Raw genomic sequence first — 51633 nt, 5'->3', positions numbered from 1 at the left:
TTTTATTTATCGTGCACTAAGCCGTAGGTCTTCGCGGAAACAACCTCTCTGTTGGGTTATAGGCCTCTCGGCCCCATTCACTGAGGCCCAAAAGAGGTCCGGCCCATTATTTGAACTCCACCCACGCTCCTAGTCTGCAACGGTCGAAGGGCGGAGATCCCGCCTCATTAACACACCATTACTTCCCTCCCGCATCGGACGGGAATGTTACAAAGCTCAGGTTCATCTCCCCCCTATATAAAGGAGGTAAATCAAGGGTAAAAGATATTCACATACACTCTCATACATACACACTCACGCTTGCAGTTCCAAAACCCCTTCCTAGAGCCACTAACTTATTCTCACGCCGGAGGTGAATCGGGGGGACAATCCCTCGCATTCTTCTCTATTTCAGGTCACTTTCAGGCTTCGGCATCCGGCAGAACTTTGGCTCCAACATTGGCGCCGTCTGTGGGAACTGCAAGTAGAATTTCTCATAAATCAACACCATGACAAACACAACCGAACAAACCACTGGAAACACCTCCAACCCAAACCCCGGTTTTGACTTTGGCAACAGTCCCGAAGGGCTGCTGCCCACCCCCGAGGAACAACAACAGATGCTGTTGAAATGGCGAGAAGAGCAGGCTGCTAAAGCCCAATCTTCCAAAACCAAAGAGCAAGAAGCTGCCCGATTAGCCAAGAAGAGGGAAGCCGATGAACTACGGCTGAAGGCCCTCTAGCTACAAAGGGAAGAAATTGAGCTCCAGGTGAGAGCCCTCCGAGAGGCCTTGGAGGCCGAAGGAGATCGAGCGCCAGAAGGCGAAGGAAATAAGAAGAGGAATCGGGAAGACCAAGACGGGTCTTCGGACTCCGAGTCACACTCCCGAGGGCCTCGTCACAGGCATGTCACACCTTCGGATACCGAAGGGGAGGAAGGCCCCCACGTTAGGGACCGACTCCGCCGAATGGAGAAGGCCATGTTTGGGGACAAAACGTTGACCCATGAACCGGTGATAGTCGAGGAGATCGAGCAATATCGGCCGCCCCCGGGTAGACAGTTCCCGAAAATGAATGAATTTAACGGGAAGGGCGACCCGATCGATCACTGCGACAAGTACGAGTCCCTGATGACTGGAATGGGGCATTGCGACATCATGCTATGCCAGATGTTCAAGACCTACCTAAAGGGATCCGCTACGATGTGGTACCGATCCCTCCGACCAAGGTCGGTCAGTTCTTATGACCAGTTGAAACGCAAGTTCTTGAGGCACTACTCTCACTTGTGCCGAAGAGAGAAGGATACAGAAGCACTTATTCATTGCCGGCAGAGACCTAATGAGGAGCTGGGCGATTACCTGGCTAGGTTCAAGGAAGAAGCCGGGATGGTCACCAACCTGGATAAGGTGAAGGCTGCAGGATTCCTGACGGCGGGTCTGGATCCGGTGAAGGGTAAGAAGCTCCGGTCATCTTTGTACGATATACCTCCCAAGTCGTTGAACGACATTTACTTGCGAGGGGAGAGCATCAGAAGGAAAATGGAGTCCATTGGGGGACATAAGAATGACCGGAAAGATGATCGGTACAGTTCCCGTTCGGACGGCAAAGGAAAAAGAAATGATGGTTACCGAGGCAGAAGAGATGAAAGGGATGATAAGCTGGACAGAGGGGCCGAACGAAGGAGAGATAGAGACAGCACTGTGTTCACTCCTCTGAATACATCTGTCTCCAAGATTCTGAACGAGATTAAGGGGAAACCAGGATTTGTTCGGCCACCGAAGATGAAGATCCCAGATTACAAGAAAAACTCGGATAAGTATTGCGACTATCATCGGGACAACGGTCATAATACCGATGAATGCTACCACTTGAAGAAGTTAATAGAAAGGATGGTCAAGGCTGGTGATTTGAACCAGTATGTTAAGGATCTGAGGGATCGGTTGGGTCCCAAAGAAGATAAAGGGAAGGCGCCCGAAGAAGGTGAGAGGTACAGAGGTGAGGTCCGAACAATTTTTGGGGGAACAATTCTGGACCGAAGTAGCAAGACAGCCAAGAAGAAGTACGCCCGACAGGTCTACAACCTCTATAGCATCAACTCCACCAAACAGTCGTATCCTATAATGTTCTCACAAGAAGATTACGAGGATGTTATGCTGCCGCACGAGGATCCGTTGGTCATTAATCCCGTGATCGGTCAAAATAAGATCTGGAAGGTCCTGGTTGATGGGGGAAGTTCTGTTAACATCCTCTACTACAACACCTACCAGAAGATGAACCTAGAAGGCAAGCAGATCGATACCTGCTATGAGGCACCTCTCTATGGGTTCGGCAATCAGCTAGTCCCGATCGAAGGTACGATCCACTTGCCCTTGTTGCTCGGTAAATCCCCTTATACTGTGGAAAAACAGGTCAAGTTCTATGTGGTCCGAGTCGAGAGTCCTTTCAATGCCATCTTGGGGAGACCTGTTCTCACTGCTTTCGAAGCCATTGCCTCTATTCCCCACCTCAAGTTGAAGTTCCCGACCGAGAAGGGAGTGGGAGAGATGAGAGGTGATCAGAAGGCTGCTAGGATCATTATGCTGGAAGACTTGGAAAAAGACAAGGATCTAGGCGGCGCCGAAGGAAACAAACGGCGCCGAACTGAAGATGGTCCTGGGGGCAGCGGCCATGCCCTACACATTGAGTTGGAAAAGTTTGGAAATGATCTCTCAAACCCGATAGCCGAACCAGGCACTGAGACCGAAGAGGTGGAATTATATGTAGGGTGCTCGGGAAAAATGGTTCGGATCGGTAAAGATATGGAACCAGGGCTGAAGGAAAAGGTGATTGATGTGGTCCGTCGGTACCATGATGTTTTTGCCTGGGGGCCCGAAGATATGCCGGGATTGGATGAGTCGATCGCTCGGCACAGGCTAAATGTTCATCCACAGGCTGTGCCCGTTAAGCAGAAAAAAAGGAACTTCGCGGTGGAAAGGCAGAAGGTGATTGAGGCCGAAGTGGAGAAGTTACTGGAGGCCAAGTTTATTGAAGAAATTGAGTATCCTGAGTGGTTAGCAAATGTGGTGGTGGTCAAAAAGTCAAACAACAAATGGAGAATGTGTGTCGATTATACCGACCTCAACAAAAATTGCCCGAAGGATCATTACCCTCTGCTGAACATCGATCAGCTGATAGATGCCACCTCTGGCTATCAAATACTCAGCTTTTTGGACGCATTTTCAGGCTATCATCAGATCGCCATGGATGCCGAGGATATTCCAAAGACAGCATTCATTACCCCGAAGGGAACCTATGCTTACATCAAGATGCCCTTCGGTCTGAAAAATGCGGGGGCCACTTTTCAAAGGATGGTGAACAAAGTCTTCGCCGATCAGATAGGCCGAAACATGGAATGCTACGTCGATGACATGATAGTAAAGTCCTTGTTTCGAGATCACGCCGATGACCTCAAGGAATGCTTCGAGACCCTAAGACGGAACAACATGAAGATCAACCCCGCCAAGTGCACCTTCGGGGTTTGTAGTGGCAAGTTCCTAGGATACATGGTCAGCGTAAGGGGGATCGAAGCGAATCCTGAGAAGATAAAGGCAGTATTAGAAATGGAAGCCCCGAAGACCATTCGGGACATTCAGAAGCTAACTGGGCGACTGGCAGCCCTCCGAAGGTTCATCTCTCGGTCGGCGGAAAAGGCGCTCCCTTTCTTTGAAGTTCTGAAGGGAGCCAAGAATTTTGAGTGGGGGCCGAACTGCATAAAGGCCTTCGAAGAAATAAAGGAATATCTTGTTAAAGCCCCTCTATTGCTGAGGCCCGATCCGAAGGAGACCCTCCAGCTGTACTTGGCAGTAAGTGACCGAACCCTTGGTGCGGTCTTAGTGAAGGAGCACGAGAAGAACCAACATCCGGTCTTCTATGTGTCTCATATGCTGAGGGATGCCGAAACCCGATACCCGAATGCCGAGAAGTTCGCATATGGGCTGGTCATGGCCTCCCGAAAATTGCGACACTATTTCCAAGGGGGAACGATACAAGTGGTCACCGACCAACCTTTGAAGAAAATCCTCAGCCGACCGGAGGCTTCGGGCAGAGTCGTCGCCTGGTCTGTAGAATTGGGGGAATACGATTTAGAGTATGTTCCCCGAACAGCCATCAAAGCCCAAGCCTTGGTTGACTTCATGGTGGAGTGCATTTTTTCGGGCCCGAAGGATTTGGAGCCGAAAGAGCAGCTCATCCGGACTCCAGGAAAGTGGAAGTTGTTTGTGGATGGGTCGGTGGCCGGGTCAAAGTGTGGGGCCGGATTGATCCTTTCTAGTCCCGATGGATTTGAGATTTGTCAAGCCATCCGGTTCACTTTCCCTTTGACCAACAATGAGGCCGAATACGAAGCCCTCCTAGCAGGAATGGGTCTAGCAAAAAATCTGGAAGTAAGGCATTTGAGGGCTTTCAGTGACTCCATGCTGGTTGTCAAGCACTTTTCTGGGGAATATGAACAGAAAGAGCCCCGAACGAAGGCTTACGCCGCTAAGGTACGGGAACAAACTCAGTTCTTTGAAACATTCGAACTAAGCGCCATCAGTCGGGAAGACAATGGCCGCGCCGATGCTCTCTCCCGCTTAGCCTCGGCTGAAACACAAAATTTGACGGGGTCCATCTTCTTGACGGAGGTAAAAACGCCTTCGGTCGACAAGAAAGCTTGCCTGGAGATTCATCAAGGCATAAATTGGATGACCCCCATCAGAACCTACTTAGAGAGGGGGTTCTTGCCCTTAGAGAAGAAGGAAGCCCAAAAGATAAAGTACCGAGCAGCTAGCTACACACTGATCAGGGGCCGACTCTTTAGGCGATCAGTCTCTCAGCCCCTGCTCCGATGCTTGGATCCAGAGGAACAGCTTCTAGCCCTGGAAACAGTTCATGAAGGAATCTGCGGAGAACACCTGGCCGACCGATCCCTAGCCCTAAAGATACTCCGACAGGGTTTCTTCTGGCCGACTCTTAGAGAAGATGCAGCCAACTATTCAAAGAAATGCCGGCAGTGTCAAATCCACAGCAATGTTCCGAAGCAACCTCCAGAAGAAATGACTTCATTCCTCAGCCCAATACCATTCTCCATGTGGGCCATCGACATAGTGGGAATTCTACCGACCAGCACCAGGCAAGCCAAATACTGCATAGTGGCCATAGACTACATGACAAAGTGGGTCGAAGCCCGACCGCTCTCAGCTATCACCGAACAGGCCGCCAAGAAATTCTCCCTGGAGCAAATAATTGTGAGGTTCGGCATACCGATGGTGTGTGTATCCGATAATGGCACTCAGTTTATCGGGAGAAAGTTCAAGGAATTCTTGGCCAACTTCGGCATTCAACAAAGGTTCAGCTCGGTCGGTCATCCCCAAGGAAACGGGGCGATCGAGGCAGCTAACAAGATCATCTTTCACGGAATCAAGAAGCGCCTTGGAGAAGCTAAGGGACTGTGGGCCGAAGAGCTCCCTTGGGTCCTGTGGGCATACCGAACCACTCCTCGCTCTTCGACAGGCGAAACACCGTTTCGGTTAGCTTATGGGACCGACTCACTTGTTCCAGTTGAGGTTGGCCTGGAATCTTACTGAACCCAGGTCTTCAATCCCGATACCAATGAATATGGTCTCCGAGGCAACCTGGATCTCCTGGAAGAGGAAAGAGAGGCCGCCCATCAGAGGAACGTCCGATACCAACAGCAAGCATCTCAGTATTATGATTCGGGCATCCGAAAGCGTTCCTTCAGAGTTGGGGACATGGTCCTCCGGGATCTGGCAACTTCTATGCCAACAAAGCAGCGCAAGCTTATGCCGAACTGGGAAGGACCTTACACTGTAGTCGAGATCGTTCGGCCGGGAACCTACAAACTAGCAGCTTCGGATGGGAGCCCCATTAAGAATACTTGGCACGCTTCCCAACTCCGGAAATACTATCAGTAAGGCTTCCCGTCCGAACATTTCACTTTCCTTTTTAAAATTCCAGGTGTAATTATTTCCCTTATGATGAATAAAAGTGCCTATTTCAAATTTTGGATAGTTGTAACTTGTATAACACTCCGTTCGATCCCGTAACTCGGGGCAACCTGATTAAGATACGGGACCGAAAGAGATCGCCATGATTAACCTGAATATTTGCACGATTGTTTCTATCTCTAACTGGGGCCGATCGACTTCCTAACTTAAAGATAGTAACAATCTCCAAATATTGGGGGAATACAGAGGCATTGTGCTGAAGCCGATTTTGAGGCTAAAGATGTACAACTTGAGAATTATGATAACATGTATCGAGACTCTTCGGTCGGAGACATACATAACATTAACAACTTAAAATAAACATGTATCGAGACTCTTCGGTCGGAGACATACATAACATTAACAACTTAAAATAAACATGTATCGAGACTCTTCGGTCGGAGACATACATAAAGTCAAACTTACAGAAAAATTCACTAGACCGATCGCTCGGCCTACGAAACACGACACTTAGAACTTGTATCGAGACAATTTAGTCAAAGACATGCATTGTTACACATCGGAAATAAAAACACGTGTCGAGACCATTCGGTCAAAGATATACATTAACATTATCGAAGACATACATCGGAAAAAGACACATGTATGGAGATAAACCAAGCATCGAAAGCAAGCCCGAAGGCAAAATTAATTAAAAGCCCGAAGGCGAAATATTTGTACAAAAGCCCGAAGGCAGATCGTTCTTACAAACAGCCCGCAGGCCAACAAATTACAAAAGAAAAGATTACTCCGAGTAATCGGTTTTGGGATCGGAGGAGACAACCAGAGGCTCGTCCGGATCATCGCGGCCGACCGGATCAGAAGCTCCTTCGTCCAGAAGTAGCTTGTGATCCAAGCCTTCCTTATGAGCCCGGCGAACCGCCTCGTCATACCCGATCTCGAGGAACCGATCCTCGGTCTTCTCCAGAAGCTTCTTCGCCTTCTTCTCCTTCTTTCGGGCGGCTTTCAACGCCAAGTTGCGACGCTGAACCCTCTTGCTCAGGGTATCTACCTGCCCCTTCAGACGGCCTTCGGACTCCCAAAGGTCCTTCACATCCTGATGAGCGGCATCCAGCTCCGTCTTTAGGGCCCCCAGGGTATCTTCGGCAAGATTGGCTCGGATAGTAAGGGCGTTGACCCCAGCCATCTGCTTCTGCATATCCTGGACCTTGTCGGTCACCGCCGCCGCCCAGGGAGAAGCCTGCACAAAATAGACAAAGTTAAAAGATATATCCAGGGTCTGTAAAACGAAAAAGTGAAGGACAAAGACACTTACCAAAGAGAGAAAGCACATCAGTTGCTCGCAAGCCTGCAGAGCAGTCGCCGACTCGTAGGTCCCCCGGTCGGCCGGCAACACTTGCGATCGGCAGAGATCGCCCGCGACTTCCTTGATCCGTTCCGGAGCCAGAATCGCGATTGAATCGGTCGCCAAAACCGACCACTCCGGAACATACGGCCGGACTTCCGATGAGCCGTCCGGCCTGTTCCTCTTCCGAGAAACTTCGGCGGCCGGAACCTCCACGACCTCGGAGGTTTTCTCGGTCGCCCCATCCGTTCGACCAACCTCCGGAGTCCTCTCCCTAGCCACATCCGCCTGGACTATGGCACCTACTGTTGTTTCGCCATGGGCCTTGGCTTCGGCCTCCTTCTTGGCCGCCATGGCCTTCGCCGTCTTCCGCTTCAGGGCTTCGGTCCGAGAAGACACTGCACAAAAGAACAAGTGTCAAAGCAGTTCACAGATATAAACGAAACAATGGAAAAATGAAGGAAATGCCTGGAAGAAACAGGAAGACTACCGTCACTACCCCAAAGAGTAAAGAGCCACTCCTTCTCCCGGCTCGTCGATAGCAAGATCCGGTTCGGCTCCTGGACTTTGCTTAATTTCTCAAAGTCCTCTAGGTCCTTGCCGACCAGAAGGGGAGTGGTGATAATCGAGGGGTCGACCTCCCTCCATGTGGAAAATTTGTGGATCGAATGACCCCCCAAATAGAACCACCGCTCATGGGTCCCTTTATTGCTGGAGTTGGTCTCACACCAGTTCGGTCGGCCAGTTTTGCGGCCAATGGTGTAAAAACCGTTGCTCTTGGCATTCTTTTTGAAATCATGGTGATTCCAGAAAAGAGCTGGCCGAGGAGACACGCCAGCCATCAGACACCGATGCTGGAATACGTTAATATACGTAAATCCATTCGGGTCCAACTGTCCCAGGGCGATCCCCGTCTACTTCAGAAGTTTCTTCAGCAGGGGGAGCATCGGGAGTCGAAAGCCGCACTTAAAGGCGTTCTCGGAGATACCCACGCAACTGTGGCCCTCCTCCGACTCTGGAGTCTGATAGATGCAGTCACTAGCGATGGCCGGGTAAATATCCCACGACCGATGAATCTGATATTTTATCCGAAACGTCTTCAGATCCGCTTCGGTCAGTAGAGAAGGAAAGTTGGCCATAGGGAACTTCAGCGCATCGCTGAAGTGATCCGCAGCCGAGTAAGAGGTTCCCACAACGTCACCCGACCGATCCATTTGCCTGCAAACGAGAGAAGGCAAACATAAGCCATGTACTCGGAAAGAAAGAAAAAGAAGAAAAAGAAGCAAGCCCGAGTACAGAGGGCCGAATCGGGTCGGGCCGAGGGGGCTTAACAGAACCTAACCCTAGGAGAAACAACAAAAGGGGTAGGAGACGACAACAAGGCCCGAGTTGAGAACTCGAGAACCGCCGGAAAACCCCAACCACAACTCTAATCTACGACAACTCAATAATATGGCATGGACACTACAATGTAGACAAACAGCAAAAGAAATCGACAAGGATCAACACGCCGGCGGGATACCCCCGCCGGAATCTACCATACAAACAGGTTCCTAGAATCTAAAGCAGGCCATGGAAACGGAGTAAAATCTAAAAAACTTACAAGGAAGAAAGAAGAACTTACTTGTTGGAGGAAAGACGGAAGGAAGTTGTAGAGAGAAGCCGGAAATAAGATTGCCGCCGGTCACCAACTGGAACTGGGAGAGAGAACTGGAGAGAGCGCGGAGTCGCAAAGGAAGTGAAGAGTGTTTGGAAATATGGAAAACCGAGTAATGATTTGTATTTATAAGCAAAATTGTGAAAAGGCGCGCCTCATTTATGGCACCCTTTGGAATGCACGGCCCAGATTCAACGCACATCTCGAGGTAACGTCATCCAGCCAAACAACACTCAAACGGCACCACGCGCTGGCCGGATCAAACGTTTGAAATCGTACCGAAGCACCTGTCGATCTCCCAGCCTAGCGCCTCATCCGATCGGTCGGTCGAAACAAACTTAGACTTCGGCCGCGTTTGCAACCCGACCGAAGCCTGGGGACATGTTGGGTTATAGGCCTCTCGGCCCCATTCACTGAGGCCCAAAAGAGGTCCGGCCCATTATTTGAACTCCACCCACGCTCCTAGTCTGCAACGGTCGAAGGGCGGAGATCCCGCCTCATTAACACACCATTACTTCCCTCCCGCATCGGACGGGAACGTTACAAAGCTCAGGTTCATCTCCCCCCTATATAAAGGAGGTAAATCAAGGGTAAAAGATATTCACATACACTCTCATACATACACACTCACGCTTGCAGTTCCAAAACCCCTTCCTAGAGCCACTAACTTATTCTCACGCCGGAGGTGAATCGGGGGGACAATCCCTCGCATTCTTCTCTATTTCAGGTCACTTTCAGGCTTCGGCATCCGGCAGAACTTTGGCTCCAACACTCTCTATGTTAAGAGTAAGGACATAGCTACATACATTTTACCCTCTTCAGACATTGCTCTAAGCGTGAATACTGAGTATGTATGGTATGGCGTGATTCTGAAGGAAAAAAAAGAGTAAAATTCAGTTTTAAAGTTTAATGCGAGAGATAATAAGATTTTAAATTTAACTAAATAATACTCGTATAAAACAATTATCAGATTTTATTTTTTTTTAATATCTTGAATGAAGTATCTCAAATGCAAGTGTGTGTTAAGGAAGTCCACAGGATGAGACATGAGAAATGAATGGAACCGCGTGCGAGGTCTGCATGAGAGTGGTCAAAAGCCTTGACCAGAGTGCAATCACACGTGGCGACAAGGATCTATGTAAAAAAGACTACTACTCGTAAATCGTAATACTCCCCGAAACACAGTTTCAACTTTCAACTCTTAAGGTGGAGCTTAGCAATTTTGTGCAGCTGTTGATAATTACGGCGCGGAGCTCCTTCGGTCAGATTGTCATCACGCGATCGTCATACGAATGGTTTTCTGCCCTCGTCCGTGCATGTTCATTTAAATTTTGAGTTAATTATTAAATGAATCACTTATTTCAGTCTAATGTATCTTTTTCATCACTGCGAAATTTTTGATCTCACGTGAACTATTCAACACGCTAAACGCTGCATGCCGTTAAATCGAATTAAAAACCCTAACGCTAGCGGGTGAGGTGGCTACTTCTACCGATGGACGATGGTGTATTCCACTTTACTTCATTGCCGAGTAAATATAAGTGTGTGTATCGGGTTTCTAGACTTGTATTGGAATTAAATGCTTAATACTGCTTTTTAGTTTTATTAATATAAAATCTTTTGTCATATTTTTTTATGTAATTCATTTATTTTCTAGTTTTATTAATAGAAAATCTTTTATTTTATTTTTTGTTTTTGATTTATTTATTTTCTAAGTTTGTTAATAGAAAATATTTTATTATTTTCTTGTTTTTGATTTATTTACTTTCTAGTTTTATTAATGGATTTTTTTTTATTTTTTTTGTTATTGATTTATTTGCTTTCTAGTTTTATTAATAGAAAATCTTTTATTTTAATTTTTTTGTTTTTGGTTTATTTTCTTTCTAGTTTTATTAATAGAAAATCGTTTATTTTATTTTTGATTTATTTGCTTTCTAATTTTATTAATAGAAAATATTTTATTTTATTTATTTTGTTTTTGAAATATTTACTTTCTAATTTTATTAATAGAAAATCTTTTATATATTTTTTGTATTTGATTTATTTACTTTCTAGTTTTATTAATAAAAAATTTATTATTTTATTTTTTTGTATTTGATTTATTTGCATTCTAGTTTTACTAGAATTGAAAGAATCAAGAGCTGCAGAATTTAAAAAGTAATCATTTGATGGGTGCACAAAATATCCATGATGATGCACACGAATATCTATTCGACCCATACTGTGTATATTATCATAGAAAATTAATATACACAGTTAAAGTGATTTGATTTAAGAGTTAGTGTGTTGAGTGGTTCACGTGAGGCCAAAAATTTCACAGGATGCGAATGATACATTTGACTGAAATAAGTGATCCGGTTGATAATTAACCCTTTAAATTTTTGAGTAGTTAAATTATTTATTATTTAACTTTAATTTTTATGTAGTATATACTTGTATAAATTAGAAAAAAATATATTATTAAAAAGTATATTAAGTTTAGTTTAAAATGAATATGTCATTTTTTGAATTGAAGAAATAATTTTTTTTAAAATGATTGGTCAATTAATTTGTAAAAAATAAAAATGAACGAACAGCAGTGAGAGATGGGGGTATAAAATAATAATTAGTTTAAATTTTTGGTTACAGGCTTACAGCAGATAAGTAGACTCCGTAATACACATGTGTATATATTTTGACTTTCCTGATATTTATTTGTTTTAGAATTTATATAATTCTTTTGAATATATTTCTGGTGTTTGTATGGTTTTACAAAAAATAAAACAAAATATCAAGAAGGACGTTGTTTTAGGAAAAGTGATGATTTTTAGGACTACCATTCTTAAAAACATGAAAATATTTTGTTTAAAGCAAGTGGTATCACTATTTAAAAAGGTTTTTACGTGGGGACACACTAACAAGAATATGTAAATTTAGGTGGAGAATTTCAATTTGCGTGAATTTTTGTGCACATGTAAACTCCGGTGATAATTATTGCAAGAGTTAATTACATTTTATAACCTCTAGATTTGCTCCAAACGCAGTTTAGTGCCTGAACTTTAAAACGTGACAATATGCACCCTAAACTTAACATTCCCCTGCAAGTTGTAACCCTTAGTCACTATTCCGTCCAAATCTGATGTTAACTTTAACTGTTTGAGAGGTGACAGTTTGTACATTAGTTTCTAACAGCTACTTTACCCTCAGTGACCTCTCAAAGTTTATGTATTATATTTTGAAATTATTTCTAAACACACACAACGATGTAAAAAAATTTAAAATAATTTTTACAATATGTATTTATTTTAAAATTTTAAAATAAGTTACATCATTTATGTAAAAAAAAAAATAAATTTTCAGATTCTAAATTTAGATACATATTCTAAAAATTATTTTAAATTTTTTTACATCGTTGTGTGTGTTTACAAACAATTTCAAAATATAATACATAATTTTTGAGGGATCACAGGGGTACATTAGCTGTTAGAAACTAATATACACACTGTTACCTATCAAACAGTTAAAGTTAACGGCAGATTTGAACGGAATAGTGACTATAGGTTACAACTTGCACGAGAATGTTAAGTTTAGGATGCATATTGCCACGTTTCAAAGTTTAGGTACTAAACTGCGTTTGGAGTAAATCTAGGGGTCATAAAATGTAATTAATTCTTATTGTCATTGGCAGTAATAATTAATTTGTGAAAAACATGAGGCACGTGAGGCAGATGGTAGAGTACTGAGTAATAGACAGTACTGTAGTAATTAGTTACAGTGGCGCGTAGGGGGGCGAATCTTTGAAGCATATAGCGAAAGGGGGTGGAAGTAACCCAGAATGGATGCTGTGTCTAGAGACTCCAATTAGCAGGCGTGTACTTTGGTCGGTCAGCCAGAGCCAGACCTTGATACGCCACCGTTTTAGGGGCTTCCATTCCACTTCTATTACGCCCACCCTCCCTCTCTTATATATACACAATCCCATCTTTCCATCTCTTTAGCCATTTCATACTCTACTCATCTTATCCTCGCCCTACTATTCCCTTCATTTACAGGTACTTCTCCAAGACTCCAACCACCTTGATTATTTATTTTACGTCTTACTGTTTTATTTAAAGATTTTTTTTCTCTCACTCATTCGTGTAAATCGAGTTCAACCGTTTCATCATCATCACTAAAGCTAAAAGTTCACCTTTTTAGAATTTTGCTCCTCTTTTCTAAACCGTTTACTTTGTTTTCCATCTGTTTTGTCAAAGTGTTGAAATTTTTGGCCTTGTTGAATTCAAGCTTTTGTAATCTTCTGTACTGGTCTTGTATCATTTATCATATATGTTTTTCCTTTAATTTCATAATATAGGTGTATATATAGACAACAATGAACCATAGCTCCTCTCAGTTTTAGCTTATCAATCAAATTGATCCTTCAGTTTTTATGTACAAGTGGTAGCTGAGAAAGGTGTAGTTTATTTATTTATTTTTAATTTTTAATAAATCTTTTGCTTTCTTGTTGCATTTGAAATTTTGCTAAGAGTACTATTTGCGCTGTTGTCTTCTAATTTGATTCTTGTGACAAGTTTGCATCGACTCATCTTGTGTTGTAGATGACAGTGTTTGTTTTGCCGACCTCTATTACTCTTGCTTAACTTGATGAAAATTGGTTATATAATAATTCATGTGTTTTAGTGTTATGTAAAGTGTAAGGAGCACTAGTTTTATTGGTTTAAAGCTAGTGGCTTTCCATGTGCTAAAAGCATCTGTATGATCTGGTTTAGATCAAACTTGTTTTTCAGTTGTGTCGTTTTGTGCAACTAGTTTGTTCCCTTTGTTTATAGCGGTTAGTTTAGATCCTCAAGGATTGAATTATTGATGCCTGCTTGCTTGTATGCTATTTTAGTTAAAGCCAATTCATCGAATATTTATGTGTTTAATCTCATAAGGCTTTCCTTTTTGTAGGTTGCTTTTGTTTTGTAGATTGATTTGGATAAAGATTTGAGAACCAGACGGAGAGATCTATAATTAGGCGTAAAATAGCTGATGCTGGTTGTGTAGCATGGACTCAGACCACTTGTTGAGTTATAGAGTAAACAACACAGGCGTATCCTACTCCTCTCATCCTTCCATACCTACCAGGTTGTTTGGGTCTTTGAAATTTGACACAAGAAACTCACCTAACTCCCCTTTCTCCAATCATTTTGATTGTGAAACCAATACAATACTGAGTGATACCCAGGAGCAGTATAGTTCCACAGAGAATCATTCACTTTCAGGCACGGAGAATCATTCATTTTCAAGTTCAGGAGCAAGTCCTTCGTGCAACTCTTCGCACGAAAATAGTAATTCTTTCCAGCGGTCTCATGACAGTTCACCGTTTTTCTCAGGCGAGATTTCATTTGTACAGGATACCAATAATGGTCATAACGTACATCACGCCCTGCAGAATCTAGAAACCGCCTTAATGGGGCCTGATGAAGATGAAGTGACTAGGCCTGATTCATCCTGGGCGCGCAATCAAGGGCCTCATATCTCGGGTCGGAGGTCTATAACAATGAGCCAGGATCAAATGATGCCACAGATATTCCAGTCTCAGCCTTTGCAGGCATCCTATGGATCCACTTATGGGCAAGGAGATAGGATGCGTACTGAGAAACGTCAACGATCAGTAGAAGATGTCTCTCTGCAGGGATACCTTCCAAGCAATTTGAAACAGTTACTGGTTGCATGTGCCAGATCTCTATCTGAAAATAGAGTTGATGATTTTGATAAACTGATTGAAACAGTGAGGAGTGCTGTTTCCATAACTGGAGATCCAATCCAGCGTCTTGGTGCTTACATGGTAGAAGGGCTGGTGGCAAGGAAAGAGGAATCAGGCCATAATATATACAGAGCCCTCAGGTGTAGAGAGCCGGAGGGAAAAGACTTGCTTTCATACATGCATATCCTGTATGAAATCTGCCCCTACTTGAAATTTGGTTACATGGCTGCAAATGGTGCCATAGCCGAAGCTTGTAGGAATGAGGAGCGCATTCACATAATTGATTTTCAAATCGCTCAGGGAACTCAGTGGATGACTCTCTTACAGGCACTTGCAGCCAGACCTAAAGGTGCTCCTTACGTGCGGATTACCGGGATTGATGATCCTGTTTCAAAATATGCGCGTGGAGACAGTGTGGAGGCAGTAGGTAGACGGCTACAAGCACTATCAGAGAAGTTCAATATCCCAGTTGAGTTTCATGCAATGCCAGTTTTCGCTCCAGATGTCACGAAGGATATGTTAGGGGTAAGGCCAGGAGAGGCTCTTGTTGTGAATTTTCCTTTGCAGCTTCACCATACTCCAGATGAGAGTGTTGATGTGAACAACCCCAGAGATGGACTTTTGAGGACAATAAAGTCACTTTCTCCCAAGGTAGTTACATTGGTAGAGCAAGAATCAAACACAAATACTGCCCCGTTTTTGCCTAGGTTTGTAGAAGCTCTTGAATACTATGCAGCTATGTTCGAGTCGATAGATGTTAGCCTGCCGAGAGACAGGAAAGAGCGGATAAATGTGGAGCAACACTGTCTGGCAAGAGATATTGTAAATGTAATAGCTTGCGAGGGGAAGCAGAGAGTGGAGCGACATGAGCTACTGGGAAAGTGGAAATCCAGGCTAACAATGGCGGGATTCAAGCAGTTTCCACTGAGCCCTTACGTAAACTCTGTAATAAGGGGTTTGCTGAAGTCTTACTCGGAGCATTACAAGTTGGAGGAAATAGATGGAGCTATGTTGTTGGGTTGGAAAGACCGCAACCTTATTTCAGCATCTGCTTGGCATTGAAAATAACATGAAGAGAATGCGGCATGGACACAGGGCAACGTGTGATGAAAATGACCAGTTTCTAGTTTACAAGTTCTTAGTGGTTGTATAAGGTTATATCTTCATATATTTAATTCAAGCACTGGTATAGTTTTGTGTAATGATTTTACTTATAAACCATATGTAATATTGCCTTTCACCAAAAAACTAATGTTTTTGTAATAGAGATCATTATTTGTTCTGTTTGATTGCATAATGGAAGCTGTAGGAGATTGGAGAAGTAAGGATCAGTTAAGCGGTATTGTTAAGGCCTAGAGTTTCTAGTCCCAATGTTTCTGTAAAGTCCAAGAAAAGGAGGATCTGGATTATCTGTTTATTTTTCTTAATCGGCGCTGATAAAAACAGCTCCCATCTAAACATTTCATATCAGAGCCAGCTCTGATCCTCATCTGTGTAGTTCTCAGTTGTTCCCACCAGATGAATTGACAATTTAGAGATGCTCCTTCTGGAACGGTATATACCGATTCTCACTATCAACTTCGAGGACCTCACAACTCACAAGCACAATATTTGTACGACGTTAACATAATACTCCCTCTAGTCACCCATACAGAAATAATTTGTGAAACTATACATTACAGGATGCTACACCAGGTTTATTAGTCTACAGTAGAAAACCCTGGTCTACATGTCCTTGCTTTTGGTATTGAGGTTTGATACAGATAATTCCTCTTTGTTTTTCATTGTTTCACAGAGAAAAAGGTAATGAAAGAAGAAAGAAGAGAATAATAATGTGTAACAAGAAGTCCTTGCCAATGCAGCATGAAGTCCTCCTATATTCGTACGTTTGCTCAGTCCTGGAAGGAAGAAAAAGAGCAGTAGAACACGACGTATAAACATAAACTGAAAAACAGGGTCGGTTCAACATAGTCAGTACAACATATACATAACACCAGCACTGATTAAGAAACTAAGCGACCGTTTGGCCCGGCTTTTTAAACTCTTCTAAAATCACTATTCATGTGTAATTATAAGTAATCTGAGGAATTGAAAATCATAGCTTCTTTTATTGATTAATAATTTATAATTTCTTTTAAAAAATTAATTTTACAACAATATATTACATCACTTAAAAGAGGTGTTCTAAAAGTCGGCAATTAATCGGGATTAATCGCCGATTAATCGCTGTTCGGCCGGCCATCGTCTCGATTAAGCGTTAATCGGTGAAAAAAATCATTTTTTCTGAAAATCGGTTAAAATCGGGATTAATCGGTCAAAAGTCGGGATAAATTGGAAAAAGTCGGTCAAAAATCGGTGAATTTAAAAAATTTAAAAATAAAAAGTAATTTTTTTAAAATTTTAAATAAAACAAAAGGCACATAAATGACAATATATATAAATTAAAGTTGTTGTTATTACCTTTCACTCTTACAATATTAGCTCCTAAACTCTAATTACATAAATTTGCAATATCTTCCTTCGCAAATTCAAGTTTATATATGAGATAACTGGACTTGTATATGTATATAAAAGCATGTTTGTATTATAAAAAATCATTAATCTTTTGATTTTATATGACTATAAATTTATACTATATATAATTGTATTAATATTATATATATATATATATATATATATATATATATATATATATAATTTAAAAAATAATATTAAATTGATTACGATTAATGATCCGATTAATCACTTCGATTAATCTCCGATTATCCGATTATTGTTGGACAGTGCCTTCACCGACTAAGTCCGATTCCCGCTTTTTACAACACTAATCATGTGTAATTATAAGTAATCCGAGGAATTGAAAACCATAACTTCTTTTATTGATTAATAATTTATAATTTCTATTAAAAATTTGATTTTACAACAATATATTACATCACTTAAAAGAGTAATTTATACTCCCTCCGTCACCTTTGAATTTCCACAAAATAGTTTGTTCACTTCAAGTTCCAATATAGTCCAGTTCATTAATTGTATTTTCAAGAGGACTCGATCATTATCAAACTGACTGCAATCTTTTTCTGTCCGCAAGGATTCCATCAGAGCGCCTTCTACTTGTAATATGCCATGAATTACATCAGAATCATTCTCAACAAGTCCATAAAAAGTGATCCCATTTCTTTCATCGGGTCCGGGTAGAAACCAAAGATCTTATGCGACCGATCTGGCAGAACAAATCAAAGATAAAGAAGTACATAAGTTCAAAGTACCATTTGCTTTTCTTTATGTAGATAATACCAAAATATCAACTTGGCTCAGTTGTCTTTATCTTAATTCTTAAACGCCTTCTGAATCCTCCTTTTCCCTATTTCAGACTCCATCACCACTCTAAATCAAGCTCGGACCCGAGCTATATTTAATAGAACTTGAACTCGAGCTACTATTTGACTCGAGCCCCAATGCTGCAGCTTGTTGTAGGTGAAGTGGAATGCAGGGTAGCTAGGAGTGAACAAAGCCTTTTCCTGCATTCGAAATTCACTAGGACCACACCCCTTACACACCAAGCATCAGTGCTAATATTGGACCCAAGTTGAAATGAAAGGGAGCTAGGAGTGAACAAAGCCTTCTCCAGCATTCCAAATTCACCAGAATTAAACCCCACGATTCGCCAGAAAATGTTAATGTTCTTGTTTAAGAACCTGCTGGGGGGTTGAGCTAATTCAAGTGAATTACCAATGAATAATAACAGTTGCCAATTTATTTAACGCCCCAACCTTATTCAACTAGTAAACATGAACTAGGGTACAAACTTTTGACAACAAATCCCATAACAGTATTTCACCAATTTGAAAAAATTATTGTCTAGTACTCATATCAACATAGGATCAGGAAAAGTTAATCGTCAAGTACTCATATCAACATAGGAGCAGGAACAGTGAATCGTCAATCAAAAAGAGGATCAGTCAATTGAAGGACACATCTCAGAAAGATTGTAAAAAATTTAGCCATCACATAGGGACAAAATTCAATACTGAACTCCGAAAATAGAGTATACTCTTAATACCTATGTTTCACAAGCAGCACAAGGACTGAAACATAAGACCACTTGATTAATTTCAAGAGAAACACAAAACTAAGCTTAATCAGCTTTAGCCGCAGTAGCAGCAGCTTGCCCACGGAGACGACCAGTCCTTCTGGCAGCAATAAGACCAACCTTTTTCCCAGGAGGTGCATCACGACGAACAGTACTGGCATGACCAATATGTTGGTGGTTACCACCACCATGAGGATGCTCAACTGGATTCATAGCCACACCACGAACCTTAGGCCAGCAGTTACGCTTCACACGGTACTTGTGATATGCATTACCTGCTTTGAGCATAGGCTTTTCAGTTCTTCCTCCTCCAGCAACCTGGCCAATCATAGCACGACAACCACTCGGAACAATTTTCTTGGAACCAGATGGAAGTTTGATTCTATCAACAGCCAAAAACACTAATCAGATACACCAACTCATTAGCCATAACTTGATAACAATGTAAAAAATCAACAGGAATTTTTGTTAAACAAGGATACTAATCTCTATAGTATATACTAGCTCTGCATTTCGCACTGGCAAATCAAAAGAAAAAAAACAACTAGCAACATTACATTTTCCCATTCATATAGAACATCATTTACACTCTAAGCAATAATTCACCAGGGTGAAAAATATCTCTTAAAATTGAACACACAGAATGAAATTTGGACAGTTTACTAAAACTAAATACTGTTAATACCAGACAAAATGTTGGAACAAATGTTTCATTAACTGTCAAAACCTGCAATAGGCACATGGCTGAGTCAAATGTTTCTTTGCTTTTTAAAGTAAAAACTATACGAAACTCCAAACTTACAAATGTAGACCATAAATCTAAAGAACATTTTCAACAAAACCATCCCCAATTGTAATTACATTAAGAAGCACAACATGTGCCCAAATCAAACCCCACACTCAACTCAACAATCATGCATTAATTTTCACATACAAAATTATCCACACATAAACAGTTTCAACAAACAAACGCAAAATAACAATATACAAATCCAACAATCCATAAAAATTAAAGCTTTTTAAAAATCATACCGAGAAGTTCCGTTATCAGGATTATGACTAATAACAATAGCGTAATCCCCAGAAGCTCTAGCAAGAGTACCGCGATCACCGACATGATGTTCGACATTGCAAACGACAGCACCCTCGGGAATGGATCGCAGAGGCAAAACATTACCAACCATGAGATTGGCCTTCTTCCCACAGAAAATGAACTGACCGGTATACATACCCTCTGCAGCGACGAACAGCTCCTTCTGATGCTTGTAACGGAATGGGTGCCTGAATGTGACCCGGGCAAGCGGAGCTCCACGACCCGGGTCATGGATAATCTCGGTGACCACGCCTTTCAAATACCCATTTCGCTCGCCGAAATCGAGGCTCCGGAACCTGGCGGGGCCTTTGCGGTGGTGAGTGTGGGACTTGAATACACTCCCTGCTCCCTTACGTTGTGCCCTGATAACCCGACCCATTAAGACTATCTGTGTGTATTGCCGCCGGTATGAGGTTTGGAGACTTGGGGGGAGTTCGAGTTTGAGATGCTTTTATATGTGGCTTTAGCCTTTAGGGTTCTGTTAGTGGGCCGAAATCGAGTGTCCTGGCTGTTGTGGGCTTATTATATTAGAGGTGGATTTCAATTGGGTTCGTCATTGCAAATTCTGCCGGATAAAATTAGATTGATGGAAGTAAACATGATTGCTAAATGCAGTGAACTTTTACTTTGTGCAGTAACCACAAATTACAGTGCTATCCTTGTATTGTATTCTGCGTATAATCGCACTTTCTCACCCTATTTAATGTTATTTAATGAAACTCTCTCGTGACAGCTTTTCGTCAGGATTGTTTTGCAAACCGTAATCAACTTCGTGTATTGATAGTTGATAAAAATATTATTTATTTATTATAAATTAATGTTTGAAAATTATTTTCTTAACAGTAGAGTGAAGATATCATATTTATAATTTGATAAATTAATAATCTCAATCAGCAAATAATTTTTTTCCTAACTATTAATTTGCATAGGTATATTATTAATTTATTATAAAAATTATATTAAAATTTTAAATTCATAAGATTTTTACTTTTACTAATACTTAATAAAATTATAGGGTGCTATATATGCACACTCTAAATTAATTTATGCACCCTTAAGCTTGTTTTATACTAAATTACTCGTCCTTTATCATTTCAACCAAATCTCTTATCAATTTCGGGGTAATTTAGTACAAAATAAATGGAAAGGTGTGCATAAATAAATTTAAGATGTACATATATCAACATCGAAATTACATATATATTTATATTTATATACTCTAAAAAAATTAGACTCCATTGTTTAAACAACATATTTCAATTTTTTCAAAAAAAATCGTATATATAGTTATTAGAGAAAAAATTAAAAATAATAATATTGAATATTGAATAAAAAATATATAAGGTCAAGTAACTACGTTGTAAGTTGAAGTCTTCATCAATATATTTTACAAGAATTAAAATATAACTTCTACTAGTATATGATCGATATACCTTAATATATATAAAAATAAAAAATTACCAATTAATTCAAAACAAGATTAATTATTATAATCTTATTTCAAAAAAGATTAATTATTATAATCAATAATTAATTAATTAATTAAAAATAAATTAGCCAAAAAATATGAACATTCGGCTTTATTAATATATTTTTACTACAGCTTATCAAGAATATATTTTTATTATTGTGAAAAGTAGAACTAATAATGTATTTAGATTATACGATTTCTTATATTAATTAATTTTCAAATTTTATGACCAGATGTATCAGTGAATTGAGTTGACGGAGGTTAATACTAGCAATAAGTTACAGTATTCGCTTTAATCAGATGGATAGTCAATCTCATTGAATGAGTCATTGAATATCACGCACCAAGCAAAAGGTTAGAAACGTAATTGCTGATTACTGCGTTAAGCAATTTTTTACTGCATTTAGCAATTTGTCTTGTGGAAAATATACCGTAGTCTATATTTAAACAAATATGTAAATTAAGAAATATTAATAATAAAATGCATGTTTTTTTCATAGGTGATAAAATGCATGTTTATATATATTGATCATATGATTGAATTGTTACCTGTATAACAAAGTTACTCTCGAATATAAAAATTAAAGAGTACCATTTAAAATTGAAAGGTTGAACAACGACGAATTACTTTATTTTTGGATCGCTATTTTAGAACAGAAGTTTATCTAAATCCGAATTGATTACATGTTTTGGAATTGCTGGACGTCAGGATTGTTGTAAATTGAAATTAGCATGGTGGATCTCTTGGCCACTTGTTAAAATACTCGTCCTCTTTTTAAAGACAATGAACAAGTATGGAATTCGCTATGATGTTGATGCACCTATTCTTTTTTAATGATGCTGACTTGCCATGTCACTGCAAGGAGCTAAAATTACAGCTCCCGGCTCTTCTTGGCTTCTTGCTATACATACATTTTAATTAACATTTTATAAGTGTAAAAATAAATAATACTCTAAACGAGTTAGACAGTAGAAAGGAGTACTCCACTATATTAAACATATAAAAGTGCGTGGAGAATTATCAGAGTAAATAATAAAATGGTGGCTATAGTTTCTCAAATTTTACAAAATGTTGACCGTTGGCTGGAGCTTAAAAACTACGAATCAGTGGCTGAATTTTATCTTTGCCTTTTAATAAGGTAGCTGCTGTCAAGGTCCATTAAATTTAAACCGTTAAGTTCAAAAAAAATAATAAAAAAGAGGTTAAAAGCGGATATTAACACAAATTTCAACAAGGGGTGGGAATACGGGTCGGGTTCCAGCAATATTAACGAAGGTCGCTATGATTACTATTACTGGGTGCTTGCTGGTATAAGAGCATCACCAACAAGCTCCTTACTACACTCCTAAGTCATATTTTTAGAGAAGATGTGTTCAAATTTCCCTCCAACAATCTCCTAAGTCTTCCTCAAATTGTTAGGAGCTTCAAAATCCTCCTCATACTTAAGATTCTCTCTCCTCTCCTCATTTCATTCTTTATTAATATATATCAAACTTGACCAACTTTTACTACTATCACATTTCATTATTCAAATATTACAAGTCCATTTAATAATATATAATAGTTTAGAAGACATGGATAAAGAGATTGTAGGTGAAGAATCATATAAAAGTATCTTAAATAGTTAGAATTCAATAATTTATATTATTTTTGAGGAGGATGTTAGCGCTCCTAACCTTATGTATTTTGGTATGTGTAGTTGGGCTTATGGTCCGGAAGCTGAAGAGGTTTAATGCCATTAATTTCTCGTCCCTCACCTCATCACTCGTCGCCCGAGTCATTGACCCATTGCTCCTTCCCCACCATTTTCTGGCTTATTGCTTCTTCAATTGTGCTTCTCAACCAGTGGTGGAACCATGACTAAAAGTTAGGGGGGCTGAAATAATTTTTTATCTACACTTGTATAAATAGCTTTCTCGATATATATCATCATACTATCATTCAGTCATGCATCTCCCATCATATCACGCTGATAAGTCTTGATTGTTTTTATAGCAGAAAAAACTCTCTCAGCAATAGCAATGACAACGGATAAAACTAGAGCTAATTACTCAACCAGAAGATAAACTAAGAGATAAGCAGTGTGTCTATGTGTGTTAACCATCATGACATAAAGATTTACTATACTTTGAAGTCCAGATTAATATTATCCAAATTAATCTTTATCCACTCTCACATCATAAATAAACTTGTCTAGCTCATTTGATAACAACTCTAAGTCTAGTAAAGAGATATCCTTTGGATAAAATTGTGCAAGGCAGAAAAATAATTCCAAGGATCCAAAGAGCAAATATAAAGTAGTAGCTCTATGTTTCCTTCTGTGAAACGGTTATCCATCTCTTGGGAATAAGATCAATAAACTGTTGGATAAAAAAGTTAGTAAACAATTTTTATAACATTGAACATCTTCTAAAAATGTCTCCCAGTCTTTCTCTCTTAATAGCTGCAATTTAATTTTCATACTTCGAACCATTGTCATAGTATTTATAATATTTCGAATTCTTTGTTGTAAAGCTTATGACAAATCATTAGTAATTGCGAAGAAAACTTTCATCAAAAGAACTCCACTGAGTTAGGGTAGTGTCAATGTGCGTATGACTTATGAGAGCATGTCCAAAAGATTCTTCATATGGGCTATTTAGCCTAAATTTGAAGAATATGGAGATGAAATGAACCCTAACAAGCTCCTAGCAGATATAGATAGAGAGCACATATAGGGAATATTGTTGGAGATATCGTGTAATTTACTTCTTAAATATTTAAGAGTTGATTGTTTATATTAATTTTAGAGAAAAGTTAAGGAGTTTGTTGGAGTTGCTCTCAGTTTGAATGTATTTGTTATTAGACTCTCTTTAGACTAAGTGCCTTTTCTTTTCCTTTTTTTCCAATAAGTCCCTCTCTATGAAATTTATAATTCAGCGGGGGTTAAAAAAAAATTATACTAACATCACAATAATTCAGCGGAGGCTAAAAAAAAATATACATTGTTTTTTCGAGTTTAGGGAGGACTTCAGCATCCCCTAGCCCCCTCTAGTTCCGCTAGTGTTCTCAACAACCCGGCTTTTCTCATTGCTTTTTAGTCAGGTCAAATCGAGAAATGCCGAGCTCGAACCAGGTGTTTATGTCTCGATTATGCACACGTATATCATATCGAACAAGACCCATAAGGCCTTTTTAATTTTTAAGGAGTTGGGGTGTGAAATGGGGGCGGAGATATGTAATCTGCTGCTGGCTGCATCGTCGTTCGAAGGGAATTTGAGGGTTGCTGGCTGTTTTCTACCGGAGATGTAAAGTAGGTGTGAAGGTCGGAGGTGGTGTGGAGTTCCAGGGCCGGCGCTATTCATAGGTCATTTATGCCATCGCCTAAGACCTCCAGGAGTAAGAGTCCCCAAAATTAATTTCTATTAGTATATATATGTATTAGTATATGTAAGAAAAAAATAATTTCATAATATGAATTGAAAATTTTAAAAAAATTAAAATTAATAATTAAATCTTGTAGAAAAATTGAATCTTTTTGTGTGATCAATTTTATCAAAAAAATAATCAAAATACTAGTATTAGAATTATTAATCATGTTTTTTTACTAACTTTATAAATACTTGACTTGAATTCAAAACTTAAAAATATGTAAATGATTGTTTTATGAGATGTAACTATATTGAATATATATGGTGAACATAAGTTCCGGTTCTAACCAGGTTTTCATGAATTCTTATTTTGAAATAGAATCCTAAATAAATTATATAAATATATACAGATTATATAATCAATTTAATTTTAATAGCTATAGTATTTAATTGTGTTTGCTTCTGATTTTAATATAATTATATATTTTTATTTAGAGTAAATTATTGATTTTATTAATGCCTAATTCTAATATATTACTTAAATCATTTTTACATATCAAATTATAGATTAAAATATTAATTTTATATACTAAGAGACATAATCAATAAAATTAATAATATAAAATATAATATATAGTAGTGTGTTGTGGGTATTTTTATGTTTGTAATATTTAAATATTGAAAATTTTGTATTTATATTATTAATTAAATATTATTTTAAAAAATAAATTAAGGCCTCGTTTTATTGATTTGCCTGAGGCCCAAAGTCTCTTGAGCCGACCTGGTTCCAGGCGGTTGTGTCTGAATTTGTCAAAAAAAAAAACCCGTTTTTATCTTTTCTTTTTTTTTTTTTAAATTTTTTGGACTTAACGGCCTAGATTTAACGGACCTCGACGGCAGCCACCTTATTAAAAGACGTAAATAAAATCCAGCGATCAATCTGTAGTTTTTGAACTCCGACCAATATTTTGTAAAATTTGAATAATTACAGTCACCACTTTGTCGTTTACTCAAATTAGTTACTACCAAGTAATATAATACATAGTACGAAATTCCTGACGTGTTTATCGTGTAATATTATATACAATATTCTTTTTTTTTTGAAACCATATATACAATATTCTTAAAATGTTAATAACAAGTTACAAATTCTCTCTTGAGACATGTTATTAAATAATATAACTAAAACCTTGGACTACAAATTATAGTCATGTTGACTTATTATAGTATACTATAGATAATATATGTATGAATATTTTCTACGATGAATCAAGTAATGATTAATTTAATCGGTAAAATAATCCAAAACTAATCGGATGTATATAAATATCAATATAGAATACCTAATTTAATATTTTTTCTACTTTTCAGTATTGGTAGAATGTTAGACTAGTAAATAATATAATATCATATATTATATAAATATCTAATATATATAATACAAGATCATTAATTAAGTAAATTTATATCAATACATCCCTTACGTCTAGGTAAAGTGAACGTAAATAAATTTATCAGTAAATTTCAAACTTGTGGCCAAAGTTTACACTGATTTTCAAAATGTTGGACATAATTTTAAATTCTTAAGAAAAATGGCCAAACTTTGAATCCGCTTTTTGAAAGTGTGTCTCCGTTAAATGTCACTAACGGAAGTAACGGGTAAAAATGAGTTTCAAATTCTCAAAAAGATTGTCAAACTTCCCTCCGCTTCCGCTTTTTACAAGTGTGGCTCCCGTTACGTGATACTTAACGGGAGCCACACTTTTTACTTAACGGGAGCCACACTTTTAAAAAGCAGAGCCAAAATTTGGCCACTTTTCTGAAAATTTGGAACTCTAACCATTTTGAAAATCGGTGTAAATTTTGGTCACAACTCTGAAGTTTACTCATAAACTTATTTATCATAATTTTCAAAAGATATTAAGTATAGGTAAATATGCAATTTTTGTAATTACTATTATTATTTTTAGAATAATAATAATTATTATTATTACTATTATTGACCGAGTGGGCCCCGTTAGGCGTGAGTAGAGATGCACAAAAGGCCTGTTGGACCGGATTTTATTCGGATCTTAAAATGCCTGGATTTTTTGAAAATGGATCGGGTCGGGCCGGGCCAGACTTCCTCAAAAATATTAGGTCCATTTTAGGCCTTCTAACCGGGCCAGATCGGATCGGATCATATTTTATTCGGATTTTTTTCATAAGTTATATTAGAATAGTAATCGAGTATGTCTATCACTGGCCTGAAAGACTAAATCAAAAGAAAGACATTCTATTAAACTGAGCACATGAGTTAATCTTAATACGTGAACCAGCTTCGACAACCAAAATAAAAAAAAAGGGCAAACTTTTAGTTTAGTATATTAACAGTACTGAAAACACAAACTTATAAAACAAAGATAAGACTTAACTCTAATGATTATTATTTGGTGTAATAATTTGATAATCAACCAAAAATATATTCTTATGTTCCTAATAATATTTATAATTTAAAAAAAATTATTAGAAAATTCTATATTTTAAAGTTACATCCATAAAAAATCAAATTTTTATAAGAATTTTACGAAAAATCCGAGCTTTTATCCGGGTCGAACCGGGCTTTATTTAAAACCGGGTTTTTTTAAATCCGGATTTTTATCCGTGCTTTTCGGGTTTGGGGCGGGCCGGATTTTCAAGAAAAAAAGAGGCCTGTTTAAGGTCTGCGGGCCGGGCCGAACCGGACCGGATTTTTTCCGGATCAGGTTTTTCGGGCTTTTTTTCCGGATCGGTTCGGATCAGATTTCGGGTTTCGTAAACATCTCTGGTCGTGAGTATGGGAGTGATTTGGACCGATATTTACACAAACGTCTTAATTTTTGAATCAGGGTGTTTGTGCCACCATCACGTGCCTCACCGCCTCCACCTATTTTAAGAAGACTGATTAAATAATGCATGACCATAGTCCATATTTGAGTGCTATTTGCTCATCGAGTCATCGATTCTTGCCGTGATTATATATATCTATCTTGTACGTATCTCTTTTTGTACAAACAAGTTCCTTATACGCGACAGAAACAAAATCATTAGTTAGAGTGCAAGCAAAATTTCCAAATTTATTCTCTCCATATAAAACTCCCATCAGCAAATTCGTAACACACACACACACAAAACAAGTCCGTTTTCCCAGTTGAGCTATACATGTCGGACAAGCTCTTAATCTCCTTGTTGCTAGCATGTCTGGTCTGGAACTCTGAGTCCATCAGCCGAGCCCATTTTCCCCATGCCTTTAACTTCGGAACTGCTTCTTCTGCTTATCAGGTTTCTTCTTCTCTTCTTTTTTCCACGCCTATTTCTTCACTTGAGCTTCCTAATTAAATGATGCATCATGCACGTGTGTCTCAGTTTGAAGGTGCTGTTAATGAAGGAAACAAAGGTGTTAACATTTGGGATACCTTTGTAAGTCGAACAGGTACCAACTCAAAACTAAATTAATCAATTTTTCTACTAGTTCGAAGAATTCTGTAGTGTAAAATAGGCTGTGCTTGAGATGGATTGTTTGTACAGGCAAGATTTTGGACTTCAGCAATGCAAACACGGCAGTGGATCAATATCATCGATTTAAGGTTCCTTTAGACTACTTATTGTCATCTTTTTTTGTTTATGGTTCTTTATTCTCAGATTATTGCATATGTTTCTTCTGATTTTTGTATCTTGTTCTTTACCTTTTTCGCTTATTTTAGTTAAATTTCTAGTTTCGGCCTCCCCCTTTGTACCTTGGTAATTCTGCTTGTTATCAGAACAGGATGGACATGAAGAAGTTTTGAGTCAACTTTTAGAAAAGATTAGGAATCATAAGTGATGGTGATAAAGTTTGTAAATGCATTAAATTACGATGACAATAGAATTTTTGGGATAATACCAAGGATAATGATGTCAAAAGGTTATGTCACTGACTTCTTGAAGATAAGAATAGAATAGCTTCAGGAGCTGACAACTGTTGTATATATAATAATAGCATCATAGTTTAAGTTAAAGCTGAATACTCCTTCGTCTCAAACTAATGGGACGGAAATCATCACCTAAATATAAATTGCATTGCAGACGGACATTGACTTGATGAAGGACATGGGAATGGATGCTTACAGATTCTCAATATCATGGTCAAGAATCTTCCCAAGTAATTAGTTAAGCTGCTTTGTGTTGTTCATTGGTCTTACTCCTTGCAATAACATGTCTTGGTGTTAAGTACATTGTAATGTTGTTTAAACAGATGGAACAGGAGAACCAAATCCAGATGGATTGAAATACTACAACAGCCTCATAGATTATTTATTGGAAAAAGGTAGGTTAAAAAATAACGGCAAATTCTATGAAGAATTTTCTCATGATTAAGTATAAACAACAGTTTTGAAGATTTTGCTGTAGCTTCCTACCAGGAATTCAGCCTTATGTAACTTTATACCACTGGGATCTTCCGCAGATGCTCGAAGACAGATATGAAGGATGGCTAAGTGACCATGTCATGTAAGTAAATTATACTTTAACCTGTACATATTAATCATTATAAACTTGAACAGTTATTTATACTTAGGCTCCATTTTGCTTGCAGAAAAGATTTTGAGCATTTTGCTTTTACCTGTTTCAAGGCCTTCGGTGATAGGGTGAAGTATTGGATCACCTTTAATGAACCTTATAATGCAGCAATGCAAGGTTATGACCTTGGAGTTCAGGCTCCCGGGAGGTGTTCAATTCTAGGGCATCTCTTTTGCAAAGCAGGGAAATCGTCCATCGAACCATATATAGTAGCTCACAAGATCCTGCTGTCTCATGCTGTAGTGTACCATAATTACCAGAAAAATTTCAAGGTACCATATTCGTAGCTTATAAAGTATTTTTTTTAGAATCTCTGTTGTGAATGAATTCATTCATGGTAAAGGAAAAAGCAGGGGAACCTAAGTGCCATCCCCGGTGAATCCAATATAGATCAGAAACCTAGAACAGATCACACACAAAACGTCTTAAACCGCTACATGAAACATTATTGGATCTCTACATGTGTGGTAAAACAAACTAAAGTGTGAGAACAGCTGCCATATCTGACATCTCTTCTGTACATGATCCGTATATGATATATGGTCCCTGCGTATATGGTCTGCTACTACGAACAATTACTACTTCATAGTAACAAATCTTCAATTTCCCCTTCCAGGAAAAGCAAGGAGGTCTAATCGGGATAGCACTGGATGCCAAATGGTATGAACCAATATCTGACAGTGACGAAGACAGAGATGCTGCAAGTAGAGCAATGGACTTTCAACTTGGATGGTAATTTTATCATAAAAACTTTAATAACATCAACTTCAAATATGAATGTCTATTTTAATGTAATGATTGAATCAGGTTCCTTGAACCACTTCTGTTTGGGAACTATCCCCTTTCAATGCAAACACTAGTGGGGGAGAGACTACCTGATATAAGTCCAATGGTTTCTAGATCCCTGGTCAGATCTCTGGATTTTATTGGCATAAATCACTACACCTCATTGTATGCGAAGAATGATAAAACTCGAGTTCGCAAATTCATCATGCAAGATGCTTTATCTGATAGTGCTGTGATTACTACATGTAAGATGCCAAAGCACTTTTGATTTCCTAAACCTATATAATATCTCTGTCCCTCATTATTTTTGCTTTTATATGTGATTATAGCGTCTAGACATGGGATTCCTATCGGAGAAAGAGTATGTACACAGACGCTTTATGGAAACTAGAACATGATTTAAGAGTCGCAAAATCGATCAACTAACAAAACATGGATTCTCTCCTGTCTATAGGCTGCTTCTAGGTGGTTGCACATCGTACCTTGGGGCATACGGAAGCTAACACGATACATAAAAGATAAATATGGAAATCCACCAGTATTCATCACGGAAAATGGTGAGAATACACTTCCGATGCCGAAACTTAATTTAATCCCTGTAACAGATGCACTTAAATATTTTGAACTCATATGCTGCAGGCATGGATGATCAAAATAGACACTTCATATCTTTAAACAAGGCATTAAACGATGAAAAGAGAATAAGTTATCATAGAGAGTCAGAGACTATCTCTCAAACCTTTCAGCTGCTATAAGGTACTAGTATAAACTATATAGCTGACTGCTTAAATTTTTTAACCTTGAGATCTGCATTAACAAAAAGGCTACTACAAAATTTAATGCAGGGAAGATGAATGCGACGTGCGAGGCTATTTTGTATGGTCTTTGCTTGATAACTGGGAATGGAACTATGGATACACTAAGAGGTTTGGACTATATTATGTGGACTTTCAAAATAATCTTACAAGGATTCCAAAATCCTCTGTAAAGTGGTTCGTTAATTTGCTGAGACCAGAAAGTGATGTGAACTACCACCAAAGTTTGTAACTTAACCTTTGGAGATGTCGATAATTAATTGTAAACAAAAATCTATATGGACTAGTTTGTAGAGGAAAAAGGTGTTTAGATGAAGAATTGACAGAAGAACCCTGTTTTATGTCTGGATGTTTCAGAGTGTTATATCCTATTGTGATCCGGTGATTCCATTTCTTCTTGATTACAAGTAGGGAGGTCAACTTCAAACTGCAAGTGCCCTATTCCAGGAGTTAAACTGGATAGTTTAGTTCTTTATTTTTACTAAATGAAAGTTTAGTTCTTGTTTCAACGGCTAAAGAATAAAGATAGATCTCTGATTCTCTGGCAAGGTTATTGGTACGGTTTATGTTAAAATAGTATAATTCAACTTATCAGTGATTGTTTTTTTTTGAAACAACTTATCAGTGATTTGTTTTTTATTTTAAAATTTGACGTTATCGAAAAAATTATAGGATCATTTTAGAATACAGTTTATAGTATTTTATTATTATATTAACTTTCATACATAATTCTGTCAAAAAAAAAAAACTTTCATACATAATAACTCAATAAGTCATAAATATAAAAAAATTATTCATATATAAACTAAAAATTATAATTCGATTGTAAGTAGCTTCTTACTTTGCGTTAATTCGAACTGTTATATTCATATGACATGAGTCTAAAGTTCAGATATGAATAGCTGGAATATACCTGCTAATAGCTGGAGTATTATTTTGAAGTGGTGGCCTATAAGTTTAACAAAAAAAAAAGTGGTGGCCTATCCCGGTAATTATTCAAATACAAATCGTTATTATAAGAATTACTCATCCGTCTCTTTGTAGTTGTCACATTTGGTTGTGTGCCGGTTAAATTGACCAAAGTTTGACTAAAATTTATTAATTTTTTATCAATTGAAAAGATTAAAAAAAACATGTCACCGGAAATAACTTTATCTACTTTAAGATGTAATTTTTAGTTTTTTAAAATAATGAAAGGATGACTTATAATATTTGGTCAAAAGTTAGTCAATTTGACCAACAAAAATAAAAATGTGACAACTGAAAAGAGACGGAGGGAGTATAATATGAATGAAGAGAAACAGAATCACTCACTCCTATATATCATCACCTATCTTGGACTCACCCTCGTCCTAATTCAATCCGTCCGGGCCTCCTAAAGCCTCTTCAAAACCCTGCACGGGCCTTGGACATGCTCTAGATAGTCTTAAGACTCAAAGCTTGGGTCTGCCAGAATCTCACTAGTCCCCATCCTGATTCTATTAGGACCCACTTGGATTTTGCCGATCTCGAAAACCATTCATGATCTCAAAACCCTTGTCATTCTATTAATCACGTTAGTTTATATATGGTACTACTCCAATACAAACTACTAAAATACAAACTAAATACAAATTAATGTGATTAAATAAAATGATAAAAGATTTGTATTTGAAGCCATAGATTTACCATGGTGAATTGAATTGTTGAGTTGTTTTCGATTCCTGATGCATCTGTGAAAATACAACAAATGGTATTCCATCCGTCCCATAATAAACGTCTTCTTATCTTTCAATTTTTTTTTACGCATTTTCAAGTTTATAAAAAACATACTTGTAGATATTATTTTTTCGTATTTTTTGTTTTGTATATAAATAGGAAGTTCAAATTTTAATATAAAATAAAAAATATGAGAAAATAATGTCTACAAATATGATTTTTATAAGTTTGAAAATGCGTGAAAAAAAATTTGAAAAAAAAGAAAACATTTATTATGGGATGGAGTCATGGAGGGAGTAATAGTCTTGCGCATTGTGGAGCGGTTTATTGGTATTATCCATGTCACTAGGGGTGAGCAAAACCGAACCGGAATCGAAAAGCCGAACCGAACCGTAAAAATTCGGTCCGGTTTGGTTCCAATATTTTCATAATTTTGGTCTATTCGGTTCTTCGATCCGGACCGAATAAAATTTCGGTTCGGTCCGGTCCTTTATAAAAAAATTCGGTTCTGGACCGAATAGACCGAACTTTTTATATTGATATATTAAATATAATATATGTTAATAATAATATATCTTACTTCTTAGGTTATAAGTCGATTCTAGAATCCTCACTCCAGCTGAAACATAATCTGATTTCTATGTGAATTGTGAATCCATGTATCTCGAGCGTGTTTATAACATATAGTTTCCCAGAATAGCAACCATTTGCGGCGGTAGAGAAGAGGTCAGTGTTTCTAGTGTTAATGGGTGCTACAAATAGTCCACTGCTGGATCCCTTTCTCTTAATTAGATAATAATCATCTCATTTCTGATTAGAGCTTGGTTGAAGATATTAAAAGAGTTGTTGATTCTGGTAAAAGAAAGAGAGGTACTATATGTGTGGAGTGTTGAAATTCGTATAAGCCTCTGAAAAGTCCGGCAGAAGATGCAGCGGAGGACAAAAATCCTCTTTCTTGCAATTGGAATGTCAAAAAAACAAAAAAAATCGGTTCTTAGAGAAAGAACCGAACCGAACCAAATTATTTCGGTTCGGTTCTGGTTCGATCCCGGTTCGATCCGTAAGATAATTTCGGTCCGGTTCGATCCGGAAAATTACTAATTCGGTTTTCGGTTCTTTCAGTTCGGTCACCGGACCGACCGAATGCTCAGCCCTACATGTCCCCATGCAATCGAATTGTGTTCAGCAATGGATCAGACCGGATGAATTAGACCAGGAGCCCAAGGAAAAGAACCATACAGGCATGGGCCTCTTTCATCACTTTCGGCCCATTCAATACAACTCTAAAACCCTCGTTACAGCTGACTTCTCATTTCCCTTACAGTCTCGGAACCCTAATTACACAGCGGCGGTACACACTCAACATCTTAATGGGTCGGGTTATCAGGGCACAACGTAAGGGAGCAGGGAGTGTATTCAAGTCCCACACTCACCACCGCAAAGGACCCGCCAGATTCCGGAGCCTCGATTTCGGCGAGAGAAATGGGTACTTGAAAGGCGTGGTGACCGAGATTATCCATGACCCGGGTCGTGGAGCTCCGCTTGCCCGGGTGACATTCAGGCACCCATTCCGTTACAAGCATCAGAAGGAGCTGTTCGTAGCTGCAGAGGGTATGTATACTGGTCAGTTCATTTTCTGTGGGAAGAAGGCCAATCTCATGGTTGGTAATGTTTTGCCTCTGCGATCCATTCCCGAGGGTGCTGTCGTTTGCAATGTCGAACATCATGTCGGTGATCGCGGTACTCTTGCCAGAGCTTCTGGGGATTACGCTATTGTTATCAGTCATAATCCTGATAACGGAACTTCTCGGTATGATTTTTAAAACTAGAAATATATTTACGCTGTAATTTATATGGATTTTTGGATTTGTATATCGGTTTTTCTATGGTGTGCCCATGGGCACATGCTAAGCGCGGAAAATTTTGTGCTTGGATCATTTTGATTGGTTCCTTTCTCATGATAATGATGGACCCCCCTGCAAATACACCAACCACACCAATCAAAATCTCCCAAATACAAAAATTTCCGCGCTTAGCATGTGCCCATGGGCACACACTAGCCAAACCGTTTGTATATTGTTAATTTGCATTTGTTTGCTGAAAATGTTTTTGTGTGGACAATTTGTCTGTGAATTTTGTTGTGCTAAAACAGAAATTAATGCATGATGGATTGATTGTTTTTTATGCATTATTGTATATCGCTTGATATGTGTATATTTTTTAGTTTTTTAGGCTTAATGTGTTGCTTTATTTATGAATGTGTTATGCAAGTACCATTGCTAGAAAATGATATCTTCTTTTAATTTATGTGGAGACCAGCGTGTTTCATTGTTGTTGTATTTATTATGATTTAAAGGGGTAATGATATGCCTTAGTCAAGACCATAGGGATCTATCAAAAAAGTATGTTGCATGTTACTATTGTTTTGCCGAGCAATGTTTATCTATCCCTCATTAACTGAGGACTGGATCTGCTTATTTGACAATAAGGCACTAGTTTGAAGATTCTGTTGTCGTTGCATCACTAATGTTGGAAACACATGCTAAGCTTGTTCTAATAGTTACATATTTTGAATAGGGTTCCTTATTAAAAGAAATTCACTTGTCAATATAAATCTTGCTCTCCCTTGCTTTACTTTTTTGGAATGAGAAACTGTGATCTTCCTAATTGACTATTCTTCCATTTGCTGCCAAGTACTGTATTAGAGGTTGAATAAGTGTATTTTGCGGAGAACAATGTTGTACTATGTAAAGGAAATATTTGTTGAGTTTCTATTTTTGTAATTGTGGTCTAGTATCACTATTTTAATTGGAAAGTCAGATAGTTCATGCTATGTTGCTTGATATTGTTTCTTTGCAATTGGGTTTTTGAGGACTAGACGGGTAATGTTGTACTTTAATAGTGAAGAGAAAAATTTGATTGGAACTTTTGGGGCACATCTGGTTCATGGTTAATGAGCCCGGTTAATGGGAACCGGAACCCTTATCCCATGTGTTAGTGTTTGCATTATAAATTCAGTTGCTTTGAATGGGAACCTCAATCCCATTAGATGGGTAAATCATTTCCTAACTAGATTTCATATCATTCCCATTCTCATTAACCCCATTCCCATACCCTTCATTCCCGTTCCCGATTCTCATTTCAATGAAATATCTAAATGTTCCCATTGTTGTTACGTAACTATTGGTCTGCAGAGAACTGGTGAAGTACCTGTACTTATCTACTCATAGTTCTGCATCTACTTTTCTGTCAATCACACACTTGAAGATCTTGTCATCATTACCTTCAGTAATGTTTGAAATCAATTTAATGTTTATATTATGACGTTTCTTAAAATTCCAAAAAACTATATTTCTCAGACTATTGGTCATGTAATGCAAAAAAGGGATTCCTTAGACCTGCCAATTGATTCTGTTGCCTTTCCTCGGCTCAGTCTGAAACTGTGTTCTTGCTAGTTGAATTTTTTTTGTTCCCAGATGTTAAAAGCTGAACATGTTTATCTTGCTAACAACAGTAGTTTAGCATGAAAATTTTCTGGTTGAATTAGCATTTGTATTTTAATTTGGCTTCATAATTATCCGGACTGCATTTTTGTCTGCTTAAATAGGATCAAACTTCCATCTGGTTCCAAGAAAATTGTTCCTAGTGGTTGCCGTGCAATGATTGGCCAGGTTGCTGGTGGAGGAAGAACTGAGAAGCCTATGCTTAAGGCCGGAAATGCTTATCACAAGTATCGTGTGAAACGCAACTGCTGGCCCAAGGTTCGTGGTGTTGCTATGAATCCTGTTGAGCATCCTCATGGTGGTGGTAACCACCAACATATTGGTCATGCCAGTACTGTTCGTCGTGATGCACCACCTGGTAAAAAGGTTGGTCTCATTGCTGCTAGGAGGACTGGTCGGCTTCGTGGGCAAGCTGCTGCTACTGCTTCTAAAGCTGATTAAGCATAGATTTTGTGTTTTCTTATCAACTTAATCAACATTTTGACTAAAAGCTGGTTTTATGTATCAAGACTTTGATAATTATGCGTCTTAGAAGTTTTTGTTATTGTCAAAGAAAAAGGGAAGTTTTTTTTGTTAATTATTTGGTGTTATATTTTTTATTGATTATTTTCCCTACTTGCTTATGTACTACTCCCTCTGTCCCAGTCAATTGTATACGTTTCTTTTTCACTGCTCGACACGCTTTTTAAGGCGCTTATAAAACATAGTTCTACAACTTATTTTTAAGATTTTCTTTTTTTTGTATAAAAGTATAAATGTTATACTTTTATACATAAAAAGAAAATCTTAAAAATAGTTTATAGAACTATATTATATTGAAGCATTAAAGTCCGTGCCGCGTCCCCGTCCCCCAATGTATACTATTGATTGGGACGGAGGGAGTATATTAATCGAGTGGGGTTGATTGTTGAAAGTTAATTTTTGCACCGGGTACCTATGACTTGCAGGGGAAGTTTGTTATTTTAGGGTTGTTTGGGCAAATTTAAAAAAGTGACTTCTTATTTAAAGTAAAAAAATTGAATTCGAAGTGACAAATAAATAAGATAATAAAATGTTGGGAAAATAGATTTTTTTGTCACTCAATTTAATGTGCTTTTAGAAACTTACCACCCAACTAAATTTTTTTTCCTTTTACTCACTAATGTTAGGTTTGGATTTTTTTTCAGCCACCAACTTAGGTTCAGATTTGATTACTAGTGATAATTTTTTTTTTATTGTCATTAAACTTATTGCGTCTTTAGAAAGTAACCACTCAACTATAATTTTTTTTTATTTTACTCGCTAATGTTAGGTTCAGCTTATTTTTTGGTTACTGAAGTTAGGTTCAGATTGTTATTAGCATTACATTTTCTGTGTAGCATTATTAAAATATAGTGGTAGTCTATAATGTTTTGATGATTTGATATATGTTTGTATCTTTATATATACTCCTTCCGTCTTTTATTACTTTTCTCATTTGCCTTGGACACGTTTGCCAATGCACACTTTCTATCGTTAATATCTTTAATTTCATATTAGTATTAAATATAAAATTTTTATCGTATTAAAATACTCATAAATACGAATCCAACAAGATCACTCATGACTATATTTGATCATATAGATTTAGCGCAAATTAATCATTTGTATCATGTTATAAACAGTCCCGACATCTCAAATGAGCAAAGTAAAAAGAAACGGAGGGAGTAGTATTTTTTATGTATCCAAGGTCGTTTACTTTGGGCGATAAAAATTTTACACGCATTTTATGACTTTTGAAAGATGTAGTTTCATAAATAATTTTATTTTTTCCTTTCAATTGAAAATCCAGCGTTTAAATTTTTACACAAATAAAAAATTACAAAAATAAGTTATGAAACTTTGTTTTATAAGAGTCTTAAATACGTGCTAAGCATTAGATTAAACTGTAAATTAATGAGAGGGACGAAGGGAGTTATAATAACATAAAATGATACATTATACAGTCCAATCATCTAAAATTAAGTTTTTCTCTCTATTTATTTATCTTGACAATTGTAAAAAGATAAAGTTATTAAAATTTTTGAATAGAAATTTAAGAGAGATCTTAGACTGAGCTAGTTGATTGAAACTTCAATTAATAGCGAAAGATGATGCATCATACCACTCACATACACTTTATCTTGCGAGAGAGGGTGAATTGTTTGAAGTCATTGATTTCATATTCATGATTTATTGAAATTTTAGAATTCTAACTATGATTTTTCTTGATTTTAATTTTTCATCGGCTCATTTTATGTTATTATTGCTATATATAAAGATATAAACATACGGAACATCATCAAAATATTACATACCATCACTATGTATAAAAGATGCTACAAAAAATTACCATAATGCTAGTAATCAAATCTGAACCTAAGTTGGTGGTTAAAAAAAATCCAAACCTAATATTAGTGAGTAAAAGGAAAAAAAAATAGTTGGGTGGTAAATTTATAAAAACACAGTATGTTGAGTGGCAAAAAAATATATTTTCCCTAAAAAATTTGAAAAAAAATAGAAGTTCTAAGAGAGGGAGTTAGCATTTTTAACTTTTTAAGAGTGAGAAGCAGAAATATGAAGGCTCTGGTACAAATAAATTAATTAATATCTATTAATTATATGGAAGAGTAGCGCATAAATTTTCTTTATCCATGTATTCATATATTTGACTGTAGTATTTACACATATAAATACACAGTCATTTTAAATCTTTAATTCTTTCATATACGCATAATTTCATAATCTACTCAAATTCGCCAAAAATATCGCAACACTTCCATCCCAAATTAGATGAGCTAGTTGACTTTGGGCACGCAACTTTAGGTGCATTGACCGTCTACTTCCGAAATTTATTTTTTTATTTTTTATTTTGTAAATGAAAATTTCATATTTTAATCTTTATTTGCAAAAATAAAATTTTAAAAAAAAGTCATGTAGCTATGCGGTCAATGAACTTTAAATTGTATGCCCAAAGTCAAGAGGGTCATCTAATTTGAGGTGGAGGGAATATCATGATCATTTTTCGAGGAAAGCTGTTATTTTCACGAATGTGATGAAGAGGTGAAATACAATGTAAAAACAGTCACGTACAAGAATTATTCAACCGTTCTATAAGTTGCCCAACCATGCTCAAATAATACTATTTCTATTTATTTGCACAAAATTTATTAACACCTCTCAATGTTACAACACCATGGTTAATTTCTCCAACCCGATCCGATCAAACCAATATTTAGCGCAGACACAAGCAAAAGCCCATTAAACCAACGGTGACACACAAACACACCTACATTACTCCCAACAACTTTTCGCGTATGTATCCCCCTCTTCTCTTCTCTTCTCTTCTCTCATGTTCTGTCTCGAGACGCAAAATAACCAAATCTATTACCAAATCACTTGACAAACTCTTGCTTACATAAACCCTCAGAGATTTCAATCCCCCTTATCATATACAATTATATATCAACATGAAGCGAGGTTACCAAGAATCTTCATCTTCTAGCTCCTTTGGACCCCCTAAATCCAGACCCAGATTCAACCCACAAGGTGAATTCATCTTTCTCCGTGAATCCCATTTATTTTTATTAATTATTGTTCCAAATACCGTGATTTAATGTCTTCAATTTAGCTTTTTTTGGGTTCTGTATATATGCTTGAAGTAAATATTAATGATGGGTGCTCAGAATATTATGCTTTATGTGATTAATCTGTATGTTGCTAGTGATGCATTTTACTGATAAATGATTGGAAAGTTTTGAGCTTGAATATATATTTTGTTGTATAGATGACAGCGAGTTTCAAGAAGATGAGAGTACACGAAAAGAAGCCAGGAAAGTAGCTGATCATTATAGTGCAAGAAAAAATCACACTTTGGAAGAGCGAGAAGCAAGTCCTATCATCCATCTAAAGAAACTTAACAACTGGGCATGTGTTATATGATTTTACTATGCATTTTAAGTAATTTTAGAAACCTGATGGAGAATAGAGCAATGAATGTTTGTTATTGTTGAACAGATAAAAAGTGTTCTGATTCAGCTTTATGCACGTCGAGGAGATGCTGTTCTTGATCTTGCTTGCGGAAAGGTAATTTTATTTGGCGAAATTCACATTTGTTTTTATAGTGTAAACCTTACGCAGTACACATACCTATTTAAACGTCTATTTACGGTGTTCTTGTACTTCTAACAGGGGGGCGATCTTATTAAGTGGGACAAGGCAAATGTGGGATATTATGTGGGAATTGATATAGCTGATGGTTCGGTATGTTACTTGGTGCAGTTTTCAATATTATATTCACAGCTTTTATGGGTTTTTTTTCAGTCTCTTATTTTTTAAAGGAGTTCTCAGCTGAGCTCTATATTAGTCATGGCTACAATATTCAACTTGGTGTGATTACAGTACAGAGGATGCTAGTGGTGTGCATCTAGGTATTGTCCTAGTATAAATTGATTTTGGTACTAAGAGCAAGTCCAATAGGTTACCTATATGATGTCTTAGACTCACATTTAGATAATGTGTCAAAAAAAATGCACTCCAACACTATCCTAGTGTTATCCTAAATCACTAGCACAACCTTAATTCTCCTAGCCATTACCTATTTATAAGTAACCCCTAGCCATTACCTATTTAATATTTATGAATAAAATAATCATCTCTCTCCTTTTTCTTTGTTTTTTCTCTCCTTTTCCCATTCTCTCTCTCAAATTTATTATTAAAATAATCTTAAGAGAACGAATATAGGGATTGCTATTGGGGTTGACACTAAAAGTAGATTACCTAAATCACTAAGACTCACTAGTATTCATTATTATATATTACTAATAAGTAATGAGATAGGTAACCTATTGGACTTGCTCTAAGCAAATGATGACATAGCAAACAAAATGATAGTGGTGAAATTGATGTACAACAGTAAGCGGACCAATCATAATCTATTAAAAGCTGTCGGAGATACTTGGACATAATTTTCCTTGGGAAGTGTTGACTTGAGAGTGGTCACATTAGTATTGACATATTGATAGATCATATTTCAAAGTAAAGCAACAATTTAACAGTCATCCGTTTACCTTCTGTTCATTTTCACAGTAAAGTTTTTAATTCATACATAGTAATTACAAACAGTATATCTAATCCATGACTTGTCCAGAAGTTGTTCTGCTGGGCCGAACTTAAATTGTCTACTTGGAATTTGAAGGGAAGTCACACGATCTGTCTATGGAGGTTGGGTCAGTGACTAGTTCAACCTCAGTCCAGATTTACATTAAAAATATCCGTAGAATACAGAATGCCTAATATATACAATCAATAGCCGTTACATCGTGTGCACTCGAACACGGCAGGTGAAGAGAGAAGATAGACCATCAATTATTACTGATTGTTATCAGTCATCATAATAAATTGCTACCTGAATAAGTGATGAGGTACGGAAGTGGAAATAACATAGGGGTTTTCTATAATTTATTTTCTAGTTAATATATAGTTTATAATATCTACAATGATTATGTAGGCTCTAGTTGTTGGGCTTATTAACAAGTCCAATTGTGTATGGCCTCAGTCCGGAAGTTTTATTCTCTGTATTTGTACTTTACGCAGTACCCTTTTTTGTTAGACTTGATTAATAATTGAAATTACTAGTTATAGAGTCTGCTCTTTGTTTATGGGTAGCGATCCATAGTTTCTTGTTTATTTCTGTTATTAGGAAACCCTATTAATTTTGTCTTGCACCAATAAGTCTTTCAATTGTTAATAAGTTGTTTAATATGTTATTTGTTTACTTCTACATCTTCTGGAAAACAGCCTCTCGTAATTTATCAACTTATCAACATGAAGATGTGAGTACTGAGTAGTTGGTAGATTGACAGAGTCTGTATCATTTGCTTAATTGAATTACGTTCATGTTCCGCTAGCTATAACACTAAGATATGTATTAAAATGCTTAGATCTACATCTATGATTCCATATAAGTGATAAAATGTCCATTCTTATGCTATATGCGTGTCTCTGTGTGGGGGATAAACTATACGTATATAAGTTATCAAAAATTCGTTGAATAGACAACATAGTTGACTAGTTTTCGAGCCAGATCGTGTCCACTTGACTTGCCCTACAATGAATATAGGCAAGGAAAATCTAAAATTAACAGGTTGTAAAGATATCACTGGGAAATTGTAAACCATTTACACCCCTAAAGGAGTAAATCCACATGAGTAAAGAACAGTGCCTCTATCTTTTTGTCAATTCCCGCATCATGTCAACCATGCGATGAGCTGAAAACTTTAGGAGCAACAGCTTACACTTTTACACTTTCCGTGAGAGAGCTCAATTGTCTACTTTAGACGCCTATAAGCAATAAAACACATATAAAACTTATGCTTTAAGTTTCCAGTTACACTGACATCCTTCTAGAGCAATTTTTGTCATTTCTCTACTCTGTGGTTGTAAATTAGAGCCTGGTTATGTTATATTGTAAGTAAAGTTTTTAAATGCGATGCAAACACTTGCCTCACAGTTTGTAGTGATAACCAGTCTTGATCACGTATTTAGGTGAGTTGGGATATAAAACTACCCCTTTCTTTATTTCTTTCAGATTTATATAGAATTATTTCTGAAAAACATGAATAACTGTTTTTTATGTTACAAATTCTTCATGCGAACTCTCTATACCAAACCCTGTTCTAGCAAAGTAGTTGTGATTGATCAACGGTCAAACAATCCATCTGAAGACAGTGAGTAATATTATTTTCCTTGACCTTCTTTGTGAATTTGCTGTGTACAGCTAAAAAGCATTGCAAGTTGAGTATTCAGGATAGCCTATCGGCAAAAACTCATCTCCCACTGTTAGGGATCAGCTTATTAATAGTCTATAATAGTGTAGGGTCATAGTATTAGTAAGGGTAATAGAGTCATTTACTGTTCTGGAGTTAGTTACAGATTTCATGGTCTATCTATAGTTGTCAACTCATATACTTCCAGATGATGTTGAATATATAAAATGGAAGGATTTCCACCAATTCTCTCTTTTCCAAAAATCTCCAAAAAAAAAAACGTCTATTATGACATGGAGGGAGTATTTTGGTTGAGTAACATCTCTCTTCGTCTAGTAATCTAGTTATCTAACTGGTAGTACAATATCGTATAATTCCTTCTTCATATACTTTGATACTGTCCTATATGTCTGCTGTATCATGGATTCTAGAATCAGCTTCTTACTGTCATGTCTAAATTCTAACTACAGATAGAAGATTGCCGTACCCGGTATAATGGTGATGCAGACCAGCATCAGCGGCGTAAGAAGTTCACATTTCCTGCTCGTCTTCTCTGTGGAGATTGTTTCGAGGTATGTACAAATCTATACTTTAGAAATATAAGCTATTAACTTAAATTATTCACTTCCTCCTGATTTTCTTCTTTGTGGCTAATGTTTTGAGTTTGCGACAAGTGTAGTGTTTTCAGAAATAAAAACCATCATTTCAGTTGGATGATATGCATTAAATTCCTGGGTTTCAGGTTCGGCTAGATGAAGCATTAGCAGATGATGCGCCTTTTGATATATGTAGTTGCCAAGTAAATTCTCAATCTCCATGAATTTTCATAAAAGAGTTTCTCTGCTAATCTATATGCTCCTTCAAATTAGATCATTGGTTGTAAAATGACACTGGTTATGACTTGCAGTTTGCCATGCATTATTCGTGGTCTACTGAGGCACGGGCACGACGGGCCTTGGCAAATGTTTCAGCCTTACTTAGGCCAGGAGGCATTTTCATTGGAACGATGCCAGATGCCAACGTTATCGTCAAAAAACTCAGAGAAGGCATGTCTCTTCGCTATGATATTCTAGTTTTGCATGGGTACTTGATTTTACTTGCCTATTGTCCTTATTAATTCTTGAATAGACTTGCTATTCAAGTTGGGGTTAAACATTCAGTTGAAGGACTAACATTTGGCAATAGTGTGTACTGGATACTTGTAGCTAAATCCATGATATTCAGTTGCTGAATCAAGTTGGAGATTAATGAAAAATTGTTTGTTAATGGGATAAATCCCTGTAGCTAATTCAGCCTCTGACCATTCTTCAGTATGAGAACTATGTTCTGTGGAGAAGTTATATTCATACTTTGACTTTGACTATGCAGCTGAAGGACTAACATTTGGCAATAGTGTGTACTGGATACGTTTTGACGAAGAATTTTCAGAAAAGGCAAGTCATTTCAGATTTTTTGTCATTTGGAACTACTTTTGATGGATGTATGTTAATGGTACCAATACAAGTGAAAGATTTGACTAGCATTTGTACAAAGAGGAAGTTGATGTTCACTTCGCATTCCTTGCAACTTTGTTGAACTATTAACATTAATATCTTGTTTTGACAACTTATATATATACAATGAAAATTGTGTTATTTGGTTTCGAGGAGGTCCTATTATTATATGTGAAATTAGACAACTAACTTGTGAAACACTCTTGGCTTTATTTAGAAATTCAAATCGACAAGCCCCTTCGGTGTGAAGTACAAATTTCATCTGGAGGTAAGCTCTTGTATTAATTATTCTTACATAGTGTATAGGGTTAACGTCAATTTGAATCTTGTTAGTAATCAATAATTAATCCAAGTGACGTGGAACTTTTTTGGTGTAGGATGCTGTTGATTGTCCAGAATGGATTGTTCCCTTTCATGTTTTCAAGTCATTAGCAGAGGAGGTACAGTTTGCTTGCATAAATGTACCCTTTTTTTATTTTATTCTGTTGATTGAACGCATATCCCCCCCCCCCCCCCCCCCCCCCCCTTTGCTTTGTCGGCTTGAACCCTCAATCTCCCTTTAAGGGGTGACGGCGAACCGCTAGAGTAAGATCCCTTCGGTATTACGCCCATCTATCGATATACATATATGACTTTTACGACTTCTCTGCTTGTGTGGTGACATTCTTCTTATACTTGCTTTTGTTTGAATAAGCAGTATGATCTGGAACTGGTGTTTGTAAAGAATAATCATGTGTTTGTTGACGAGTACATGAAAAAGCCAGATTACATTGAACTCATGAGGCGGCTTGGAGCCCTGGGTGATGGGAACAAGGACCAGAGTAAATCTCAAAAGCTTTTTGTTTTTTCATTTTTTTTGTGAAATTATTTTCTTGGTTTTCATAATACATGCAATCCATTGCCTCATGTATCATGCTTTGCATTCGTATATTAAGGTACGCTGTCACCAGATGAATGGGAGGTTGCTTACTTATATCTTGCCTATGTCTTGAGAAAGGTTAGCTTCACATATTTGCTATGTATATATGATATACGCAGTTCACACAGGGAGTGCCCTTTTCCTCTTTACCCTTTAAAACACAGTCACTGCCTCTTCATAACTGGATTCTGTCCTTTGCTCGTCACTAAACATGTATCTATACCATGAAGTCGTGATTTATCTTTTTTCTGTTGAAATATGGATTTGTCCATCTGTGGTAAACCGCTCTTTCCTTTGTAGCGAGGCCAACCAGAACAGACACGAACTATCAGTAGAAAGGACAGAGGCAAAATGCGCATAATGAAAGAAGACATTACATACCTGAGTAGTTGAGCTCTATTCAGGATTCAGTGATTTGTTGTTTCTGTATCAGCTTCTAGAATCGGTGGAATTTTTTATGGTGCAAGAGTAAGATGTACAAGAATGCAGGGGAAAGCCCCGTGAATTATCATATAATTTGCCGTTTAGTACAGCAAATAATCGCAGTACTACTGAATAATTAAATTGTATTATTCATTTTTATTATTATAAAATTTTGACCATTACGTTGTCATAGTTTCTCATAATTTCTTCAATGGCCTGTTTGGCAACTTGAATTTTATTTGAAATTTTGGATTTGATTAAATGATATGTTTGGATATACAAAAAAGTTAGAATTTCATTTGATATTCAGGATATTCAGATACTTGTATCTACTAGTATAAAGATAAGAATTTGCAATAACATCTCAAATTATGTATTTGAAACCCAAAATTTGAAATAAAATACACGTTCTCAAACACAACCTAATTATATTTTAAAATATTTGCACATAAACAAAGCAAACAAGTTCTCTTTTCTGATTCAGCTACAACCTTTTTTTTAATCCAGTTATCAAATTAATTTACTATGCACAGCAACTAAGGCGGCTTGCCACTCTTCCACAACTGGTGATAATTCTTTTCAGTCTTGCACACATTGTGATGATACAGTGTATGAAGGAAACTACTAAGAATACAGCATCCAAAAACTAAAAATCTCAAGTCTAGAAGCTTCGACAAATTTTTTAAGCTGTTGAGCCACGCCTAAGGACAACTATGAGAATAACCATGATGGCTAGTCCCATAATTGAAGCACCCATAGCCTTGTCCACAGAGGTTGCTTTAGCACTTCCATCAACTGTTCCCGAGCCAGCAAAAAGATTCTGAAAGAAACCAGATAAGCTGTTCATCATGTCTTCTAGTCTTACTCTAATGTCCTCCAAGAAATTTCTATGATCATTCTTAGGTCTGGTTTCCTCGTCAGAAGTCTCATAGTCGAACTTCTTGGCAGAATCAGAATCGTAGCCTGAGTGTTCAGCAGCAGCACTCGATTTTTTCGAGTATCCATTCATACCTATGGATGTATCAGAAAATATAATAAGAAACCTCAATCTTGTCTCGTAGAAACTGAAACGAAGTTACAGAAAAACAGATACTCCATACCAGTTTTTTGGGAGCGCAGAAATTCCACAAGTGCATCATTTTGCAATACTGCACTCCAGACATTCTGATCACTAGCAATTGAAGCTACAACAGTCTGATATCAACATGTTGTATATGTCAGTCCCGAATTCGAAACAAATCATCATTGCGGTAGTAATATTTAAAAAAGAAAAGTAAAGAAGAGGTACATGCATTACAATATTTATACTGCATGTGAAGCAAGTATGAATACCCATATTAAAAATTCAAAGGCTAAGATATAAACTTTTTAAGAAGTTGTAAATGCAGAGCTGCGACAATTATCAACTGAATAGTATAATTCCTTTTATAATCATTGGAAAAATTAGGTCTGGCAGCTTTACACACAAAATAAAGAGGAGATGGTGAATGAACCTGAGCGGCAGTACTTTCATTTAGCAACCGAAATGCCTGAATAGCATGACTTCGAGCAGAGGCATTAGTATCAGAATCAGTAGCAACACAAACTTTAGTCTCCAAGGGGTGCTCAGGATATGATACATATGGACCGCAGCTAGATTTATTTGATAGGTAAGCCCTGAGGGTATCATACAAAGAGGAGTTGAATAGTGCACAACTGCCTATGCTCAATTAGACTTAACATAACCAACCCATTACTATATAAAAGGCAAATTAAATACTGTTCCAATTAGAATAGTTCTAGCTATCATGCAATTCATCTTGCATATTAATTAAGAAAACATTAACTGAATAAGGAATTAGCAGATACTTTAACAACATCATGCAATATTTTTTACATATGGACTAAATCATGTAGTCCTCCAGCAAATGGCACATGCACTAAAAATGGTAACCAGAAAATTGTGGGATAACATTAGGGCTGCTTACTGGTAAATAGTTGTAGTAAGCCTTCAGGCTGGAAAAGCCGTAAAATTCATACAGGGATGCATACAAAGTGTATCGGCCATGGGAAAAGCTGAAAGCATTCTGATGTTAAAATTAGTCTGCCATCAACCAAATTAAAGTGGTATCAATATATCACTCGCTACTCAGCCTCCATAACGGCACTTAAAGCATCTCCAATACTGATTATGTAAAATTTGCTGAACCTGTAAGATATTGTGTTTCGATGGTATTGGCTATATTTTAAAGTGGTATGTTATTATTATTTTAGATTGGTATAAAAAGAATATATTACTTAAGTATGGTTGGAATCTTCTTACAAGTCTCTAAATGTTCGACAAATATAGCCAACATCAAGATATTGGCTAAAATTATCGACAAGGGGATTTATAGCTAAGGGTTTAATACGGTTGGAAATGATCTTAGAAGTGTCTCGAAACTCATAACATAAATATCCGTCAACATTACATCATATAAGCAACACAGCCCCTTCTTGGCAAAAATGAAGCATGCTACAAAGAATTCCTTGTTGACATTAGCCACTCTATTTTGTGATGAAATGATCTATGTAACTGAGTGTAAAAGAAGAAGATATGATTCAATGATTTACAAATACGAAATAGAAAAACAGAAAGGACATACTCATCAAGGGCAGTACGAAGTTGAGAGGTGGCATCTTTAGCTTCTTGAAGCGAAGGGGGTCCACCGAAGACAAGCCTGGGCATGGCTTCCTCGACTTGGGGGAATTCCCAATCATCATCACACTCCGAACAAACTTTATTCACCGTCGAACCATCGATTTGCGCGTCAGAGGATGACAAGACGCCTGCGATTGTCCGACCCTTGGAAGAGAGATGTTCTGGCACGGCAACTGCCGGAATTCCTCCTCGAAAGCTGGCGTTCACCACGCCGGCCAACTTGCCGCCCGCTCTCATCGCTGCTCCGCCTCCCATTTTTTCTGATTATCGATTGTTTTTTTCCCCAAAGGTTCGAAATTTTTTAGCAATAAAAAATTAGTAGTCCTTATCTACTGTAAAAAAATTAAAAAATAAATTGTCCTTATCTCCTCACAAAATGAAATGAAATTAGTCCTTATCATCGCGAATATCGAGGAAGGGTTACCGGGTTTGCGGAGTTGCGGTACAAGACTTCACTTTTCTGGGTACCGTTTTAGCAACAATAACAAAATTGGACATCGTTGTTCATTTTTCACACATATTGGTAGTTTGGTACCCCGTAAACACAACATGCGGAGGAAAACCAAGATATCAGTACTTTCACAGTTTCACTGTCGCAAATAAAACTCCCCGTTCGCTTTAATTTTGTGCACGTAATTTAAAATGTAAAAAAATACTTTTATGTATTAATTTTTTAATTTTTTTTTTGAATAAAAGTTTAACTTCTATATTTTTATTCAGAAAAAAAATTACATAGAAATATGTTTTTTGTACACTTCAAATTACGTGTGCAAAGTCAAATCGACTAACATTTAGGAACAGAGTGAGTCACATTAATTTTTAATGCATGAAGTTTTGAAAGGTAATGAATTGGTTGATATCCAAAAAAAAATCTTAAAAAATGGTTAAAACTTAAAACAGATGGAATAGTAAACAATCATTTTAACGTTGTGTATGTAATTCGAGAGAGGAAAATATGTCATTATTCATTATTTTTTTAAAATTTATATATAAAATATTACTTTATTTAAAACAAGAAAATGTTGTCTAATGTATAAAAACGCGGTTTTCTTACGCTTTAAAATACGTGTAAAAAATCAAACCACATCTTTATGAATTCGGTGAGATTTGATATCGCAAAAATAGTAACCACAGCCATAATATTAATATATATATCAATAAACTTTTAAATAGAAAAATCAAACCGCAGAAATGGACCGCAAATCAAATCAAATAAATTTATTGATGGTTTTTGGAATATAAAACTTGATTCATAGGTAGTTGAACCGTTTCATATTACTGCGAATTGGTTCAGGTTTTCAGTTAATAAGTGCGCTTTACTGAACTGTGTACATCTCTGGCTCCAAGTTTACGATAGAGTTTATGATAGAACGTTGATTTTGTTGGCCGCAACATCCATTAACTCTCGACAGATTTATTTTCGAACTCTTCTTAAAAGATATCATATGTTCGGTTGTTTATATTCAAAACAAATCTTCATTATTTTTTGAAATTTGGATTGACAACCACAAAATATTTTAAGTTGACACCCACTAAATAAACTTGTGGAATACTCAATTTTTTTTACATGATTTGCCGATTCCTCCACTTTTCACTTATATGAGTAAAAATCTAATGACTATTCTTTAGAAAAAAGAAAAGAAATGTAGTTTATGTAAATATTTTTAGATAAAATTTGATGAGAAGTTCGGAATCGGCGTTGTGATTGTTTGAAAATCAATACAGAACTGTTAGCCAGGATATTGCTTTTATTGAAGAAGCAATTCGATTTAAAATCAGGGGTCTTAAAATTCGGAATAATAGAAGAATTCTATCTTCGTTGAGGGGGTGGAATATTTCTTTGGAGTTGCCTTCAATCCAAAATGATTCATTTACCAAAGTTGTATACGACACAACTTTTTGAAGGATGGAGAATGCTGAGGAAGATTAATATATGTGTACTTCGCGTAATTGACACTGCCTTACTGTAGTTATATTATTAGTGCGATCTTACGCTCATCAAATTACTGAATTTGCTGTTAGTTTATGCAGGTCCGCTCAGTGCTCATCCATTTTTCCTTCCTTCCGGGTTAACGCAGATAGAGACGTTAAATTATTAACTGCCCAAATCTAATGAGGTCCTTGTACAATTATTGTATCTAATCTTTCTTTTTGAGTGATACTCCCTCCGTCCCCCTCAATTGTTTACATTGGAGGGGGACACGGAGACCAAGACAATGTATGAAAAATGAGTAAAATTAGATGAAAAGTGGGTAAAGTGGTGGGACCTACCAATATTTAATAATAGATTTGAGATAGTGGAGGAAAGTAGTGGGTGTAATAGTAGTTTTTATTGTTAAATATGAGATAGTAGAGGAAGATAGTGGGTGTAATGATGGAAAAAACTTACTATTTATAGTAACGTAAAGAAATGAGAGGGACATCCCAAAATAGTAACTGTAAACAAATGAGAGGGACAGAGGGAGTAATAATTACTCCTCCTTAAAACTAGGTTTATCTTTTTCAATGTCACAAAGTCAGACAACTCTCTGTCATAGCCTCTAAGCTGATACAGTATTCACTAATCTCTGTCATTCATCTTTTTGCTGCCATCTTTTTGTCGAAGTTGATATTTAACCTAATCCATGTGTAATCGTATAATTAGCTACTCTAACATCAGATTAATAATTATGAGATTGACGTTAACCATAAATTGAGTGATTAGCTTCAAAGAGCACATCTGCCCTGCTTTTTCTTTTGCCCAAAATGCTACACTATCTCTTTCTATAGCCTCCCAATGGTTATTGTCAATGTCAAAAATATAAATCATCATGATTACAAGTCACAAGCGTGATACTGTTATATATTATAGGAAATTAGTTATGTGTTTTAAATTAGGTATTTAGATTTTAGGTTCCCAATCCCCCTATCACCTTTTACAAAAATGTTAGTTACTTTTTTTTTTTTCTTATCTAGCTTCTCATAATTATGTTGAATCAAATTGAATTATATATACTTAAATATTATAATAGTTTAATACTCTTTCCGTCCTCCTTAATAGTTGAGTCTAAGCATGAATGTATGATTATTATGATAGTGTAATACTCAAATGGATGTATTTTTAAGATATAATATACTTATAAATAACAATTGGTTGAGTTAAAATTATATACGAATAATTTGTAGATAACTTGGATTTTTTTTGAATTCAGTTCGAGTCCAACTCGGCTCGAGTTTTTTATGAACAAACTAGTCTTTGGCTTGTTTATTACCGAGCTGATATGGAATCTCACTTAG

The 51633-nt window shown here is 37.0% G+C and overlaps 7 protein-coding genes across 8 annotated transcripts; 5 read left to right on the top strand and 2 right to left on the bottom strand.

Annotated features, from left to right (window-relative positions):
- The first annotated feature begins 947 nt into the window (after window positions 1–947).
- Window positions 948–5930, top strand: LOC108212274 (uncharacterized). The gene is made up of 2 exons (XM_017384001.2): window positions 948–5468; window positions 5589–5930. Exons 1-2 carry the CDS (start codon window positions 948–950, stop codon window positions 5928–5930), a joined length of 4863 nt encoding a protein of 1620 aa, XP_017239490.2.
- Window positions 5931–12684: 6754 nt separating this feature from the next.
- LOC108214588 (scarecrow-like protein 21) lies at window positions 12685–15975 on the top strand. 2 transcript variants are annotated; one of them, XM_017386670.2, is made up of 2 exons: window positions 12685–12996; window positions 13895–15975. In XM_017386670.2, the coding sequence occupies exon 2, from the start codon at window positions 13992–13994 to the stop codon at window positions 15753–15755; it is 1764 nt and encodes a 587-aa protein (XP_017242159.1). In that variant the 5' UTR covers window positions 12685–12996; window positions 13895–13991; the 3' UTR covers window positions 15756–15975. The 2 variants fall into 2 exon arrangements, with proteins under 2 accessions (XP_017242159.1, XP_017242160.1); XM_017386671.2 differs by lacking the exon at window positions 12685–12996 and adding an exon at window positions 13026–13397.
- A 2605-nt stretch (window positions 15976–18580) lies between these two features.
- Window positions 18581–20319, bottom strand: LOC108210638 (large ribosomal subunit protein uL2). Its single transcript, XM_017382010.2, has 2 exons — window positions 19819–20319; window positions 18581–19168 (listed from the first exon to the last, which is right to left on the bottom strand). The coding sequence occupies exons 1-2, from the start codon at window positions 20256–20258 to the stop codon at window positions 18832–18834; spliced, it is 777 nt and encodes a 258-aa protein (XP_017237499.1). The 5' UTR covers window positions 20259–20319; the 3' UTR covers window positions 18581–18831.
- A 7335-nt stretch (window positions 20320–27654) lies between these two features.
- Window positions 27655–31386, top strand: LOC108211505 (putative beta-glucosidase 41). The gene is given in 14 exon segments (XM_017383116.2): window positions 27655–28001; window positions 28086–28152; window positions 28248–28306; window positions 28785–28860; window positions 28954–29025; window positions 29120–29207; window positions 29293–29548; window positions 29893–30008; window positions 30084–30307; window positions 30392–30423; window positions 30517–30619; window positions 30702–30781; window positions 30784–30818; window positions 30908–31386. Coding segments are annotated over 14 exon segments (1530 nt in total). The 5' UTR covers window positions 27655–27881; the 3' UTR covers window positions 31110–31386.
- Window positions 31387–33815: 2429 nt separating this feature from the next.
- On the top strand, window positions 33816–36655 carry LOC108215288 (large ribosomal subunit protein uL2x). Its single transcript, XM_017387719.2, has 2 exons — window positions 33816–34385; window positions 36183–36655. The coding sequence occupies exons 1-2, from the start codon at window positions 33946–33948 to the stop codon at window positions 36517–36519; spliced, it is 777 nt and encodes a 258-aa protein (XP_017243208.1). The 5' UTR covers window positions 33816–33945; the 3' UTR covers window positions 36520–36655.
- A 2683-nt stretch (window positions 36656–39338) lies between these two features.
- LOC108210678 (mRNA cap guanine-N7 methyltransferase 1) lies at window positions 39339–45867 on the top strand. Its single transcript, XM_017382058.2, has 13 exons — window positions 39339–39624; window positions 39863–40002; window positions 40093–40161; window positions 40267–40338; window positions 43313–43414; window positions 43585–43641; window positions 43750–43888; window positions 44211–44275; window positions 44553–44603; window positions 44713–44775; window positions 45033–45156; window positions 45271–45332; window positions 45555–45867. Exons 1-13 carry the CDS (start codon window positions 39546–39548, stop codon window positions 45645–45647), a joined length of 1116 nt encoding a protein of 371 aa, XP_017237547.1. The 5' UTR covers window positions 39339–39545; the 3' UTR covers window positions 45648–45867.
- A 342-nt stretch (window positions 45868–46209) lies between these two features.
- On the bottom strand, window positions 46210–48723 carry LOC108211107 (uncharacterized). Its single transcript, XM_017382617.2, has 4 exons — window positions 48302–48723; window positions 47171–47333; window positions 46778–46871; window positions 46210–46688 (listed from the first exon to the last, which is right to left on the bottom strand). The coding sequence occupies exons 1-4, from the start codon at window positions 48610–48612 to the stop codon at window positions 46360–46362; spliced, it is 897 nt and encodes a 298-aa protein (XP_017238106.1). The 5' UTR covers window positions 48613–48723; the 3' UTR covers window positions 46210–46359.
- Between the last annotated feature and the right edge of the window lie 2910 nt (window positions 48724–51633).

This window comes from Daucus carota, chromosome 3 (genome assembly GCF_001625215.2).
Source record: "Daucus carota subsp. sativus chromosome 3, DH1 v3.0, whole genome shotgun sequence".
Lineage (NCBI taxonomy): Eukaryota > Viridiplantae > Streptophyta > Magnoliopsida > Apiales > Apiaceae > Daucus > Daucus carota.
This window is presented reverse-complemented; position numbering and strand designations above follow the sequence as displayed.

Coding starts and splice junctions, on each gene's coding strand:
- LOC108212274 (XM_017384001.2), top strand. CDS start 948: ATGGAGAAGGCCATGTTTGGGGACAAAACGTTGACCCATGAACCGGTG. Junction 5,469..5,588: donor GGGCCGAAGAGCTCCCTTGG/GTCCTGTGGGCA, acceptor TACTGAACCCAG/GTCTTCAATCCCGATACCAA.
- LOC108214588 (XM_017386670.2), top strand. CDS start 13,992: ATGGACTCAGACCACTTGTTGAGTTATAGAGTAAACAACACAGGCGTA.
- LOC108210638 (XM_017382010.2), bottom strand. CDS start 20,258: ATGGGTCGGGTTATCAGGGCACAACGTAAGGGAGCAGGGAGTGTATTC. Junction 19,169..19,818: donor CCTGATAACGGAACTTCTCG/GTATGATTTTTA, acceptor GGCTGTTGATAG/AATCAAACTTCCATCTGGTT.
- LOC108215288 (XM_017387719.2), top strand. CDS start 33,946: ATGGGTCGGGTTATCAGGGCACAACGTAAGGGAGCAGGGAGTGTATTC. Junction 34,386..36,182: donor CCTGATAACGGAACTTCTCG/GTATGATTTTTA, acceptor CTGCTTAAATAG/GATCAAACTTCCATCTGGTT.
- LOC108210678 (XM_017382058.2), top strand. CDS start 39,546: ATGAAGCGAGGTTACCAAGAATCTTCATCTTCTAGCTCCTTTGGACCC. Junction 40,003..40,092: donor TAAAGAAACTTAACAACTGG/GCATGTGTTATA, acceptor ATTGTTGAACAG/ATAAAAAGTGTTCTGATTCA. Junction 40,339..43,312: donor TTGATATAGCTGATGGTTCG/GTATGTTACTTG, acceptor TTCTAACTACAG/ATAGAAGATTGCCGTACCCG.
- LOC108211107 (XM_017382617.2), bottom strand. CDS start 48,612: ATGGGAGGCGGAGCAGCGATGAGAGCGGGCGGCAAGTTGGCCGGCGTG. Junction 47,334..48,301: donor CTTCGTACTGCCCTTGATGA/GTATGTCCTTTC, acceptor TGATACCCTCAG/GGCTTACCTATCAAATAAAT. Junction 46,872..47,170: donor ATGAAAGTACTGCCGCTCAG/GTTCATTCACCA, acceptor TGTTGATATCAG/ACTGTTGTAGCTTCAATTGC.